At 44.7% G+C, this 60,819-nt stretch overlaps 3 protein-coding genes across 4 annotated transcripts in view; all 3 read left to right on the top strand.

Moving 5' to 3' along the window:
* The first annotated feature begins 4,554 nt into the window (after nt 1-4,554).
* Nucleotides 4,555-5,526, top strand: LOC112972581 (olfactory receptor 2AT4). Its single transcript, XM_026079262.1, has one exon. It carries the CDS (start codon nt 4,555-4,557, stop codon nt 5,524-5,526), a length of 972 nt encoding a protein of 323 aa, XP_025935047.1.
* A 1,008-nt stretch (nt 5,527-6,534) lies between these two features.
* LOC112972580 (disintegrin and metalloproteinase domain-containing protein 9-like) lies at nt 6,535-49,354 on the top strand (the record flags this gene model as incomplete). Its single annotated transcript, XM_026079261.1, has 18 exons — nt 6,535-6,787; nt 20,072-20,154; nt 21,005-21,069; nt 21,944-22,022; nt 22,742-22,818; nt 26,724-26,919; nt 31,563-31,637; nt 32,120-32,191; nt 32,761-32,930; nt 35,515-35,590; nt 36,314-36,468; nt 37,091-37,259; nt 39,791-39,883; nt 40,199-40,391; nt 43,804-43,909; nt 45,404-45,587; nt 46,758-46,835; nt 49,211-49,354. Coding segments are annotated over exons 1-18 (2,268 nt in total), but the record flags the coding sequence as incomplete, so codon positions are not given.
* An 11,226-nt stretch (nt 49,355-60,580) lies between these two features.
* WDR73 (WD repeat domain 73) overlaps nt 60,581-60,819 on the top strand; it is a 7,431-nt gene continuing 7,192 nt past the window's right edge. For both annotated transcript variants that reach the window (XM_026079265.1, XM_026079266.1), the window contains exons 1-2: nt 60,581-60,651; nt 60,749-60,816. In XM_026079265.1, coding sequence (XP_025935050.1) covers nt 60,596-60,651; nt 60,749-60,816 — 124 coding nt within the window. In that variant the 5' untranslated portion in view covers nt 60,581-60,595. The remainder of the gene's footprint in view (nt 60,652-60,748; nt 60,817-60,819) is intronic.

Below are 60,819 nucleotides of genomic sequence, written 5' to 3'. Positions count from 1 at the left end.
CAGGTAAGAACCTTGCACCAAAACTTCAGCAAGTGTCCTGAGCACCTGGAGGTTGGCAAGGACACATAGCCTCATTCAGGAGAGACTTTGCACAGCACTGTCTGCAACAGCCACATTGCTGTTTCTGGATTTAATGGTTTTTGGTCACGATATGACTGGAGAATGGCAGGGGAAGAGATAAGCATGAAAATATGCTGAAGATTCAAAGATGAACACAAACCACCCACTGCAGCAAAACTTTATTTCAAGGATTCTGTTTAAAAACAAACTGACAAAATCTGGCATTATTCTCATCTCACACTTTACAAATTAAAACAAACTGGGATACATCTTTGTTTCCTTAGGCTCCCAGGAAGATCTCAACTGCTTGACAAGCCCTCAGAGATGCTCTGCTGCCCCAATCTCCAACAATTGGAGAATTCAGCCCCAGGATCTTGGACCAAGGAATTCCTCCCAAAGCCTGACCTGTATTTCAGCTTGACATGTCCTCCCAGGAAGCATCATGGGTAAAATGACCTTGAGGATGCACTCCAGGGGCACTACTAGACCTCTCCATCTGGCAGGAGTCTCCTCAAGCTCATTTATTTATCAAAGACATGACTGTAATTTGGATAAATAACTAGGTCTAAGCAATGGAAATGGGCATCTCTTGGTCTTTTTGTTATGTCTCTTGATGCTCGTGTGATATAAGTGGGTGCATTATTCAAGAGTTGCTAATATTGTAGTCAAATCTGTAATYTTCTGTATGGTGTCCAAGGATGCATCCTGTACCATAGGAGTCTGAGGGCAACCGAGCATATTTACAYAGGACAGGAAGGATTTAGCCCTTTCTGATTGCCATCTGACAGCTTTCACTTAAGGATGGTTAAGAGACAGTAAAGGTTTTCACATAGGCAGTAAGTTCCTGYAGGCTTTCTGTACAGTCAATGGAGAGAGAGAGAGAGAGGCCTCCCAGGGAGGAGGATAGGAGAAGGAGTTTAATTTGGCAGCTCTGAATTGCCCCTCAATGCATATGTCTCCTTCCATTGACTATAGAGCCAAGTAGCAAACTTTCCATGCCACGTGCCTGTATTTCCCGCAGCTTCTCGCATCTTCAAAGGGCTGTTGTCTTTCCCCTTGGCCTCAGCCACTCTTGAGGAAGCCTGCGAAAGAAGAAACAGTGAGGTTTAGAGGTGACTGTCTCAGGGATGGAGAGGGCAAGGAGATGAGCTGCTCACAGAAGTGACCCAGGGATGTCTGAGGCAGTTGTCCCAGTCCCCTGTGTAACGGGATGGTAAGCCGGGTGAAGGCAGACATACCTAAATGTGGTGCATGGAGCAGTCCTAGGCTCCTGTCTAAGGGAGAATTAAGAACCTGAGGCCAACCTGCAGGGATTGCACCCAAAGAAACTCCCAAGACGTCAGAGAGACAGCCAGGCCCACTCTCATGCACATCGTCTTCTGTGAYTGCCTGCTCCTCACGTACCAGAAGAGCCAAGTACCATGCTCGRCCTGAGAAAATCCTGGACAMAGGAAATGTAGTTAGAAGAGAAGGTTGGGTCTGAACTGGGGCTATATCCATGTTCAGGAGAGCTGCTGCCAGCCCCTACCAGAAGGCTGCTSCTTTGCTGTAAACTCTTGGCCTTGCACTAGATCTTCAGCTCATGCCATGGGTGAGCAGGGTAGATGGKAATCTCCTATTTCCATGCCCTCCAGAGTGTGACCACAGGCATTCAAAAGGAAATGCCAATGATAAGGCCAATATTGAACCRTGGGAACCTCCTCCAGGGCTGGGAAGAAACAGTGGCTTTCCTCTGGTGTTTTTCCACCAACCATTCTCCAAGCCCCGGGTACAACAGCACAGTTTCATCACGTTACAGACATTGCGTGGCGGAAACTCTTGCTTTGCATCTCTGGATTATGCAAATCCAGTGCATGATTTACATCTGTTATGAACTGTGGAGTGCAACAGGGGGATTCAAAACTGTTGAGATTATCTATCATGAAAATAAATGTGTGTGGATCTCCCAGCTCAAGGCAAGAAAACATCRTTGAGATCATCTCTAGGGACAAGGTAGGGGAGTGGGGCAGTTTGTACAAAAGGTGTTCAATAACGTTAGTGTATTTGCCAGATGATTTATTGCAGGAGTTCTGCACTTATYGCTAAGGATAACACTAGGGAAGGAGAAGACCTTGTTATCACTTTAAAGTGCAAGTGAGTTATTGTTTGTATTACTCTGCTAATATGATAACATTTTTCAACCTAATTAAGTGTTTCATTTTGATTTACTTTTTTCTTGTGGAGTCAACAATGGAAAAAAAAATTAGTGTAATATATGTCAACAGGCTCCAAGAATGAGAATTTGATCTACTATGTCTGAAAACAACTTCAAATCAATGCTAATTTTAAGGACATTACATGCTGGAAATTTTAATTCAATACTATACATTATGTTGTTTTTATAGTACAGCAATTTTTATACAAATTACATCCTTAAAGCTTACCAGTTTTGAAAAAAAACAAGAAAGAGAAATGTAGGATTGCTTAGATGAAAAGGAGAGAGTATACAAAATGTCAGTGGTATTGAAATCTCCGTGGGGCACAAAATCTGTTTATTTTTAATATTAAATGGATTTCTTCTATAAGCAGATGACTTTCTGGGTGAAAGGTGAATTTATCTGAAAATCACCAGAGATTTAATGATGTTAGGAAATTGCATGAAACCAACAATTACTCTCAACTACTTGAGGCCAAGCACAAAACATTTCCAAGAGAGCCGTGTTTCCTCTCTCTTAAATTGGGGATAAGGAAACCAAGAAAAGGCAATAAATCTAATCAAGTTTCATCTCCCTATTTTTTTCTCAGTATAAACCTAACAAAAACAACRGGGGGGGGGGGTTGAACATAGATTTAGTTTTGATTTTTCTGATGGTGAAGAAAATGGGGAGATTCCAAAGGAATTTGTGCCAAAGGATTTTGTATGTGAAGTAGCAATCTGGAGGCTAGAATAGAAGAGGCTGGAAGTTTCCAAAATGCCACTTTATTTTGCTGCAGCAAGCATGCATATTCCACAGGGTTTGGGCARAATAGTGCTTTCTAATTTACATTAAATCATTATGTGCAACAGAGGAAATATTTCTATTGAGAGGAAAGAAAATCTTTGTAATGCAGAAATTTTAAAGAGCACATAATGGAGGTATGTAAAATAAATGGAAAACTCTGGCACACACTTTTTTTACCTTTCCTGCTATGGAAGAATGAGCGCAGAGCCGACACAATTGAGGAAAACATTTGTAATTTATAAAAGAAAACGGTTATTTCTACAAAAGAAAGAGGATAGACTGCTTATTTATAGATGACAACTGGAAAGGAACTAAAAGGATCACAAGTTTATATGAATCATGTAATTGTAGAGCTACATTATATAGAATGAAGCTACGAACAGGCTGTAAGCTGTCACATATCATGTTACTTATCAYGGCCCAGTTCATCTGAGATGAAGTCGCTGTCTGATCCTTTTTCTGGCTTTTTTATTATGGAGTCTTTGAGCTTCATGAATCTCTAAAAGGTTTCTTACTGACCAGCATAAAAGACATGATGGCTAGATTAGCCAAAACATTTATTATGGAAATTCCTTTGCTTTTATGCACCAAGAAACAAACCGGAGGCCAAAAAGAAAATTCTACATTTGCATCTGAATTTCAGCTATCCCAGCAGAAATCAGTCACACGCTGCAACAGCTATGGGAAACGCAGTGAGCTGCGAGTAGCCAACCAGAGGTAACATGAAAACCGCTGATGAGAATGACATGTGGTAGCAAAGCTTGTGAAAGCTGGCAAAAGACAGATAAATGAATACACAGACTCCAAGTTTGRGCTAATCCCCTGGATTCCCTTGGGGAGAAGAATGGGCATGTCCAGCAGGCAGCTGCTCGGGTGCAGAACAGATCCGAGGAGCTGCACCCTGAAGATGCCCCTTTTCCCCATTGCCCAGAAAGGGAACCCAGGGGATCAGTGGAGATGGAGGGCTCTGCATGGAGAGCACCCAAAGTTAGGGGAGGCGAATCCTGCCYGACCCGTCAGAGCTGAGGCATTCATCGAACATCCTAACAAAGCCAACGGCATGCACGTCTTGTTCATGGGATTGGAGAGTCTCTCCTCCAGTGGACCAGAGTCTTGTTCTCGTAACTGCTACCACTCCTGCAAAAATATCAGATGAGTTTTATGTGACTCTAGAGAGCCTCAGTTGTATCTCTCCTAACTTTGTCTCCTTTTTGGCAAGATCTAACGCTGGAAAACATGCCACCCAGAGCCTTCAGACATAAGCCGCATTATCAACAGAGAATTCAAACCACCTTAACTGCGGGTTAGAGACTTCACACGCGTGTGCCCCAGGGTGGTGGAGTTAAGTGCGTTGCCACACGCTCGGCTCTGTGCAATTTCACGTTTCCTTTGCACAACCTCCATAAGCTCCTTAGAGAAGTCCCCCGCGTTCCTGACCCCCACAACCTTTCTGCGCACAGGCCAGGGCTGTCTCCTTACTCCCTGTTTTTCCCTGCAGGTGTTTCCACCAGCCATGGACAACTGCAGCAGCAATGCTTCCACTAAACACTTTTTCCTGGTCGGCTTTCCGGCTCTGCAGGATTTCCAGATGCCCCTCTTCGTTGTGTTCTTGTTATTCTACTTGCTGATCCTGGTTGGTAATATCATTATCATCACTGTAGTTGTGGTTGACCATAAGCTCCACAAACCCATGTACTTTTTCCTGATTAACCTCTCTGTGTTAGATGTGCTGTTTACAACCACCACCATTCCCAAAATGCTGGCCATGTTTCTGGCCAACGCTAAAACCATCTCATTTCACGGCTGTTTTCTGCAGATGTACAGTTTTCATGGGCTATCAGTAACCGAGGCGCTGCTTCTCGTTGTCATGGCTTATGATCGCTACGAAGCAATTTGCAGACCCCTGCATTACTCAGCCAAAATGACGAGGAGAGTAAACATACAGTTGGCCGCGAGCGCCTGGGTGATAGCACTGCTAATACCTGCACCTGTCATGGTGCAAACCTCTCAGCTGTCTTATGGTGAAACAACCAGAGTTTATCACTGCTTTTGCGACCACCTGGCAGTGGTGCAAGCGGCGTGCTCAGATTCCGATGCCGATTTCCAAACCTTCTTGGGGTTCTCCATCGCTATGACTGTATCGATCGTTCCTCTCTCGCTCGTCACCATCTCATACGCCTGCATCATTATCTCCATACGAAGGATCAACTCCAAAGAAGGACGTGCTAAAGCTTTTTCGACTTGTACTTCCCACTTGATTGTGGTCGGCACTTACTATTCATCCATTGCCATGGCATATGCTTCTTACAGAGCAGACATTCCTGTTGATGTCCACGTAATGGGCAATGTTGTCTTCTCTATTTTAACTCCCTTGTTAAATCCGATCATTTACACTTTACGAAATAAGGAAGTGAAATCTGCAGTTAAAAGGACTATTTTGCTGAGAATTTCTTCACTTCCTAAAAAATTTAACTTATTTGGGTAAAATTTACAGCAGTATAAAAGATTGATGCAAAATCAGTCCTTTGGTTAATTAAGACACCATTGCCTTTGGAGTCTGGTTTGGGTCCTGTGAACTGTGGTATATCCTATATTGATGCATTTTTTCCTATTTCTATGAAGTTTTTAGTGTACTTGCATAAAAATATTTATAATTTTCTACTTGGTTTATATTCTGTGACTAAATCACTGATGCACTAAATAAAGCTGTGAATGCACTGAATAAAAAATAAAAAAAAAAACAATAAAAAAATCTTTAGATCTTTAGCTCTCCTTTGACTGAGCTTCATTGCTTCTTGGGCTGCATCTGAGCAGAGGATCTCCAGCTAGGTGGGCTGCAGCTTGGAGAGGAGGAGACCCTGCCAGGTTGGCGGAGGCAATGTGCCTGCCGTACTCAGTGAACACAGAGTTTAGCCCCCAGCACTGCTGTTCTGTTCTATCTGTCACCAGAAACATACACAAAAATTGGAGATTAAGTCAAAGATCTGCACCCCTTCTCAGGGAATTAAGAAAGGGTTAATCTAAAAATTAGAGTGCTTTTGGAGGAGGAAGAGAGTTTATTTTTAAAATGTTTAAAATAGAGACCCTAAGGTGCAGAGAGGTTTCTCTACTATGAGCATGTGAGTGGGAGCATGGATAAGAGTTGCCGAAGGCATTGGCGTGTCCGCTCGCAGATTCCTGACCTCCTCCTTCTGTGGGGCAGGTGGCAACCATGCTCGGGGACAGCACCTCACTCCAATCAAGAAGGCACTGTGGGATTCGAGCAGGGAACAATAGATGCCCATGTGTTCATCAGCATGTGGTGCACACACACACACACCACATCATCAATAATAAATGGGCGATCACCGTTGGGTGGGGCGTCTTGCTCTGCAAAGCCCAGTAGATGAGCACAGATCATGAGGGCTTGGACTATGTGGCTGGGAAAGAAGGGGGATGGGGGACAGGGGCTCGGACTGGGAGAGTAGGTTGATGGGAGGGTCCGGCAGTGCCAATGCGAGAAGGTGCTGGCCAAGGTGGGTACAGACGTTGTGCCCTGGGTAGTGGAGTTGGAGCCAGGTTGGGGCTGGGGGAGGCTGGATGGAGGAGGAGGATGGCAAGGCTGAAGGTGATGGATGAGAAGATGCTGCTTGTCAACGTGAAGAAGCCAAACGGGGGGCTGAAGGTGATGCTGGTGGGACGCCTGGTCTTGCAGCAGGGAGTGCAGGAAGGGCAAAGGAAGGGCAAAGAAAGGGCCAGAGATTGGAGTGGGTCCCAGGAAGGGAAAAGATCCTGGATTTCGTCCTGGGAAGGGAAAGGATCCTGGAGTGGGTCCTGGGAAGTAGTTTCTGGGATCGTCTCTTCTGACGTTCCACAACACAAACCACCAAATTCATGCAAATTTATTTCTGCCTCCTCTCCATCACTTTTACTTGAACTAGAATAGCCTTTTAGGTTGAAATCCCCTCTTAATTAAAAGTGCATAGTGGCAAAGAACCCTTCAGAACCTCCAGTAAAATGTTCTTAATTATTCTCACTGATAAAAACCTAAGCCTTATTTCCACTTTGATGTTATTCATTTCCAGTTTCCAGTCATAAGATCTTGTTCTATTTTTTGTCTACACCAGATCTCTGTTCCTCACGTAAATCCTCATACAAGATGATCAAACTCTTCCTTAATCTTTGATGAGCTAAATGAAATGGGTCCCCAGAGACTCTCACTATAAGGCATCTTTTCTAAACTTTTAACCATTCTCATGGCTGTTCTCTAACGCTCTTCTTGAAGGACGATTATAAAAACTTGATATAATAATCCTATATTGGTTGTACCTTCATCAAATATAGAGATTATCGCTGCCTAATGCTTTAAACATTCCCTTCCTGATACGTGTAGAAGGATGGTTTTAGTCCTCTCATCAAGTCATTTTTCAGAGACAGTGTTTCCTAGAAAAGAGCCCTCAATAGATGAATTTTAGTTACCGTGAAACTGATATATTTTGTTTGCACAGATTTTTCCAGGTGCCCCAGCGGATGGGAAGCAGGCAGCACCCGGAGCTGCAAGGAGCCAGGCACGATGGCAGTGCTTAGCCCAGAGGGTATCCCCCAAACCGTTAGGGCTTGGATGCCTTTTTCTCCTGAGATCCACAGCTTGGAAATCCCTCCCGAAGGCTTGTCCTTACAGCCCTCCGGTCAGGAGAGACGCAGAGTCACAGATAATAACTCAGAGCACTCGTTCACCCTCGCAGAATCTGGATGGCCCAGACCCAGCTCCCTCCTCCATCGACCAGGAGCCCGTCCCACATCTCCCGCTGCTTTGCAGCACCCCAACCACTGTGTTATGTGCTGCTTTGGGCCAGGGCACTAGAAAGTCGTTCAAAACTCATTGCAATTGAGAGGAAGAGTGAGCACGGCCTCATTAGTATGCTTATGAGAAAATGGGGAGCGCAGTGCTCTGCTCCGAGGACTGTTTTGCATTGATTAGTCATGAGAAAAAGAAATAATTCAGCCTTGGAGAAGGGACCAGCATTCAGGTTTCTGCCATCGCCAGGGTATAGGAGGTCACCAGCTGCCACAATAATGCGATGGGAGTCACGGGAAATGGCACAGAGCCACGAAACATAGTGGGAAACAAGCATCGCTCCAGCACACACGCCTTCATCTCAGGACATTATTTTAAGACAAAGCTGGTATTTGCACCTCTGTCCTCCCTCCTKGCACATTACACCGTTCCTGGGAGTCAGCCTCAAAAGGTTTGTCACTGAGCAGATGGGACTTTCTGGGAACTCCTGAGGAAGGAGCGGAGCCTGCCGCAGGAGAAAAGCCCTAGTTCTGCACCTCGTCACTTCATCATGAGCACGGCTGTGTGTAAAAGAAGCAAACCCACCCAAGGGATTTTAGGTAGTTTTTAAAGGGAATTGACRCCTTCTACAATGTGAGCAGCTCATTCGCTTTGCGTAGCTGGAAATTTTTTCTGTGTAAAACCCGATGCTGATGGCTGCTGAAGAGGGAAGCAAAGAATTTGGTTGGCTCTGGCCATTCCTTGCAGTCACCTTGACATCTGCATTCAAGAGGTGATCGGAAGGGAAAGATTATAGCAGGCCGTTGGGATAGAGAGGCTTGCAAGCAGCATTTGGAATAACATTACAGAAAATAACTGCAAGGATAGGATGCTAAAACCTTCTCCACTTCCCTCATTCATCACCTTTGACAGCACAGTTATTCTCCCTAACACCTAGAGACCATTTCCAGTTAATATTATTTATTATCTGCAGCAATAGCATTATAATAGCATCTAGAGGGAACGTGCTGCTTCCTTTTACAAGACATTGCATTCACATAATACATATTTCCGCTCCAAATCTTCATCTAAGTTCAGGATGAAATAAAAAATAAATAAGAATCATGTCTAGCATAAGAACCCTGCAGACTCTGAGCATCAGTTTTCCAGATATAGCTAAGTATTTCTGAGCCAYGAGCCTATTTATGAATATGAACCCCCAAATCCTTTCCAGCTCAAACACCCAATTTGTATTTCAGCCTGAACAACACTGCATAACGCTTTGGAGAGCCTGCCTTTACTTTTCATCCAGATGGCAAAGTTTCTAACCTAACAGCCCCCTTTGCCCTTAAATTACCCCCGTGCTCTCCACCTAGCATTGGGAGATGACAACCCCCTTCTCCAGCCCTCCACATCCCAGCGGTTCAGATCACCCTTTCTCGAGAGAAGACTTGCAGGAATACCGCGACTTTGATTTTTTTCGTGTCAGTATGGGAGAAAACCAGAAAATGGAAGGGAAGTGGGGTCAAATCAAGCAAAAGATCTCAACCTCAGTATTTTCACCCACATAAAAGTATATGCCTCCCAAGCTGCTTATKAGCATCGTTTTTATTTCCCAGTCTCCCCCTCCGTCATGAGGGCCCTCACCCCTTTGACTTGCTGCTGCTTCTTCATGCCTGAGATGCCCTTCCCAAGTCAGTTATGAGCCTGCATCTTATGAAGATTGTGTACACATGGAAGCAAAGCAAAGGCCAGATTATTTCAAGTGCCATTACAATAATAACTTAAAAAGAGGAGAATTTGTGTGAGCTGGTTTTACAATCAGAATTCTTCTGCGTAAAGTTCTTATAAAACTAGACATTCCTTTTCCACGGTACCTACCAAGACACCATTTTGTTTATACTCAGCGTTGAGCTCAAGAACTTCAAAATGAACTTGTTTTCATCGTGGGTTTTTTTTTTTAACATGGCCTAAAGTGAAAACTTGCTCACCCACCACAGCGCTCCATGGAGGAGGCACCCAAGGGTACCTGCATGCACTTTCCCTCCCCCCACGAAGGAGCAAGGCTTAGGGGGGGGGTCACTCAAAAGCCAGCAAGGAAGCCCCTGGGTGCTGCAAGCAACACCACATCTCCCCCAGCTTTTCTTTTTTCCCCTCCCTTCGCATCCATCGGGACCAAGCTCCCAGCAGAGCTTTATAGCAGATTGGGAAAGAGACACGTTCAGGGGGAGATCATCTTGCTGCTTTTATTCCTCTAAGGAGGATGGTCTGCACCTGGAAATGCTTGTGATCACCRGAGTGACTGGGCTGGACATGTCTTTTCTTCTAAATGCAGATCAGTGCTGACACAAGGGATCTTGCTGCAGCATCACAGCAGTGAAATACAAGCCTGCGAGGTTATTGGGGCAGTTTATGGATGTCAGAGCCAGTAGAAGTCTGGGTTGGAGATGCCAAACCGCATGCAGTAGGGAGCAATACGCAGTTTGATTTTATTTTTAATGGAGTAAATGTAAAACTGCAGTTTGAGAAGTCCATGCRCCCGTGTGCAGACCTGCCTGTGTGTCACCTAGAGAAGATGTGGGTTTTGCTCAYGGAAAGGCAGTATAGCCCTGATCACATGGTGGTCACCACCTGGCACCAGGTTTCCACTGGAACGYGCGATGGTAGAAGTCTCTGAATGTGTAGCTATGAACTCACTGTTTCCTTGGTGGTTTAACACCATTTTTCCTACAGCAGTGTAGCACTTGGTGACTGTGGCTTGATGAGTGGCTGATAACCCAGAGGGCTGTGCTGCCATTCAGAGAGACYTGGACAGGCTGGAGAGGTGGGCAGAGAGGAACCTCATGAAGTTCAACAAAGGGAAGTGCAGGGTCCTGCACCTGGGGAGGAATAACCCCATGCAGCAGTACAGGTTGGGGGTTGACCTGCTGKAAAGCAGCTCTGCTGAGAAGGACCTGGGAGTGCTGGTGGACACCAAGTTAAGCATGAGGCAGCAATGTGCCCTTGTGGCCAAGAAGGCCAGTGGTATCCTGGGGTGCATCAGGAAGAGTGTTGCCAGCAGGTAGAGGGGGGTGATCCTGCCCCTCTCCTCAGCCCTGCTGAGGCCACATCTGGAGTGCTGTGTGCAGTTCTGGGCTCCCCAGTACAAGAGGGATGTGGCACTACTGGAGCAAGTSCAGCGAAGGGCTACAAAGATGATKAGRGGACTGGAGCATCTCTCYTATGAGGAAAGGCTGAGAGAGCTGGGCCTGTTTAGCCTGGAGAAGAGAAGGCTGAGAGGAGATCTTATCAACGTGTACAAGTATCCGAAGGGAGGATGTCAAGAGGATGGGACCAGACTCTTTTCAGCGGTGCCCAGCGACAGGACACGAGGCAACGGGCACAAACTGAAACACAGGCAGTTCCGTCTGAACATGAGGAAAAACTTCTTCACTGTGAGGGTGACAGAGCACTGGAGCAGGTTGCCCAGAGAGGTTTTGGAGTCTCCTTCTCTGGAGATATTCAAAACCCGCCTGGACGCGATCCTGTGCAATGTGSTCTAGGTGACCCTGCTTGAGYRGKGGTGTTGGACTAGATGATCTCCAGAGGTCCCTTCCAACCTCAACCATTCTGTGATTCTGTGATTCTGTGACACTGATCTGTGGTCTTTCCCTTTGCTTTTCGTCTCGCTTTTTCTACTTTTGTTTGACTGCATTTATTCACTTCCAGAAAGCTACATGACACTGGCTGTGTATTTGTCATGCTGAGAGAGTCTGAAAATAATTGAGGGGAAAAAAGGCTTTTTTTGCACACAGAAGAAGAAAAACCTTATGGCACAAACTCCGGGGAGTCCAGGAAGCAGCTGGGAAGCCACTTTGAAGTCACGCTTTACTGCAGCTTTCCTATTTAATGGCTTTCTTCAGCATTTCTTCTGAGGAAATCTGCACGGTGCAAACCACCTCAGGGGATGGGTGTCCTTTAGATCATGCCGGACGGCTTACTTCATGATCTGCCACATCAGAGCAGTGACATTTGGCATGCCTGAATCTGCARGCTTTTGCTATTAGAAAGGACCGGGGGCTGGGAGGGTCCTAGCAAGAACTCTGCTTGGCCTCACGCATCTTYATATTAGTCTTCAAGGCAAGAAAAATTAGTAGCATCTTTCTGTGAATGTTGGCATGGTTTGGGAGCCAACTGGTGTGACTACAGTCCTGCTTCGCTTCGGTGACCATGCCAGGGAATTACCACTCTATAAAATTACCTGAATCACAATTCACTGAGGTTTTCTAGCTTTGAGAGCAAAATACAGGTTGCACTTTCTGTGACTTTGTGTGTCTTTCRGTCCTCAGATTTACTCTGCATAACAGCAATTTTATCTGTTTGCCCCCACAAAGATTTTGGCCTTCCCGACTTGTGTGTACTTAGTGGATAGATAGAAGTAGGGTGTCCTGGTCAAACTTGAATCTGGTAAGCATCTGTGGCAATTTGGAAATATTTAAAATGTCTTGGAGGTGTTCTTCCTCGACCTCATAGATGTCTTTGTGCTGATTTAACTTTATAATCTGCTTTTTGATTAAAATGCAAATTATTCTCTTTGGTTATAGGCTAGAGACTTTTTTTTTTGGTGAAACATATGTTTTTTATTCATAACATTGTTTATGGCTTTAGGATTAGCTGCGTTACTTAAATGAAAGTTATACTAGCTAACACTTAGCAAATTCATTGCTAAGGAAGGAGGATGGAGATGAACTTAAAGCAACCTCTAGGAAAGACCACTCAAGACCTTGGCGTGCAAACCATTGGCTTTGCTGACTGYGGATCATCTGAACAAGCTGGAAACTGCTGTTCTGGCTCTTCTCACAGCGCGGAGGACAAGCAAGGCAACCTCCACGTTGCCTACGATGACCCGCTTCTGTTTTGAATGGGAACCTGAGGACGTTCATGTCTGAACCCACCCTTGCCACTTCCCCCGCAGCCCCTCCTGCMTCCTTCCCTCCTCCCGGCCCCATCCAGCCCCTGGAGCACGGCACGGCCACCAGGGCACAGCCAGGCTTGTGCCCTCTGGGTTCGTGGAGAACGCTGGAGGAGCAACGTGCAAACGGGACCCTCCTGCCTCTCGCTGGCGGTGGCAGCTCCACTCCATGGCTGGAATAAGGGARGTGCGGTACACGAGCAGAAGTTTTTCTGCATTACTGGCCATTTTATAACTTTTAAGATATTAAGAAACACTCAGAGATGACCAGCCCTTACACGAGTCTTTACTCTGTGGGGAAGTTGGGGGCTTCTGCCCACACCTGGGAACTTCAGCGTGAGCTCAGTGCCCCGGGACAGAGCCTACTTTATCTAGTCATGTCTATAAAGCTGAGTRATTATGAATGTGGATGTACCCAACTCATCACCCTTTCTCTGGTAGGTGAGATCTCACTTTTGCTCTATTTTTATACCCTCTGGCTACCTACACCAGTGTGATCTAGCCCTGGAAAGAGTCACTGCTGATACAGCTTCTCACCGCAGCCRTTTCTTTTTAATTCTTCCCTTGACATCTGTTTAGCTTAATTTAAGCTTACCTAAGGTTGGCTGTTATGTTTTATAAATTAGCTAGCCCTTCTATTTTGGAGGCCTGCAGAAGCCCATTAGCATTACTATACCCCTCCAGCAGCCTCTGTGCATAGTTCCTCCTTCTTTATGCTTGAATAGTCTTTACTCTCTGTCATTTACMCTCGCAACAAAATCCAAAAAAGGAACAAGGCCACCATGGATTAAAAAAAAAMCAAGTTTCCCATAAGTTAATAATCAGTTAATAGAGACTGTTCACAAGGGTAGAAACTACAGGGAAGACAGATGGGGGTTGGACTTGGATCCCTTGTAGTTTGTCRTGCTTTTACAGGATATAGAAATGGGTAAGCAGAGAAGTGACATCTTCCTGTGACACAATTTAATAAGGATAGCAAAAATGAATTGTGAAGAGCAGCAGAAGGATCCCATGATACTGAATTACTGTGTAATACAGACACATTCGAATGTCAGCATAGATGAATGCAGAGTAACGCACATGAGGAAAGACAACCCAATCACACGTAATAACGAGTTCCAAATTAGATATTATCAGTCTGGAAAGGGCATGAAGACAACAATGGTAGTTCTCCAAAACATCAGCTCGACACTKTCAGCTGCGCCCCAAAATCTTACAGAATGCTAACGATTACCAGGAAATAGAGAACGAAAGGAAAAGCATCATTATCCTGCTCTGTCAATCCACGGCCACTAACGGGACACTGATGAACCTTTGGGCTGAGCCGATACAGGCGTTTGTTATTTCTTACTTGTCCCAGGACTTTGCGTCCTTTCCCCTCACACACAACTTGGCTGTATGCCTTTGTGTGTTGGTCTCTCTGATTTCGTTCCCACAATCTCATGCCRTGTTTGCATCCCCCTTATATTTGCCTCATTTCCCAAGTCTCCTCTGCTGGGGATCACCGAAGGCCTTACAAAGGACTGGTCTCCCCCCGTGTTTTTGTCTTCCCGCTACATTTCAGTACATTTCCTCTGCTCCCTCCACGGTCTCAACAGCATTTCTTTAAGGACCTGCCAACCCTCCTGAGCCCTTTTTCCTTTGACTGTTTCCCAGGGGCTCTCACATACTCATGCTGTGAGTTTRTTGACAAATCCATTGGTTTTCTGTGACTGTCCTCCTTCCCCACCTCTGAGCCATCAATTCCACCATTTCACGGTCACTCCTGCCACTTCCYCTTCCATCGCCGCAGACCCAAATAGTCCCTCACCGCTGGGGGGAAATCACACCTGGAAGAGACTCCCTGGAGGTTGTTTCCTCCTCCTTCCTTGTCTAAAAAATCACTGCCAGCACCGCTCAGTTTAAGAGATGGTCCTGCATAGGGAACTCTCCTTTGCTTTCGTCCTTAACGTTTGCCGATGGAGAGGTGGTCCTTGSACAGCAGGTCGTGATGCCCCCAATCATTTTAGCTGGGAAATGATGCTGTGCTCGCAGGACTGATAGCTGCTTTTGGAGGACAACATCTATTTAGCAGCAGTGTCTTGTGKGCCTCCCCAGAGTCATCCTGGTCACCGTCTCTGCTTCCCCCTCACCTTGGTGGCTTACCAAAGCCAGAATGGACATGATGGTGTAAGTGAGGTCCCTGCAGCAAGGTTCATGTGTGTTTGACCTGGTTTGGTGGTCATCTGGGGCATGTCTAGGCTCCATCCATGGTCACCAGATAGAATTGGTACCTCGGTGGGAGCGTCAGCTCTCCTGTGGCAGACATGGATGCTGGGGATCATGGATCATATCCTGGGAATGCTTGGAGGGAGGCTAGAAAGCTAGCGTAGATTGTGCTGGGGACCCCAGGTCAGGCCCATCTCGTTGGTGGGTGCTAGACATGTCGTCCTGTTGGCGAGAGGGGCAGAGCCCAGCGTGCCAGCCCACCTCCTCCAGGAGCCCTGGGCAAAGCGGCTTCTCCTGCTCCCGCTTGTCCGGCACCCACGTGGGAAAGGAGGCTGTAACCTTTGGTGGTGGCTCAGATCCAGGCGGTTTTCACTTCCCTCCATGGCATTAGTTCAGGCCACACCTGCGCCCTCACTCTTGTTGTTGAATTGTCTACCTTTATTAGGTGGGGATAAAAGGAATATTTCCTTTCCGGAAGACTCTGTCTCACCCTCCATCCCAATAAGGAGCTGGCTCCAGCAGTGCTGTGTTGTGAGAGAATTAACTGTGCTCCCTTAATCAACAGCCCCAACAATTTAGCAGACTTGAGAGAGCCTTTCCTGTTCACCAACCATCCGAAACATCCCTGCTTTCACAAATCCAGAAATCCTTTTCTGCTTTTGCTTCTCAGCCCTTTCACTCCTCTGCCCACAGCCATTTTTTTTATCTTTGCACCTCTTGTCCAAAATCCCACTTCTTTACTGGACTTCCTCTCTGCTGTTCCCACCTCTCCTTCTGCCTCTCCACCCAGACCAGACGAGAGCTCCCATCCGATCCCTCCCGCACCCGTGAAGATGTCACTGATATAGGTTTAGCAAAGGATGGCACATCATGAAAAATGGAGCAAAGACAAATATGTATAGTATGGAACCAAGATGAAATGGAGAAGGAAAACCTGAACTTTTCCTCTCAAGATCAGTTTTTCCTACCTATGATAGCTAAGGAGTCGCAGGCGACTGTTTTAACAACCCACATAGCTGGGAGAGCCTGACTGCAGATATACTTTTATTCAAGGTCTCCAAGGTGCTACTTTCTGTTTTGTGAGTCTGGAAACGTCTTGGTGATGTCTTCCGACTTCCTGAAGCTTCTGACCTGCCCATGTCCATCTGTCCTGGCAATGTGCATGACAGAGGCTGTGAGAAAGAGCTCAGAAGGGGTCTTTCCCAAGAGCAGGACTCACCTCCTCTGTTTGCAGGATCCGTAAGGCAGCCCCGTTGCCATCAGCATGTAAATTCCCTATTCCACACTGGCGGTGCCTTCACCAACCCATCTCTCCAGTGAGGTCCACAAACTTGTCTAAGAGTGCCAAAAATTTCCCTCTCTTCTGACAATGGTTTCTGCAGACCAACCTCATCCTACAAATACGGCGGTGGCTTGGGGTGATGGAGAAGCCRGCACCAAAAGATTTGCCTCATTTGCTCACGTGCCAGCGCTGCTGCAGTGCCTGCTGCTCCTTGGATGAAGGGAGACCGTTCTCAGGTGAATTCAGACCTGTTTTCCTACTACCAATAAATCTTTCTCAGACCATCATAGTGTTTGCAGACATCTCCGTGTAGTTCAGTATTTGGCATACAGGTGCAGCTGCCTCCATTCGGTTGCATGACACATACATATTTATATGCCTCTTTTTCTAGACACATCTAAACTGGACATGTTCTGGCATAGAAATTCTGAATGTGGGCTGACATTATGCAAAATGCGTATTTATAGCCCACCCAAAATGCATGTGGTGGCTGAGGAGTAAGCAGAATGTTCAAATGTAACCTGAATGTTCAAAGACCTTAGGGGTAACTCCAGGTCTGCTTCTCCAAAGTAATATTAGGCTGGGAGAAAAATATTAGCTTATAACATGACTGTCAGGGTGGAGCGAGATCAGCTTTGGCAGCTGCTGTCTGCGCAGACTCCGGTACGTGATTTTTGAAATGTGTAGTTTAGCCAGGGATATGCATTGAATGTCCTCTCATCTCTTAGGCTGGAGACGATAAAAAAGGGGAAGTTTGCTAAAAATCCATCCTTTCATCCTTTTTCCCTCTCCTGCAGCTACAAGACAGAATCCTAGTGCGCCTCAGCTGATGGAAGAAGTAATTAATCTGGTTATTCAAAGATATAAAAGTTTATAACATTGGCAGGTTTTCGGTTGGGTTTTGTCCCTTTTTTTCCCCTTTTTGGTAAGAGTAGCCACCGTTTCTTCTCTGGAGTGCCTGCCCCAGTGTGGACCTCCACCGTGCCTCGGACTGGCACATCCCACTAGGAGAGACTTTGCCATCGGCACAGGAAAGGCAGAGGGACAGGCAGCCACAAACCCCCTTGTCCAGCGCCCTGTCCCTGCAAATGGCCTGAGCACAGGCCAAAGAAAGAGTGTTGGCGTGGGGAAAGCACACATGACATGGCTTTTTCTATTTAAAYGCTTTGGTGGGAAGATTCATAATTTTGGCGTTAACAGCCCCATGGTTTCTAGAATGTGGTTATGTGCTGCACRAGAAAGTGCTTTGTTTTGTTTGAAAACTTATGCAGCCTTGGTTTTGTGCTTGTTTTGTGAAAAATAAATTCTTTTCTGCTCTCCTTATTCATGCAATATTGTGCTCATTTATAATGGCTTCAGTTCTCTCTTTTCAAAGCTGAGAGTGAGGGATGGGATTTAACACCTCCTCATGCAAAGTTCAATGCTTCTTTCTGTCTCTTCATCCTTCTCTTTCGCTTTTCTGGTTCTCCTAAATGCCTTTTGAGACGGACACCATTTTGTACTCAAGATGGTGCAGGTGTGTGAAAGATTTACAGAAAACCATTACGATATTTTCTTTTTTTTTTAATCCATTCCAAACAATTCATAAAAATCTATTTGAGTTCTAGACGCTGCTCAGCGTTGAGCGGAGGCTGTTGGGGTCCGTCCGGGAAGAGGGGTCACGTTTTGGTGGATGCGGAAGCCGGGTTGTTCCTCTGCATGTATCGGCACTGAATTTCATCTGTCGCCATATATCCCGGTGTCAGCAGATTCTCTTGCTGCTCTTGGAGCCAGTTTTTGGTTCTTTCCTGCAAAAATGTTGCATTTCTAGGAAAGAAGGACACCTTKGTAGGATTAGGTTTTTTTGCAGTCAACCTACCAGGTGGGGTGGGCAGGGCCAGGTGAGGGGTGTGGCCAAGTGGTGTGGGTGGGGCTTGTGGCAGCTAGGTGGGTGTGGTCAGGTGGGGTGGGCGGGGCCAGGTGAGTGAGGGCGGGGCCAAGAGGGTGCCGGCAGTGCGGGCTGGGTGACAGCAGGAGCTGGGCTGTGGCTGGAGACGGAGGAGCAGCCCCAGGAGGTAGGTTGGGGTGGGGTGGGGTGGGGTGGGATGGGATGGGACAGGACATGGTGGGTGGCAGATGGAGGTGGGATCGGGGTGGTGGCAGAATGGGCCCAGGCGGCAGTTGGAGGAGGGAGGGGATGGAATGGAATGGGGTGGGTGGCAGGTGGAGAAGGGATGGGACGGGACGGGACGGGATAGGATGGGACAGGACGGGATGGGGTGGGATGGGATGGATGGCAGGTGGAGGAGGGATGGGATGAGATGAGATGGGTGGCAGGCGGCAGTTGGAGGAGGGATGGCGTGGGGTAGGATGAGATGGGGTGGTGCAGGACAGGATGGGATGAACAGCACGTGGAGAAGGGATGGGACGGGACAGGACTGGACAGGTGTCGGAGGAGGTGCCAGGATGGCGGGAGGTGGCAGACCAGCCCAGGTGGCAGCTGGAGCTCAGAGAGGCAGGACACGGAGGGGCTCCCCACGGCAGTTGGGGTGGACGATGGGGCTGGACACAGGGGGGCTTGGGGGTCAGGGTGGCAGCTGGAGGGACGGAGCGAGGGGCCGTGGGAGATGGGGATTGGGGCCGGGGGGCTGCACCCCGGGATGCTGCAGGCGTGGGGCACGGGTTAGGACAGCGCTGAAGGTGATGGATGGGGCCAGAAGCGGGTGCAGGCAGGGAAGGGGCTGGGGCAGCTGGAGGTGACCCGGGGCAGTTGCCGAGGGTGGTGGGCAGGACCAGGGCGGCCGGGCTGAGCGCTGTGTCCCAGCAGGGCTGGCCGGGGCGGCGAGCAGCGCGGGCATGGGGCCGGCGCTCTGCCCGCCCCGCCGGGGCACGAGGGTCGCGGCGCTGATCCTGCTCCTCTGCCCAGGTGAGGGGCAGCGACCGGGAGCCTGGGGGCAGGGGAGGGCGGGATGGGGAACGCGGGATGTGAGACAGGGACGTGGGTGGAGGGATGCGGGTGGAAGGATGCAGGCTTGGGGATGTGGGTCAGGGACGTGGGCTGGGGGACACGGGATGGGGGATGTGAGTTGGGGGATGCAAACTGGGAGACGTGGGCTGGAGCACTCGGGCTGGGGACGTGGCCTGAGGGATATGGGCTGGAGGACATTGGCAGGGGATGCAAGCAGGAGGACGTGGGATGGGAGACGCAGGATGGGGGACATGGACTGGGGATACCAGCTGGGGACATGGGGCTGGGGACTCAGGCTGGAGATGTGGGCTTAGGGACATGGGCTGGGGACATTTGTGAGGGATGCAGGTGAGGATGCTCTGCCATCCTGGGCACGTGGCTCCTGGGACAACGTCCTTCCCAGACCAGCTCGTTGGCTCTCACAAAATGCTGTTAATTAAATCTYGATGTTCTTTTTCCTGTGATCCCACATCAGTTTTGATTCTGTGTTTTTGCTTGAGATCAAAGTCAGGCTCAGTATCATCTTGCAATTACAGAAATCGTCTCATTTTCTCCCTTTGAAAAATGTTCRCTGGAATTTCTTGTATCCTAGCCTTCGTTAGAAATTAGTATTAACAGCAACAAGAGCTCTTCAAGCAGCTCTTTTATACCTTTAATTTAAGATAGATGGACTTGAAAATTTAAATATGCCAAATTTTAAAACAACTTCCCTTTAAAATCCTCCTTCTACATTGCAGGGGTGGGAAATATTTCATTATCTGGTGTGAATAATGCTCTTTTTCCCTTAAACACAGAACAGAACCATTTCCTGAAGGCTCAGCTGACGGGAGACCACCGTAGCTCRGTCATATTCAAATATCCATTTTCAGCAGTTTATTTCTTCTAGGTTTTTTTGAAACATCAAGAATCCTCTACTCCGAAGTAACGGTGCCGAGAAAGCTGGAGCCAAGGCATGGGGCGCTCGCAAAGGTCATTTGCTTTTTAGGAAATTATTGCTGGTCCGGCCAGCGCCTGGCTTAGCTTCCCCGGCTCCCCAATCCGAGTTGGGCAGCTTGGGATTTTGGGAAATTGTGCCTTTTTCCCCGGCTCCACATGCCAGATGCCAGCTGGGTGAGGCGGAAGCATTTGTCACTTCAAACTTATTGCTTTTGACTTGCCAAATACTTAAAAAAGAGCTTTTTAATTTTTTTTTTTCTTTTTCTTTTTAAGTGCTATCTCAACAATGCTAAATGCTACAAAGGGGATTCTTAAAAATAAACAGGCTCTGGAGAAGAAGTCTTTGGCAAAGGGTAAAACGGGAACCGTGCTCCGAGCAATCAATATGGCACTGCATGAAAGGGTYTGGGGCCGAGTTTTGGAGCCTTTCTCTGCCAACGGAAGGCTTTCAATGTTTTTCTGAAAACATTTCTGCCCTGGGAGTCCAGATATTGAGCTTTTTTCAGCCTGGAGTTGGTTTTACTTAGGAACAGACTGAAATGGCAAAATTAAAGCAGCTTTTCTGAGGAAAGGGGGCTGCGCTCTCTAACACTCCCAAAGTCACTTTCCTTGAGACGGGAGGCTGCAAAATCAGGGACGYGAGGCCAGAACGTGTCCACCCGGCCCGGGAGCCCATCCCTGGCAGCGGCCGTTAGCGGGAATGAAGGAAGGGCACTAAACAGGGTGAGCGAGGGAGGGTAACCTCTCGAGAAGATGTTTCCTTGGGAAAATCACCCTTGGGAACATGCTCGAGGAGAGGTGCTAAACGGTTTTCATGAGGGAAGGCTGGAACCGTTGAGTTAAATCTTGAAAGTGTTAAAATGTTGTATCTCAAAYGATTTAGGAGGAGGTGTCATATTTAATAACAGCAGAAGGAAATCACCACGTCATCCATCTAGCRCAAGTGAAGTAAGTGTCTGCTCCTTCCCGAGTTTTTCCTCCTCTCTGACTCTTGCACCGGTCTAATATTGTGGTTAATCTGCTCTGAGCGCCAGGGTTGCTCCCCACGGTTAAGGACAACTTCCCATCCCCTGCCTGSCCCGCGGGAGGTCTCTGGTCCCACCTCCTGCTCAAAGCATGGTCCCACCAGGTTGCTCGGGGCTTTATCCAAGCAGGTGCCTTTTGCATCCTCTCCGGGGCTGCATCACGTTCCCGGCGTGCCGCGAGCACCCGTGTGCTGAGCCGCTGCAGCTGTGGCCACCCCGCACGGGCCCTCTCCAGGCACGGCAGCTCCTGGTGGGACCCAGCCAGCCTGCAGGATCCCAGGAAGCACCCGGGGCTGTCCGTCATCTTTCCTGTGGATCTTGAAGCCCAGCCTTGGACCAGCTGGAACTTTTATCAGAAGACTGATATTCCAGGGATATTGGCTATGCGGGTTGATGGGGCTTCTCTCTACATCCAGAGCTTAAAATGCTGCACGTGCACGAGGAGCAGATCGGATGCACACACTCAATGATCACGGCCATTCCTATGTCCGTACGAACAGCATTTTCAAAGTACATAAATGCATATGTCTTAAGTAATCACCTTTTTGTCCATCTGTCACCGCCTCGCATGGTTCAAAGCCGGGGAACTGGCTCCGTCTGACGTTGTGTAGCTTCAGTCGCTCCCGCTGCCGGGATTTCTCCTACGAAAACTCTGGCACCGGTCTGGGACTCGCCGTCAATTGGGGAAGCGAATTGCCAGGCGTCTCTTGCAGCCTGCAGGAGAGAAACGAAATAGCTGCGCTTAAGGGGAAGCGCTCCGTATCTCTAATTTTAAGGATTTCTGCTCTGATTTTCAGAAATTTGATAGCCAAGGATCTCCCTGTTTTTACTTACAATCAAGAGGGAGACTTGATAACCGAATATCCGTACATTCAGGTAAGTTTAGACGTATGTCAAAGACACAACGTTGAGTAGAACTAAATTACCATCCTCCTTTCAGGGTCATCCGATTATACCAATGAATCTAAGCAAGAAATGGCTTTCTGTTTTTCAGGCAATTTTCTAAAAATCCACTATTTTTACATTTTTGTTTAAAGAAAGAAGGAAATTGCATAAAGAGCTGATAAAAATGGAAAAAGAAACAATTTCAGATTGATCAGAACAACACTTGATTTCAATTTCAAACTTCTAAAGTTTCTTAAATAAATGTAATTTTATGCCATCAAAAGAAAAAAAAACACTAGAAATACCAAAAAGGACTATTTCATCATTATCAAAATGTTTTATTTTCTATTATTAAAGAAGGCAGTATTGACCCTCAAAGTGTTTTTCCTCAATGTTTTGATTCTGATGAAACATTTTTGGACTTCCAAATAGCTTTAATTAACTCTGCTTTGATTTCTCCCTTCACTCCCGGTTTTCAAGCACAAGAAAACTCTGGTGCCTTGTCTTCATGTTCAAGACTTTCCCTTTCAGGCTGTGCCACTTAATGGCCTTTTGGGACTTGCTCTCACCCATGTAGGCTTGTGTTTTTTCCCTGCTCACATTTTACATCCTCACTTTTTTTGCACATGAAATACCCTTTCCAAACAGATTGAGGATTAATTTGTGTTTTTTTACATGCCCCTTCACTGATGTAGTTTTTTTCCTTGCAGGAGGACTGCTACTACGAGGGCTTCGTGGAAGGCTCCCCAGGATCCCTCGTCTCCCTCAGCACATGCTTCGGCATCAGGTACTAAAATACAAATCTTCAAGCGTAGTTAAAAAAAAAATACATTACAGATCTTACAGTATCTAGATTAGAGATTTAAAACACGCCCATTTCATAGAAAATCAAGTTTTAATAAAATCCTTGTCCCAAGAACGTGCTTTGTATTCTTCTTCTCAGAGTGCAAGCAGGTAGAAGCTTTTGCATGCCAAAGATTTACTTTTACAAAGCAGTCAACTAAATAAGCACCGCTCTGCTGCTTTCCTTTGAGAAACTCTCCTCTTTAGGTGAGCTCTGAGTCTTTGCATATATTTATTTCTGACACTGCAAGCTCTGAACGTGAGATGCAAAGCAGTAAGGGCATCATTGTCTCTTGTAAATCAGACTTCCCGGAGCCACATCATTAAACCAGTGGTCGCCCATGAACATTGTGGCCATTTCTCTCGAGGTCTTTACCGTAGAACTCATTTACTTTGTAGTAATAGTCAAGCAAAAAGAAATACCAGTGCAGCCTTTCCTATGAAGGTTAAGAGAATTTTTAAATGAGCCATCCCCAGCTGAGCAGTCTAACTGAACAGTATTGAACTTACATTATCCCGCTACAACATTATCAATCCAAAGCTGTCAATCTTCTCCAAAAATATCCACCTTAGGGACCTCCCCAAAAGCTCATGGAAAGGATGGATTTTGCAAAGTGCAACAAAGAACAAATAATGTAAAACCCTTCTTGCAGTTGTGGGCTGTCCCTGGTGAATGCCCGGCTAGAAACTGTTCCTCCGTGAGCCACAAAACCCAAGTTTTTGCTGCTTCCCCGCGCATGTAGTGTATTTGCAGTCAGCGTCTCTAGGAGATGAACCCAAGCTACTAAGTTTCTAGACCAAAATCTAGCTCTTGTGCTTTAGGCGCGTTTCTCCGTGCACAGTCTCGCTATCCCTGAACTCTTGAGCAACAGCYGGGAAAGCCCTGGTGAGGGTGAACCTGCTCTGTGGGATCTCTGTCTGCCCCAGCAGCTGCAGAGCCATGGTCCGCAACAGTCAGGAAAAGGTGAAAAAGCGCAAGTCTGCAGAAAAAGCAAATAGCTGCTCACGAGGCCGATCCCCCGTGAGATCCCCCCTTCTCCCCTGCACAGGGTTGCACTTCTCCCACCTATGGCCCTGCTTCGCGGCCAGGACACTTCAGCAAGATCAATTGCCCTTTTGGGGCACCCACAGCTCAGTCACAGACATGCAGGACAACAGGATAATGGTTGGAAGGGACCTTGGGAGGTGTCTGGTCTGACCTCCTGCTCGAAGCAGGGCAGCTGTGGGGTTAGACCRGGTTGCTCAGGGCTTTATCCAGTKAGGYCTTGAAAAACCTCCAAGGATGGAGGTGCACAACCTCTCTGGGCCCCATTCCACTGCTTGACTGTCCTCATGGGGAAAAAGTTAYCTAACCTACCAAAAGACTGCTGGATGACCTTCCTTCTGAAGGCATGAACTTTCTTCGTGTACAGATGAAGTGACTCAGTGGTCATCCAAGCCACACGAAAACCTCTAGGGGACCTCCAGTGACTTCTAGAAATAAATCATTTTATCAGCTAGTAACATTCCAGCATTGCCACTTGGGATCTGAGTACCTTGCATCTTGGTTCTTAGGACTGAGGTAGAGCTTTTAAAGATACCTAGAGAGCTATGCTTCATATCTGTTAGTACAGTCCACCAGAAGATAGTATCTTTCTAGGCTCAGGAAGCACCGTAGAATCTTAGTCCAGCACTAAGGAGCTTTACAAAAGTATTGGCCTTGGTTGTATATGTGAGGCACCAAACTATAAAGGTTTTTCCTTGTCTCAAGGGCTGGATAATAAAGGACGACTTTTTGTGGAATCACAACCTTGATCAAAGCCACCTTAGAAATTTTAGCTTCTTAAACCTAAATTCTTACTCAACACCTAAGGAACATGAGGAGCCATTAGATTCCTTAGCTGTCATAGCATTTCCTCTGCAGGAAGAGATTTGACCATGAACATACAGTCTCACCATTCGGCATCATTCAGAACCATCCTGGGATAATGGCAGTCTGCATCCTTATTACTCCTGCACCAGGCTCCACACAAGATGCATTCAGAGCTGGCTTCAGCCTGCTCTCAGGGCATTCAGAAGATGCAGGCACCAGTGTCGATCCCAAATTGTGCCTGTGAGTGTTCCTGCTTGTGAGCAACATTTGCAGAGAGATTCATAACAATATTTTGACAGCGGTTTCCAAGACTGAGATTACACAGAGATCAGTACTGTTGCCTTGGACATCAAACAGAAATGCCCACAGTTCTGCTCCAGAACTAGACCCTCCACAGTAATTCTTGGCTGCATTCCCAATTCTCTGTGGATTTTCTCCAATTCTGCTCCTGCCCAGGTAGTACATAAGAGCAGGCAGGACAAAGCCCCAGCCTGATCCAGGAAGTTTGGGTTTCAGCACCTGAAGTGCCTCTCAGTTCAGTGATCAAAAGCCCTTCTGCCATTAAAGGATCTCCTGTCAACACAGCTGCAGATAGCTTCACACTCACATCTTAGCTCTCCTCACAGCCTGGATACTCTCCGGGTGAGAAAAAGGTCATTTTCTCCAATTTGAGATCTTCTTGATGAATGCCACCAACCGAGTACTAAGAAAACTGACTTAGCAAAGTCTTCTAGGTTTCTAGCTCAGTGTTTGGCGAAGCCATGCTTTCCTATTTTGACATATTAGCCAGTAATTCTGGACATTTTAGAACTAAATAATTTGAACTCTGGCAGAATTAAGACTTATTTAGCCTCTCTGATGAGATCAAGGCATAGGACTAAGATTTGGGTAGACCCACCTGCACCTTCACCTTGAAACAAGCCCCCCAAAAAGTCTTTGAATTGCTTAAGTGAGTTTTTTTAAGATACAGACTAAAACGAGGCAGCTTTCAAAACAGCGAAAACTCAGAACTTCATAAAATCAAATAAAAATTAAAACTATGGAAACCAGTCTTCCTCTGCCTACCTTCAAAGTGGGTCCTATCCTCCAGGCATGCTTATTAGAATAATCTTTAGGGACTCCCTGGGCTGTTGCAGACTAGGCAATGTCCTCTGCATCCTAGGGAAAATCCTGCTTTCCATCCAGACATCTGCTCCCTGCTCCCAGAACTCCACCTGTCTAGCCATAATCTTAACAGAACATAATATACATTAACTGTCCATCACAGCTACTACTTTGTCCCTCCATTCTCAGATTGAGGTATYTTCTCTTCTTTTTTAACCCTACTGCTACAGGTTTTTTTAAAGAATTAATTATTCCTCCTCTCAGTCCCTCATGGGATCTCATCTTCAGGTTGTTTTTCTGCTGTTTGTGCCAGTAGTGACATATTCCTGTAGTTATTAATGGACACAGCCTATTTAGCCATAGCGTCTTCCCACTAAATAAATAAACAGATCTTACAGACAGATTCACCTTGAAAGATAAGTAGCCCAGAGTTTTTATTGCCTTCTCAGTTTCATTCAATATATGAAATTCATCTGTAGCTCCTTTACTTTTCCCCAATGTTGCATGATTGCTCTTTCATGCTGTCTTATGCATCCTAAACGTTGGACATGATACTTTTTTCCCTAGGAGATCTTTTCAGTGAGTTCCTTGTAAGTTCCCAATGGATCCCTGACTGTAGGAACAGCATTATGAAAGAGCTAAAAGGAATATTTCCTTATCTTCTTCTCTAAAAACTATAAAATACAGGCTCATCCAAATAGCACTGAAGCCCCAGAAGTGTCTCCTGCATTCCCACCCGCTGGTAAGATCCACATGGCTGCCTCCAGCTCATTTGTTTAGATTCTGTTTTAAGGGTTCGTACACCTTGTTTCTCTTTATATTTAYAAAATATTTTGAAAAGCCATTTACTTTCATCAAATCGCTTAGCTGCTTTTCTGTTTGAAAATTCGCAGTGGATTTTTGCAAATTGGCGATTTGAGGTATGAAATCGAACCTGTTGAAAACTCCTCTACATTTCAACATCTTATTCATCGGAAGGCACTGGAGAGCGACCCGTCTCAACTGTGCCAAGTGCCTGAAGAAAATGAAGATGAACTGCCTGAAGATGGAGACCTTTCAAATGGGAGTCGTAAAATATTTGTTATTGAAGTAAGAGTTCCTCATCTGCTAGAGTAGTATTGCATGTTAGTGTGTATATATAAGGAATATGGGAATGATCCAACTGTACTGGAAATTCCTGTTGTATTCAGAGGAACATTACCGGGGTTTCAAGCTATAATGTATTGGCAGGTCTGAAAGCTAGCAGGATTTCTGTGTGGTTATCATGAGCAAAGCACTGTCTCATGCTATGGAAACCATACTTTCAGCCATGCCTAAACTTAGTAGTGAGAACAGAAGACCCGATTCTTTCTCTCGGACGTTTCCTTTCAAACATAGAGCAGTTCAGCATTTCACAAACTCATCCGCTCCCAGCTTACATCAGCCCTGGAAGAGATCTTGACCTGGGGGTGGAAAGGCAATGCACCTCTTCTGCTTATTCACTGTTCATACTGCTTTAGCGGTGTAAAGAGCTTTCTGGGCTGAGAGGTGTGATTGTAGGTGCGATGACTGCAGAATAAAGCAAAGCCATATTCAAATGGCTTATTAATGATTAAYTGGCAAGCTAGGTGTAAATCACCTGAGGAGGCTGTGGAATCTTAATCCTCTGAAGACTTGTGAAAGTGTTAAATAACACTTCATCAGGGATTGGTCGGGTGAAGTTCATCCTGCCCGGGGTTTGATCCTCTCTTGATATCCCTTCCCGCACAGTTAATCTCAGAAATCATGAAAAAAATATCCAACTTTTAAAAGTCCTGGTTGAAATGAAAGTGGAAGTAGGAAGCAAGATTTTTTTAAGTTAGCAATAAAGAGGGGAGTTGACATCTCTGCCAGTTTGTATGGAAACAGGAGATAAAGGCAGTTAAAGGTTTCCATTAAAATCATTAAAAGATTAATTATTTTTAGAGAGGAAGGACATGTTTCTAGTTATGCTGTGATCAGAAGCTACAGAAGCAGCAATTTAAATCTATTATTGACATTCTATTATAGATAGATAATCTATTGGCAATCTATTATTTTACTGCATGACTCCAGAAGGGAAAACACAGACTTTGTCCTGGGACCAGAGGTCTGAATCCATGACTCTTCTCTCCAGACCTTCTTCTTCTAGGGCTGCRTAGTCAAAGACCTGGGGATGGACAAAGCTTGATGTGTGGGCTGTGCTCCTGGGAAGTGGGTGCTACTGACCTCTCAGACTGACAACAGTCTTGATCTCCATCCTACAGGATCATAGGGTGATTCAGGTTGGAAGGGATTTYGGGAGGACTCAGGTCCAACCTCCTGCTCCAAGCAGGGTCAGCTGTGAGGTCAAACCAGGTTGCACGGGGCTTTTCCAGTCTGATCTTGAAAAGCTCCAAAGATAGAGACTGCACAGCCTCTCTGGGAAACCTTTTCCAATGCTGGAATCTTCTTTGTTAGTGCACCAGTAACTGGGAAAATGTGCAAAAGGCATCACCATCTCACCACAAGGAGGCTGCCCCAGCAGAAGAGGCCTATAGACAATATCTGCTGCTGTGATTGCATCCACAGTGTTAAATAAAAGAGGGCCAAGGGGCTGAATCCAAGGTTTAGCTCACATCCAGCCTGCTCTGGTTGATCCCCTCCGTWACAGATTTGTCCTGGAGAGATCTAGCTGAAACAGTGCAAAACAGAGATAAGGAGCAAGTGAGCAGGGAGTAGAGGAGCAGTTGAGCACCCAAAACTATTCCCTGGACATCTTATTTAGCAGTACAGCTCGTGAGCGCTCTGGTTACTGGACTAACATGCTAGGGATGGGATTATCGCCTGCTTCTCATGAACACATCACTGCCTGGCACCTCCCTGCTGAACTGTAAACTGTCCCRTAAATACCTGTATCTTTGCAAATTACCAAAATTCCCTTCATAGCCAATGGAGAGAAATAGGTGCTTTGAGGATGTGAGAAACCTTTTCTGGAGAAACCTCCAAAATGTTTGAATAGCTTTGTTTGCACTGCGAAAGTGCCTCTGCCTTTCCCTTGACTCCAGAGGGGCCCTAGGGTGCAGCTCCCTGTAGCCACACGTGGGTCCCCTGTCTCTTAGCAATGTTTTTGCCGATGTCTTGTGAGCACCGAGGAAGGGAGAAGGGTACTTCACCTGCCTTACTGATGCTTCTCTTGTTCCTGCACCCTTTTTGTTCGCCTTTCTTTTCCCTCACTGAACAGCAGAATAATTTTGAGTTTCGTCCTGACTTTCATCACACTTCTCTGATGGAGCTGTCTGCAAATCTGCCAGCRCTCTGTCTTAACCTCAGGCTCCTGGGATAGAGGCGATGTTGAACAGTTTCCAGTCCAGGCCTGACTCCCATGGGACTTCATTTAATGCATCTTTACATCCTGGAGATAAACAGCAACAACTGCTTTCTCTATCTCACTTCCTAATGATGTTAGTATACGCCTTATAGGAAGCAAACCTGAACTGTACTGCCCTGGTTTGCTTAAATGGAGTGAAAAAAACCTTTAATGATGTCAAAATGCACACATCTCTTGCTTCTCCTCTGTTCGGAAACCCTATTTCCATGTTATCAAAGGCAATTAATTTGTTCTGACATCATTTGTTTGATATTGGCTATTACTGATGTTGTTTTCAGAAGTGCCTTGGTTAAAAAAAGTTTATCTGCTTTGATTTATGAGTGCTTTCTAGAGCTTGGGAAGACTTTTGTCACTGCTSTTTCTGCTTTCAAAAGTGCTGAGATAAAGTATTATTTTTGTAACTAGAAGCATGGATTATTAATAGCAACAGTCTGTCCTATGTCAGCATGTTGTAACTGCAGTCAGTGAAAGAAATAGTGACGTTCGAAGATGCTGCCTTCTGATAATAATATTAAGCACTTAGAGGAAAGAATTACTTATCAGCTCCCATGGTGGAAACAAAGTTTTATAAATTACTATAATTTCATTGAATTTACTGAGAAGATGCCAGAGAAATGGAATAATTTATAATATTAATAAAGTAGTATTTGTTCAACTGAGAAGAGAGATGAGTCCCCTCGTTTAAAACAACTCTTAAGCAATATTCTTTTTTTAGCAATGCATACTTCTGCAACAACCAAATGATAGAAAGTCATATTTCTGAGAGGTAGAAACCTACTCCTCCTCTCTTACTATCTCACACACATGAGAGTTTCTAGGAGAAAGGCTATGGTGTCTCCGTCATTCCCACCTCAGCTGATGCCAGAGCTACCAGCCTGCCATTTGCAGGGTTACCTTCTTTTTTTCCTTGCTATTTGATTGAATTTGCAGACCTTGCACACCCTGGGATGCTCTAAGAGCAGATGAGAGTGTGTCAGGAGTCAATACCGCTGGGGACAACGGCTTGGTGTCTCTCCATATCTAGCCCCAGTTCACTCGTCCATCTCATGCCAAGGTCCTTCTGCGAGCCAACCCCTCACGCAGGAGGGGGTGATGATGGTGGTCTCCTCCCAGCTTTCGAATTTGAGCTTCCCTTCCGCAGCACGGGGCGAACAGTGATTATTGCAGCTATTTCTTTACCCCAGTCAAGAAGATGGGGCAGCCCTTGGACTCCAGGGAATTCTTAAGGCCAGTTTTCCAGAGCTCAGTGCCGCACACGTGACAGTTGGCTTTTGCTTGCCATTCATGTGGATCAGACTCCAAGGATTACACTGCAGTATTTTGCTATGTCAACAAGTAAATACCGTTTCTTAAAACCAGAATTTTAGACTCAAAGCCAGCACTCCTGTCTTAGGAAGAACCCACRAAGCAGTGCACCGGGGGTCTCACTGTGTGCCCATCCGCTGGCTGTTCTCAGAGACGGGACGTTGCAGCTACTGAGCAATCTTGTGGCTCCAAAGAGAAGCATGATCCTCCCGATTGCGCATTAACCCATTAGGTGCTACCAGCAATTAATTCGCTGGATGCACAAAATGTACCAGCCCACTATCTCCACTCATTTCTTCATGGTTCAAGACTGAGCGTGTCGCACCTACGATAGATTTTCTTTCAACCATGGAGCTGCCCATCCACAAATAAATGTGCAAAGGACACAAGCAAGAAATACTAAAAACTTATTTCCAGAGATTGCTGGAATCCGGGTTCAGTAAATGGCGCCTTTCTGATTCAGTGGTTGGGTCTATCAGTGTGCATATTCCCATTAGTTGTATTACTCAGATGTTCTGGGTAAAACTGAACAAAACTAAGAATTATTGTAGAGGCTTTCATGTGGCTTGAACAATTTCAGTTCAGGACAACTTTGACTCTCTCATTATCTGTTTATCTCTCTGGTTTCTAGTCTTGAACTTCTTGACGCAGGACTGAATATGTTGTTGACCCCACTCTAYTCTCCCTCCAGATTTAATGATAAAAAAGCAACAAAAAAAAAGTAAAAGTAGTGCAAAAATTTTGCAACTCACAGTGAGCTGGTATAACGTGAGCGATGCCAGTTACTACACCTGATACCAAGAATAGCTGACTTGTTACGGTATTCTGCCTCTGAATATTTCAGGTTTCTCCCTGATTAGGCTTGGCACCCGTTAATCCTTTTCATTCTCTAACACATAATTGCACTGTGTTCCTGTACTTCGTCATATGGGTACCAGGGAAATTCTGAATTTGCTTGAGTAATGCCACCTGTTTTTTTGCCGTTGATCTGTAATTTGGCACACACTTAAAAATTCCTGAACTTACCATAATAACTGTGGTGTGATTTGTTCACTTCCAGGAAGTTTCCAAACTTCAYGAGTTGCAGGTGTCCATCAGATATTTAGAATTAGTTCTTATAACAAACAAAGAGCTGGTAAGTGTCAGCAAGTTATAACCACAGTACTTTGTTGTGACTGTATGGCTATATTTGAATTAGTCCTTCATATTTAATCCTACTTGTGTGAACGTATTACAACGATGCCTGTTTTTAGAGAATAAGGGGATTCGTTTGTCACTGATTCTCAAAGATTAAGGAAATAAAAGCACTTCTTTTGGCAGTATGCTTCCTCACCATGAAGAGCTATTGCTTGCGCTCAGCCCATGTGTATATATGAGCAAGSTACCTCCAGAAGGTCCCATCAATGCGCAGAGCTTTGCTCCCAAAATCACKGTGGTCCACTGACCCGTAGCAGTGCTAGAAACCCCATGACATGGATATGCCTGATGTGGTTAAAAGGGATTTAGGCTGGGAAAGAGCTGATACAGACACAGAATGGGTGAGCAATCAAGGCTCACCCTAAAACTGGATTTCTGTCTCAATTCTGAGATTGTAACATATGCCTTTTCCCCTTTCAGTTTAAAGTTAATCACTACAATGAAACTCTGATGTTACATCTACTCCTTTCCATAAACAACATCCTGAACACGGTGAGTGTAATGATCTAATGGTCCCGATTGCCGTTTTGCTCCATTGGTTGTCTGCCAAATGTGGTGCTCTGCCTGGGGAAGAGGTGAATAATCTGCGTTTGACTAGAGCTATTCTGCAAGAAAATGATGTGTTCTTGAACGGTACGAAACCCACTTCACCTGCTAAAAACTGTTTCCAGTGTGAGTGAAGCTAGTTTCAAAATATTTTGAAATTATCTCTTTAAAAGGCTTGATTTGGAATATACGTTATTGTTACTAAATGCTTTCTGGTAGCTCATTGCCCTTTCTCTTCATCCTCTCCTTGCTTTGAGCCTTCAGAAACAGTGGTTTTCCTCTTCTGCTTTTCATATGTGGATAATCTGAGAAAACACTGGTGCAGCAGCCATGAACTCAGCCACGAGGCAGTTGAGTTATACAGAAAGCCCTAATAAATTAGTACAAGGCACTAAAATAAAGAAAACAACCAAATTGTGCGAATAACAAGGAAAGGGCTTGGGGCCACCAGCTTTCCGGTTGCGAGGGGTGGTTTTTGTCTCGAGTGCCCACTTGACTCGGCGACCTGCTTCCAGGTGTACCGGCCCATGAAGCTGCACATCGTGATCAGCGCGGTGGAGATGTGGAACGACATGGACCACGTGACGATCGCCCGCGACCTGGCCCAGACGCTGCARTTTTTTTCCATGTGGTGCCAGAGGGACATCGCAGGCCGCATTAATTACGACCATATAGAGCTACTTCTGTAAGACCCCTTCGTTTTAACCTCTCAGCTCACGTACTGGTTGTGGAGAGATAAGCAGGGAGACATAATACTGTATTTTTATCCCCCTATTCTTCTAATTTTTACCAAATTTTTTTTACCTATTTTTTTAACTTAATTTTTTTACCTTTTTTTCTAACCTAATTTTTTTTTTGTCTTGGTGATATCCCAATGCAATAGCTTAATTAGTCCATATACTATTCAGTATGCATTTGTCATGTAAATTGATACAAGGGGGATTTTAAGTAAGTAGTCTATTAGTCTATAGTCTATAGTCTATTACAAGAGGGATTTTAGTAGGATTTTTAGTTCATAGTCTTTTACAAGAGGGATTTTAAGTAGGTAGTCTATTAGTCTATAGTCTATTCATCTATTTTTCCAGTCTTTCTTCTCTTTAAATCAGAATAACCAAATTCTCTTAAGCTACTCATTTTTCAGACATGCTAGCTACTCATTTTTTAGATATCCTAATTCAGTGTTACGTGATTTATAACTCACTACTTAAACTAAACCTTCTTCCTAAGGTGATGGTGTTAGATCTCAAACAACAAGGCATTTAATCACCTATTTCATACGCTTGCTTTTTAAGRCCTAGCAGTTTGATGCTGTTCTGACTCTTCCTTTCTCTTTCCTTTTGGGGGAAAAGAAATCTTTTGCATACTAAAATACATACCTCAAGTTTACTGAATATTTTTGTTTCAAATTCAACATATTCTATTGTCAAATCTTTTAAAAATAATTCTGAATAATTGCATTTTATTAGAATAACCCATTTCTATGTTTGTTTGCACCTAGAATCACTGGGAAGGTATAATATGCCCTAAGTTTCCTCACCTGTTGCTTATTAACTTTTAGAAAGTTCTCTAAAATCAGCGTGTTTTAAATGTCTTTTTCATCAGGCATAGAACAACCGATGTGATTAGTTATTTAGGTTTACTTATCAAAAAAGGCTGCTTTTCCCTCTTAAGTAGTCATGTGAAAGGTTATAGCTGTTCTCTATAGTGGGAATCTTTCCAGGATGATTGCAGCAAACTGATGGACCGAAATACGAATTCCTCCTCCCCGCTGAGGGTCAGTGCGCTGGTACGTGCTGGACGGACATTGCTTTGCTGAGCCGCGATCCCTTAAGCTGTGCTCCCTCCTGGTTCGAGCAGCCGGCGAGGAGGCCATCGCCCTGGGAGGAGCCTGGCGCACGCGCTGCGTTTCGGAAGATGCTGCCCAGCACACGTGTCGGTGTCCTTTCCGGGCTCAGGAGGAGCAAAGGCTGCAGCCGCTCTCCTCCCCGTCTCCATCACCCTTCGCCGGCTGCTGCAGCCCCCCGGGGCGAATGCGAGGAGCGAAGCCGCCCGCACCCAGCAGCTCCCTGGCTGAGACACCCAGGCTGCGCTAAAAACCAACAGCGAACCTCTCGTCTTCTTAAAGGAAGACCAAAAAATGAAATAATTTCAGAGCAGACCCTCCTCCTCCACTCAGAAGAGCACACTAGTCATCTCCCATCCCTCTTGCTGCAGCCCGGCACAGCAACCCCTTCTCCATCTGCCTCCCCTTTCCCGCGGCCGGCAGCCCTCACCCGTGGGTGCTGCACGGCTCCTGCCCACCACAGGGGCAGCTATGCGGGGCCAGCTTCTCGCTGCATCGCCAACGGAAGAGGTTCAGGCCACGTCAAGCATGGCTACGTGGTCGGGTGGCAGACAGCCACTGCCCATCGAATTCATACGGCAACGAGTCTATAAACCACGGCTCCCTCCTAATATCCCCGCGAGCGTCTTGCATAGCTGGTGCTTGCACGCTTGATGCACAAGATACCAGCCCGGTTGCACCGCTGGGAGCTCGGGGGGGGCTCCCACAGGAGAAACGGATGGCGTTGGGCATGTTGGGACTAGGGTTTCCCGGTGCTGCCAGYTAGGTCTGCACCAGCTGCAGCTCCAGGCGGCAGCTCCGTTGCTCCTCTCGGGCAGCTCCTGCCCAAGCCCGCAGGGCCAAGTCACAGGGGAGCTGGGCTAACTCCTGTAGGGACAAGTCTTCATAGGTGAGGGCTGGGATTTAACGTCTCAGGGGTAGGGAGTAGTGTGAATACTGCATTATTTGTTGGGTGGGATCTGCACGTTGTGCTGTGGATGCAACTCCCAGCCACGCGGCCCAAACCTGCTGTCAGCATTCTCTGCGTGTACCTTCATATATGAAATCTGTGTAGAAAAGCACAATTTTCTCTCCCAGCTGAGCAGGCAGCCCTCCATTCTGTGTGAAAAAAACCCAAACCCTTAAAGTYATTTAGCAATATTTACAGAGCAATATTTACAGATGCGTACATAAAACATACGGATATGCTTTTAGCCTTTAATACAGTCTCTGCATGAAAGAGAAATCTTGATTAGAGGTGTCAGCGATTAGTCCCAAGAGCTCAGTTTGGAGCTGAAGGGATTCCGTATGGAAGGATTTTACTTCAAGAAAGGTGCTCCTTGTTGCCCGAAACTATCTTTCTCCAACGCTAATTTAGGCAATGCATCCTGTTATTGAGACAATGTTGTTTTGTATTTCTTTAACGCTCAAAACTTTTCCGCTACAGTGGTCAGCACTACAAAGAGCTAGGATTTGCCTGGAAAGGGACTATATGCCAGCTGAACTCAATGGGTGTCGTCTCGGTAAGGAGAGACTTTGAGGATTTCTACTGCCTGCCCCAACCTGGAGAGATTATCTCATCATTGAGTTTAAGAGAGTTTGGCCATAATGTTGCCCCAATGACTCAATACTCCCATAGCGTATTTATAATTTGGGTCAGGGCAAGCGGCTGGCCACTTTAGATGCTATCACATTACCCTGATCTTGGGAATTTATAGTTTTGAGCTCTTAGCTGACACACATTTTCAGGCTTCAATTTCCTAGGTAAGTAAACTAACCCCTTGACTACTTTGCAAAAGACAGATGGCATTAGCTATACTTTTGAAYAAAAGTGCCTCTGATCGATCGGTCTCCGTTGAAATTAGCATTATGGGAGTGCTGGGAATGATCTGACTATATCAAATCTTCATAGTAAAGCTTGGGAGTTAATTCTATACCTCCTGGGGGCAGACTTTTACTGATTAACAGTTACAACATGTAAATTGGGCATCTAAAGGAGGTAATGTTGATTTTATTTTTGTCTTTTCTTAAAGAAGATGAGACAGAAAAAGAATAATTCTCTAATGCTTCCCTACAACTATTCTCTTTAGGGGTTCCCTAATTGGTGGTTTGCAAGTGCAAGTCCCTAGCTAGCACAAATTTCACAATTACTGAGCAAAACACTAAAAGCCTGATCTGAAGTTCTCTGCACCAATATACACCTTCTCCAGAAAATGTGTACCTGTGGTTTTTCTTCCCACATGCAGTTCCCTGGCCATGACACTATCCGTAATGTGATGACGCTCGCTCATGAGATGGGCCACAGTTTAGGTTTCAACCATGACGACAGCAAACAATTTCACGACAAAGCCTGTGACTGCAACTGCACTCATCAAGGATGCATCATGCGAACATCACCAGGGTAAGTACAGCTTGGTTTTGACTACATCGCTTTGGGTGAGATTCAGCTCACTGCTGTCAGCCGTCTGTCTCTGAGCCAGGCACCCTACACTCCCATGTGTCTGTACACTGTTTTATCCTGGCTTTGAAAACTCAGGTCTTTCTTGAATAGTAAAGGTGTTTTCCTTTTTTCTCGCTGAGTTCCTTAACAAAATCAGGCTTCTTTATTTCTGACTCATCCATCCTTGTCATCTGTTACTGCTTCTGACCTATCCCATGATGTCAATTCTTGCTCCTAATCARTCTTGTCTAAGCACACATCACCCTAAAGGTATATAAGTCCTCAGCACAGCACTTTAAAGGATGTCTGCACAGTCCTGTTACTTATTTGAGCTGCTCTGATGTCCTAGCAGTGCTGCCTAACATCATGCTTACCAAACCTGAGGGCAAGCTCTTATTTAGCTTTGGGTCACATCCACATTTTCTTTGATATCTGCACCATTCTCTCTACRTTACCATCTTACTTCAGCTTTTCTTCTTTTTCATTCATATTATTGTGAACTGCTTTCAATTTCTCTTATGAAAAACTCTCTAAGGAATAAGCTTCACTTTTGGAAATCATATGTATTTTTATTTTCCTACAGATCGTGCTTTGCATTCAGTAACTGCACTATGGGAGAATATTACGATCAAGTAGTAAGAAAAAATCTACCTTGTCTACTCAACATACCATCTTTGAAACCATTTCTTTCTGATCACTGCGGCAATGGTGTCTTGGAAAAAGAGGAAGAATGCGATTGTGGCAGTGATGAGGTTAGTAATTACGTATTTCACTGCAATCTACATTGTACAGTTGTGTTATTAAAATTCTGGTGTTTCCTCAGCTTTAAAAGCTCACTGAGTCATGGGAAGGAGTGATCACTGAAGAATCACACACTCAGATGAGCTCAGTGGCTTTCACTTCTGTTGACTACTCTGAAGTGGAAGTTTACCCAAATTTGGTACTATTTGCATCCAAAACACATATTATTTGTGCAAATGTATGCAGAGCATACCTGGARGTAAATTCAGGGGTTTTTGCATAACTACAGAGAGACCTTTTATAGCAGACTCTATGCGGACCGGATGGTGAGTTCACGCTGCAGAGGTACTCTGTTTGCAAGTATCCAATAAGGAGTCAATCAGGCACAGAAGAGCAGCTCCACYGCTAGCACAGAAGCAAGATCTCTCCATATCTTGCCCAAATTGGAAGGTGATTTTCTTCTGGTTGTGCTCATGCTCATAAGAATAAAGGGCTTGAAGAAAATAAAAGTATTTGAGAAGTGCTGCGGTCAAAGCGGGAGACTCCACAGAAGGRACATGTCTTTGCTRACAAGYTGCTCTAYYTATAGACAAATTATTTCCACTTGCCGTATTTCCATCTTCTTGTCTAGTTATTCTATTTCTTTTCYTTYTTCTATTATATTTACCCTGAAGTCAGTGGAAAGGTTTTGTAAGARTGCTTTTAAGAGCATTCTTGCATGTTTTTATCTTCACAGCTATAATTCTAGGAACCATGTAGCTATGACACTCAAGAAAGTTTGAGTTTCCCAGTAGGAATTCTTGTTTGCATTTTGCGTAATKGTTATTGTGCAAAGCTGTTTGTAACTTTGTCAAAATTTAGCCTTTCCACTGATGTTTCCCACATGAGAGATCTGCACACGTATTATATCCAGGCTTGACTTGAACATCCTTCACCTTGCTGGTAAAAAGGGTYCACCTGTTTTTAAAAATTATGTTAGGAAAAAGCATACAGCCCTTAGCCCCCYTGGTGTCTCTGATAGCTGGTCCCCTGACTTCTACTCTTCGTTGGCTAGTCCAGCTTAAAGTTTGTTAGTGGCTCATGCACATACACCCACCAAATAGTGAGCACACTCACACAGAAAATAGTTAGGAACAAGAGTTTAGTAAGAAGATAGGACAGACTGCAGTGATCAGGCACACAGCTCGACCACCCAAGTGCGCTGACCAGGAGCTTGCTTACATGCGACCAGACCCTTTTATCCCCTCCTCACTATTTTCCCTTGCTTGTTCCTCCCAAATCCACCTCAGTCTCTCCCTTTTCCTGCCTTTGGTCCTTCTAACCATCCCATAAAAAGCTTTGCACATCCCCAAAATCCCCTTAAAACAACCCACAATAAGTTTTATACAGTCCTACATTCCCTCTCAAATGCCACGTAGTAAGCTTGGTCTTTCCAGGAGACCTGTGATAATCTTTTTTTCACCCCTTCTTATTAGTTACCAAGTTCTGGTTGAACCTCCTCAAGGTTACACTTGAGTAGTTCCTGCATTGGCCCATCCATCAGTGTCCTGAGAGCTCTGGTCTTTGCTAATGTCTCCATTATCTCCTGTCTGTTAGGGTTTGTGCATCTGTGCGATGATGAATTTATTACTGTTCCTGTCTCTTGTCTGACTTTTGTGCTGAAAAGCCATTAACCAGCTATTCTTATAAAGCAGATATCCTTACATTCCAAGTATCCTTAAAATTATAGTAATTAATTTTGTTCATGTGACAAAATTTAGAGTCCATCAGCTCTAATACTTGAATGATTTGGGATTAGGAATGTCAAAAAATGGTGGATTACTGCTGAAAGAATTGGAGAGTTGAAAAGAGGAAAGAAGGAAAGTAGGAAAGAAGGCAAAAATGATAGAAGGGGAGATTAATCTCTTCTATTGTGCTCAAAATGACTTCTAAGTACTTTGGAAATACTAATTAGCCTATTCTAGGAGCACCACCGTGAAGCCGGTAGGCTGACTGATTAGCAGAGAATATGAGATGGAAGCATTAGTATTGAGAGAAAAAAGATGAATTGTTTTAAAGGTGTCTACTGTATTTGAATGCCTAACCATGAACATCCAAAGCCTGATTGTTTCGCTGATGTTGYGCACTTGACGCCCAAAATATCCTGGACAATGAAGATATAGGGGTCAGAAGCTGAGCACTTGCGAAGCAAACAACTAATGAATCGGCATTTCTACAGTTCTTAAGTGAAGTGACTTGGCACTATCACACACAAAATCTGTGTTGAAGCCTTAAATTGAGTATATTCTAGAGCACAGACACCTGCCAAAAGGAGCCCTGTGTAAGGCTTGCTACACACATGCAAYCAGTATTTCCCTTTGATGCAGAACTCCCAGAAAAAAACAGATTTATGGTGGAATTTGAAGAGTGACAGAAAATGGCAGATTTTTTTGTTAATCTCCTTTAATTCCATGTTTCTTGATCTAAATAAAATGATCTTCAGGGAAGATTATCCCAATAAGAAACTCTAATACTGAGATGGTATGGCATTATTTACTTCCAGGCATGCCTCCGAGAAGGTTGCTGCCTCTCCTCCACCTGCTTACTTGCACACGGGGCTGCTTGTTATAGAGGAGGATGCTGTCACAAATGTCAGGTAAGTTATAACGCGAACAACTGCTGTTGGCTTTGGACTGTAGGGTAAACTAAGGATCTAATTGCTTTTCAAAGCTATTAGTTAGGTGCTATAATGCTTACCGTCCCCTTGTTTACCATCCCCTTAGGCCCTCCGCCTGTCATTGTACTGTTAGACTTCTTGCAAATTCAACTTGTTGTTCTCTGTCATAGACTTTTGGTGGCATTCCCTAAAATTTTGCCATGTAGGTGTCAGTAATTTGGGCTAGCCCTTCTGAAAATAATTCCATTCAAAACTTGTTGTGTTTTTTTTTCTTTCTTTTTTTTTTTTTTACAGTTTCAGCCAGCAGGAAAATTATGTAGAGACATTAGGAACGCATGTGATCTTCCAGAGTATTGTAACGGGACTTCAGCCGCCTGCCCCATAGATGTATTTAAGCAAGATGGGACCCCATGTAGTGACAACGACCGCTGCTATGAAGGGCATTGCCACAACCACGAGACACAGTGCAAAGCTTTATTTGGCAAAGGCAAGCTATGTCATCCTTAGAACTGTCATACCACCTGATTTGGAATTAGCTCTCTCCTTAAGATAACAATTAGTCATGTATCTCCCCCTCTCATCACCTCTTCCTCTGCTTTGAAAAAGTCTGTTTTTTCCATGGTCACTGAAGAYTCATTGTTTACACTTTGTAAGGCAGTCAATCTTAGCTATCCGGACCAGTAACTTAAGAAAAAAAGCACTTGCGTAATACTACAAAATACTTTTAAAATACCCAAGGATTTTATAACAATAGTTATATAACAATATATGGAGAGAGCAATGTATATGTATATAATATATATATAATATAACATATATGTATGAACAATAGGGCAATAAAAAAGGGTTTTTCTCTGGCAGCAGCAGTTGTTGCAGTGCTGTTCAGGAACATCCCGTTCCCCATGTGCCTACGCCTCACACATGGACACTCTGTTCAGCACTGCCAACTGGGGCTGCTCTGTGCCCTGCATCCCTTTCTATGCCCATCCTCAAAGGCATAAAAGGGAAYAGCAGACTTAGCCACCCTCATCTGTTTGCCAGTACAGAGTCCCAGAAATAAATGTGTGCTGGAGACAGTCTCCGAGCCATTGAGATCAGTCTCACGCCTTTGAAAGCAACAGCGTCATATAATTCGTGCATCTAAATTTCTCCCTGCTCATACTTCAAGCGTGGAGGTGATTTTCTGAATGGCTTGCCCATGTCTTCTTTGAAGTTATTTCAGTTCTGTAAAAAATACCAAACTTCCCCAGCACAGGTGTCTTTAAGCTGTGGAGTGGAAGAGTGGAATTATTCTGATTGTAGTAAAGCCCATCAGCATTTGAGTCTTAGGTCTCTTTAAGACYATGTGAAAGTCAAGTAAATGTAAAGTAAACCACTTTCCTCTGTGTCCCATCACATTTATGAAAAGTCTGGAGTCCCTGGGAACCCATAATCCTTGCACATGAAGGTGGTAGCAGAAAGTCCTTGCTGGAAAAGGCAAGAACAAGGCAAAATATTTTTATCATCATTGCGACACAGGATACTTAAGGAACTGTCACGTGAGCATTCACTTGGTGCTGATGTGGCCAAGACACTGATCTCAGCCATTCCTGCAGGATGACTATGAAATCTGGCTGTTGGTTTTACTCTGAAAACATTATTCCGGATACTTGAAAATTTGTAAGAAGGCCTGGTGGAGTCATGCATTGACCACAGGCTCTTCATCTTTTTCCTTAGTGTTCTGTTACTCTTATAGATCACTCAGTCAATAYAAAGATGTTATGAAAACTCTGGGAGTTCCCTGGGATAGAAATGGTTCTGTCTTACTGAAATCCAAACCTGTGAGCTGCTTTTGCTGTCTGACAAGAATTAGTGCTGTTAAAACTGAATATAATGGTGGTGATTCTTGTTTCGGGGTAAAAGTAAGAAATGCTGACTTGTGTTATACAGCAGGTTAGAATTACAGAAAAAGAATAGGTTTGGAAAGGTTTTGGGGAGGTCTTCAAGCTAATTTTCTGCTCCAGGTTGTTCTGGATAAATACCACGGTCCATTCTGACCTGCTAATTAGTKGATCTCTTGGTGACAAATCTGCTCATTTAGTCACTTTATTCTCACACTGATCATTCTGGTCTGAAGAAGAACAGGGAGAAAAATTGTACAAAGTACATGGCAGGTGAAATGTAAGCAGAAAATTAAGAGGGCTAAAGAATTTGAAGAGTTACTTGTCAAGGATGCTCATACTACAGGGATGCTAGAGAGGACCCTGGGAACTGCAGAGCAGGGAGTTCAATTTCCACCCACAGTAGGAAGGGAGAGTCTATAACAAAGAGCAAGGTCAGAYAGTTCAACACTATCTGGACCAAATGTTATTAAAGAAACTCAGTTGCCAAAAAATTGGAAGAAAGTTTATTTTCTGTACTGAAAGCTGCTTACAAAGTAGGAAGCAAAGCATAAGGTTTAAATGGCCACTTTTCAGGACGGATAAGAGTCAGCAATGGGGTTCTCCAAGGGCTGGTGCTGGGACCAGTTTTGTTCAACACGTTCATCAGCCACCTGGCAGATAGTGTGCACAATGACAATCTCCAGATCAGTGGATGGTATTAAGCTCTGCTGCACAGGTAAATATTGTGCTGATGGTGAGAAACTCCAGGAGGATCTCACAGAGATGAGATAGTGGGCAAAAAAGGTGTCAGATGAGCTTCAGGCAGATAAACATAAGATAATGCAAGTAAGGAAAAATAATCTCAGCCATACGTACATGATGTTGAGCTTGAAACTGTCAGGAAAGATACTCGCATCATTCTCTGAAATCACCGGCTCAATGTGAGTGGTAGCCAAAGGAAAAAAAACAACAAGAAAACCTCAAACATCACTGTAGTATTGAGAACAAGACAGAGGGCATCAGTTTGTTGCTATATAAAACCACGGTGCACACACAACTCGTGTGCTGGGTATTCTGCTGTTTACATTCCAGGAAAGATGTAGTARAGTTAGAGAAAGTCTGGAGAAAGATGATTAAAATGGGCAAGGGGGATGGAAAACTGCCTTACAAAGAGAGACACTGAGAGAGAGACTAAAAACACTGGCACTTTGGTTCAGAAAAGAAAAGACTGAGGGGGATGTGACTGTGGTTTACAAAATCATGAAGGCAGTGGACAAGGTGAATGCAAAACTGAGATCCACCAAACYCCATCATGCTAGGACCTGGGAACACTCACTGAAACTAGTAGGAGATTGGTTTAAAACAGAAGAAAAATGTAGCAAAAAAAATGTAGCAAAAAATGAATCTCTGGAACTTGCTGCCACATGAGGTTGCGGAGACAGACATGACCTGAAGGTCAAAGAAGGACTTGACAAACTCATGGACAACAGGTCCGTAAACAGATGCTGAAGGGACTGTGCAGGGACTAGCATCTCTACAGCAACCCTGTTRGGAAGGGGAGAGCAGGGAGGAGGAAAATGTACCACAGAARGCAGCCAGGCTTGCATGCTYTCCTTAAATAACATATCCTACTGTACCATGAGAGACAATTAGGCTTATCGGAGCATTGGTCTGGCCCAGGAGGACATTTCTTACAGTTGTGTCCTTACTCTTGTGCTTTTTTGTTGTTTAAAAGATGTTCAAAGCCCAGATTAGAAACTTTGCAGGTGGGAATGGAAGGGGGACTGAGGGTTTTTTATAAACAACTTGGAAAAATTTCCCTGTCTTTTTCTTCATCAGCACATGGAGATTAGAAATTTTATTTCTATTTGAAATGGAAGGAGTGACTTGAGACTCGGAAATTWTCTCTGTAATGTTTCTACGGTTCATTAGAACTTGATGTCAGAAAGATCACAGAAATCAGCAAAAGGGATTGGGTTGGGTGCTGTTAGTCCCTCTCTTCCCATGAACACCTCACTTTGCTCTCTCATTCTGTAGCTGCCCAACGTGCTCCGCTGAGCTGCTTCAGGGAAGTGAATGTTCGAGGCGAYCGATGCGGCAACTGTGGCTGGAATGGGACGTATTACACTAAATGTCTAGAAGAGTAAGTGGTGGTTGTTGCTATTAAAAGTATGAAAGTACACAGTATCCAGGAGCCARGCAGGATTGGGGCACCATTCTTGCAGGTGCTGTAAAAGGCAAAAAAACAACACTGCTTCTAAGAGCTTTTCAACCTGAAATACTTTTGTTGGGATTAATCCCAACAGAGAGRCAAAAGGAAAAAAAGGAGCAGTAAAAGAAGCACAGCTTTTTGTACAACTTGGAGGCTCTGCTAGGCTTTTCTGTTTAGTTTTCATAGATAAAGGAGTGATGTACAAGCATTACTGAGAGCCTACCTGTGTCCCAGTCAAAGTAGGGAARGAAAGCATAGGACAATAGCAAGAATTTGAGGTAGTGTTTCTTCAGGATAGTTTCTTTCTACAGTTCACTTCAACTCAGAAAGTTAAGTGAAGATAGTTTCCTTTTTACAGAAAATTATAGAAATTTCTTCTACGCCTGTCCAGAAGAGCCTTAAATCTTCCCATCTGCAAGAGAAAAGAAGAAAACCACAATGTTTATGTTCTCTTCCAACATTAATGGAAGTTCAGAGCATGATTCTTCCCAGTTCCCTCTCCCGCAGTAAGGGACTATCCCATCATTCGGCCAGGGCTGGGTTTTCCCATTCAGTTAGATAACTGTTTCTCTTTTTTTTTTTTTTCCTTCAGGATTAATTCCTTCTGTGTTGCTGCCAGGGGCCCATTTGCCAGTCAGTACATCTTGACAGACATATCCAGATAGGGCCTTTTTGTAAAGAGTACAGTCCTTCAGTCGTTGCTCTCACCATTCTCCAAGGCCTCCTGTATGGTCCCATCCWGTGACTAGGACCTGCTCAGAATCACCCACATTTGAGTGTGGGTAKGGATAATCATTCAAAGCAAAGAGGGAGATTTACCAAGACCTTGGAGATTTCCCGTCCCTATGCACATTAACAGTCACTCAAAATATGCAATTACTTGTACCTAACCTTTTTTCATGATCGCAGTTCACCAAGGCAGTGCTGTCATTAGAGCAGACACCAGGATGCAATCCAGAAGTCAAGCTTATTCCCTACATTCCTACTGAGCACTACACAGGTGGCACCTGAACTTCATTTGCACCATCTCTGGCCATAGAGATGAGTTTCTGAATGAACTATACCCAATTTTTCCTCACATAAGTATCAGTATGYCCCACACTATATAAGGAATGAGCAAAACACATGAAAAGTGAGGGTCAGAAATACAAATGGAAGTGTCTCTGCAACTTCTGTGATAGACACACTAAGGGGCTGTGTCTATACAACTCCAGACACTGAGGACAACTGGCATAAAACAGTCTGCATCAGTGCTAGTCAAGGGTCTTAACCTCTGAAAAGGGCTGGCTGCCTGCAAACTGCCTAAAAGGATTGACCCTGGACAGCCCTAACCGCAGAACATGCCCAGGATTGCTCCAAGAGTGCGGGCTGGAATGGGCCAAATTTGTACTAGGGTGTTCAAATACGCTTGTTTTGCTCTCTCAGGAACATCCTGTGTGGAAGAGTGCAGTGTGTTAACATTAAAAGAATACCAGTCAGGAAAGACGGCGAGACCGTGGTTCAGACTACTGTGAACAATCATTTATGTTGGGGACTGGAATTTCATCTGGCTTCAGACACACTCGATGATGGATCAGTGAAAGACGGCACATCGTGTGGTAGAAACAAGGTATCCTTGGAAAGCTAGAAGGATATGAGAGTAGTAAGGATGAAGATTAAATGGGAGGATATCGTTCCTAAAAATGTTCTTGATCTCAGATATAAGCTCCAAAGTGCCTCTTCTTAAAGGCCTCCGTTAGCTGCTGAAAAACAGCAGCACATTGTCTCTTTTTTTTTTCTTGAACTGAGTGGCTAAGGCAACAGCTGCTATTTTTTCCATWAGAAGGGAGGAGTGGTAGATTCTCTTCTTCTTTTGAAGCTACTAACCAAAGTCAAAGTTTATTTGTTATGCATATGAGAGAATTTTAAACATTMTTCCAAGAATAGGATTCACTTCTTCCCCTTGATCCATGCAGTAGATCAAATTCTGATCAAGGAGGTGACATATTAAAATATCTGTTTCCTGCTATTATATGGGAGCAAAAACTTYTAAGAAAAACAGAGGCGCTGAGTTCCACCAAAAGGTTTTTGAAGGAGCTCTTGAGTTTCAGTTTCATTAGAGTTCCCCTTCCAGRAGAGGTAGGTCTCACACCACCAATGTGAACATTCATTCCCAAAATAACTCACTTGGAAAGCAAGAAGTTGAAAATATATTTCCTCCTTTCTCCTCTTGTCCAGAGGAGATGCTTTTGTGTCTCCTAGAGCTATGAAGATCCTTCAAGTTATTCCAAGTTTGAGCAAACAAAACACTCTCTGTAGTCCCAAGGTCTTGTTCATGATACATGGACCGGACAGGACAAGACAGGAGTTCCTGAGCCCCAAACTGCCAGGAGTCAGGAGAACATGCCAGGGAAGTAGTGCTGGAAATACAGAAAATAAGAATGATTGTGCACAGTCAGTCCAAGAGCCTGACTAGCCCAGAACCTTCCTCCAGCTTTCAGCAGATACTTACAGAAGCGTCAGAACAGAGCAGTCACATGGGATACTGCAATCCAGTATTGGCACAACCTTAATTATTTTCAGCTCCAATTATTCAGCTCCTGAGCTAGAAGACATTTCTGTGCATTTTGTAACCCTCAGTGGGTTTGTCCAATCTCTCAGTTTTTTTCTGTGTACCATTTAAATTTATTTCTTAACTCACCAGGCAGTTTCTCACTCCTTTTATGCTATTCACCATCAGTGTTCTTTCCTAATTGCTGTCATTTTATCATTTCACTCATATAAATGTCTGTTTTTGCAGATATGTTTAAACAGGACATGTGTCAGCACAATTTATCTCAACTATGATTGTACAGAGAAAAAATGCAGTGGCAGAGGGGTAGGTAGAAAACATCTAAATATCCTTTGAAAAATAGAATACATGAAGTGCAAATTTATCTCAAAAGCAATGTTAGAAGCTCAGAATGGTTCCTGGTTCAGCAACACAGAGTTTACTTTGTTGTTCACTAGTGACTGTCCTCCCAAATTCTGCTCYGACTGTCCCCAGCACTCTTAACAGCAGTGTTTGCTGGATACTTTTTTCCATTTTTCTCCTTGTTCCCTCAAAGTAAGTGAAAATCAGCTTCCACATCATAACCCTGCATCCTTCATTGCATCTGTTTGTGCTACTGAATTTTAATTAGCTGGAGCTGGAGAAAAGATCTAAAAAATGCAAACTTCACTTCCTTTGCAAATACTAAAGAAATGGCAGATTTCGTACCACAGTGGCTGCGTTTATTCTTACATAAGGCAAACATTTCAGATATTCATATTGGCATAATTATTTCACACATGGATTTATTTATAATTTCACTTTCAGGTCATCTATCCTTCATTCCACATAGATATTAATGTAGATGAGCAGAAGGACTGTCTGGGTGCTAGCAGGGATGCTAAGGAAGAACAGTAGGGAAGATTTGCTATCACCTGTCCTGTATCTGTAATATACCTAAGAACCAGTATAAAAAATTGCTGTTTCCACTTGTGCTTCTGTTCTTTTGGCTTTATTTATGAAACTAGATTGCTGGCAGTCTGTCAGCTTGTAACTGGAAAGGTCAGAGGACTGCTTTTCTCCTTCTCTGTCACCAGCTGTAGGTGGTTGAGTCTATCAGAAGTTGATGTGCCTGGTAACATAGTCCTCAACGTAGCTGGAATAAACATGTCTCTTTGCTGTCTCCAGACAGAGAAAGGTTATGGCCTTTCAAAAAATTCAAAAAATACATGCATTTTGGGGGGAAGCATTTCTCCAAATTAAACACACATTCTTGAAATTAATAATTACTGTCCTGCAGGGTTTGAGAAGTAGAGCAAATAAGTGAAGAAAACTAGCCTCAACCCTGTCCCACGCCATAAAATAACACAGACCTGGACTAATAACAAACAGTCAACCAGCCGAGTAGCATGTACAGAGGGTTAGAGAGGCTCACTTCTGCACTCCTCCTCAGTGCATGCCACTGAAGTAGGTTGGCCTCAGACCCCACAGACCCAGAATCAGGACTGTAATCCCAGGGGACTTCTTCCATCTGCTCCTGGGCTTCCCCTCTCCCGTGCCCACACTGCCTCTCAGCTCCCCAGCCTCTCAGACACAGAGGCTGCTCCAGCTGCCTCTAGGTGCTGCTCGGGAAGCTCGATTCCTCTTCCAGTAGTACTAGGTGGTGGACCTGAGACCAGGCCCCTCTGCACAAGGGTATCTGGCCTCAGATGGGGTGGCAGGTGGTCCCAGTAGCATGTCAGCTGGGGTACTTCTTCTCTTGAGCACTGCAGATTGCTGCTGCTTTCAGGGAGAGTCCTCTCCAGCAGAGATGTGGAGTTTCTCTTGGAGGTCCAGCCCCAAGGTTGGGAGTCTACACATGGTCAGCCAAGTGACATCAGATTAAACTGGTCCACAGTGAGGACTGCTGGCAATGCCTCATGAGCATAACAGGGATCCCTTCTCCTCTGCTGTCCCTTCCAGATGGTTAACGTGTGAGGCCACAGCACTTTGGTCTGTTAGGGACAGTGAGCGAGAACTGAGGAACGCAGAAACTGAGTAATCCGGCCTGGACATGACAAATAAATGCATATCCAAGGTAGTTGGGGTCTCTATCTTGTAGGAAAAGCCATAATTTTTGAATCACATGAAAGTTACAAAATAATTTTGGACATACTTGTGAAATTATATGTTGTTGTGATAGACATAGTCATATTATTCACAAGAGCAGGGTAGACTTGCAATTAATAGACTGCTAAAGTGCTTTCCAATTTTGAGATGAAAATGGCTTGAGAGATGCAAAAAGTATTCCTATCTAAGTTGGAAAAAGGCACATATAACCATCTTTCATCTTCTGTATGCTGTCGTCTCTTCCCTGCTCTGTTCATAACGTGTCTTTTAAYTGGGCCATCACCTCAACGACAGGATGAGGTAATGGATCAAGAACTCCCACTGCCCTCCGTTCACTGATGTAGCAGACATCTAATGATAGGTACAAGCCATAAAGCCCWTGACAGCCTGTGACCCTGGGCAGCAGTCTACCACCTTTACACGAAAGTTAAATATTGCCACAGCGGCAGCTAAAACACGTGAAAAAAAAAAAATCTTAGGCTACGGATTTCCTACAGCCTGTCTCTGCTGCCCCTGCCAATGACTTGTGCTGGCAGCCTTTTAGCTGGAGAAACACAGAGCCAGWGCATGACTTCTTTTTTTTCATGCCATAATATATTTCTGTTTTCTTTTAGGTGTGTAACAATAAGAGAAATTGTCACTGTGATTTTGGGTGGGCTCCTCCGGACTGCAAACTGGAAGGATTTGGAGGCAGTACGGACAGTGGGCCACCTCCTTCTCTTGACTGTAAGTGCTGTAGAGTGGGACTGTTCTGCACATCTCACTGCCCTTCTTAGCTTTATTTTTTCTTGGTCAAGTTTAGTGATCTTCCATCTATCCTTTCATATCATAAGACTTTGCTCACTCATATGACATCATTCAAGCTTCTCCTTCTCCCTTGCCATTTAGTCATGTCAGATTTTTTTTCTCTGACCTTGTCTTCTTTTTATCATTCAAGTTGTGCTTGTCTTGCCTGAATCTCATGCGACTGTTCTTAGGACACGCRTATGAACTGCAGACGCACTCCATAAAGCACAGGGCCCCAACTGCAAACACAGTTCATTAAGACAGTTTATGAGGAGTGTCTTTTGAGCTCATCAAAATCCTCTTAAGRGAATCTTCCTTTCCTTTCAACAGAGATCTCCAGCACAGCTCCAATCCTAAACAGGACAGGACATAAATAAATATAACCCTGGTATGCCTTTATGAGAGGTACACTTCTTCTGCCTTCTTGAATAGTAGGCATTCTAGCTTACTGAATAACAAATTACCATTCAGTCACTCACCAGCAGTACTTCACAAACCCATAAGCACCCAACAGCTTTCAAGCTTTTCCATATCCCTCTTTCCTTATTCGTTTTGTTACTGAGGAAGAACTATTAGATATCTCTGCTGTTTATTTGACCAGTAAAGTAAAGTGGGAAGTTGCTCAGGCAGTCACAGGCCCATGGGCACTCCAGAAATCTGACTCTTTCGAGCAGGTAACAGTTTATACGCCAAATTAACTTTTCTTTAAATCTCAGTCCATTGTGATATTTCACCTGTTTGCGGGCAGGTGAAGTTACCCAAAAGGCAATAAATACTCTGCTCCTGCCAATTCAAGGGGAAAGGCCAATGCTAAGTTTTAAGYTTTTACTAGGTTCTCCTTAATGGTAGCTTAGGCAAGCTGGGAGGAGTGACCTCTTTCACACTGTCCGTATGAACAACCTCCCAYACAGCCAGGCTTGTCTTCCAGCTACCAGGGACGTCCTCGGGATCCTCGGGATTCCCATGCCATGGAACGGGAACCCCAGTAGGGTTTTGAATATCTCCARGGATGAAGWCTCCACAGCCTCTCTCCTGTAATGGGTTAATTATTTTATCCATACAATAACTACRCACTCAAGGCTCAATCATTAGCAGAAGAAGAGGTTCAGTTCATGTTACTTATATTTCAGCACTATAATTGGATATTTCTTCATCTGTGCATCTTCATCAGGCAACACTGTGGGCAGCCTTCCTTCTCTTCCGTTATGTCCTCAAACTCCTTATCATGCAGTCCCAAAGACTCCCTATTTTCAGGCCTGTATAGTGTTACTATAGCCTCTACCTTGTACGTAGGGACCTGCCTCGAGGCTTTTACTGCTTCTCAGAAAGACGAACACTCTGGCAACTCCCGACCGGGCGGTGGTGGAGGCACCCTCGAGACCTAGCTGACAGGGAGGGAGTTTGCAAGTGCACAACAGCTCATCCGGGGTTGCGAGCGCGTATATTCACGAATACGTGTGCACAGATGACAAACTGCCATTTCTACTAGCAACGCTTTTGCGTCAGAAATGTCAGGCGCGCACAGAGTGTAATGTTCTCTCTCTCTTTCATTCAAGTGGAGGGAGTTGCAAGGAATATGGGAAAAACTGTTGGAGCGCTTCTTTTATTCTTTTTGATTTCGGGCATTTTGCTGTACAAGAGGGCTGAGATTGCTCAGCTGTTTCAAAGGTAGGTAAAATTCCATTTATTTTTACATTATTTGGCAAACCTGAGGCACTTCTAACAATTTCTAATCAAGGTTCCCAGCATTACCTTGAAATGCAACCAAATATGCTCTGATCTATGAACAGAGCTTTGTCACAACTGTCTGTAATGCAGAAATGGCAGCTAGGGCCCCTAATATTTTTAATGCAGCGTGACATCTTTAAAAGTTTCCCATAGAAATTTTGAAATGAAATTTGTTGTCTAATTTCAGAATAATTTTTCAGAAAGTTCTGCTTTTCCTAAACGGCTCCTCTTTTTTCTTTTCCAGAGGGTTTATTTTCGTTTACTTTTTACTTTTGTTTTCACCTCTTTTTATTTACTGAAAAATGCAAACAAATTTGAAAAAAAAGAAAGATTGCAAAATAGTGTGTGGAGGATAAATATTCTCTTATCCCCTTGTTGTTCTGCACATTTGTCCCAGGTCCAATGGGTTTATAAGCTTAGCTGAAATAATATGTGGATATGACTCCAGCCAGGGGGATTGTTCAAATTCCAAAACCAGAAATGAAAGATGACATTCCTCTAGATGATCTCTGCGCATCCACATACTTGAGATTTGCTGGGTTAATTTATTCTGCCAAGAAACAGGATAAATCACACAGAGGTTTGTTCTGTTCTGTGCAGCAAGACTGTCTATCACCCAGTTACCTCATTTATAGCCAGTTTAGTTATCTCTCCCCTATGCTATAGTCCCCAGAGCAGATATAATAAAATGTTTTCCCCTTAACACAGTGATCTTTCATCTCTCTGGTATGTGTTAACCTTACGTATAGAGACAGGATTAAATTTATAGTTCTATTTTCTTATTATTTAAAATATCCATGTCGGAGAAGACGATTTCAAACAAACACCAATATTTCTCATGAGGTATCTATCCATAAACTAGAGCACCTTATTCTGCATGAAATCACTATCCAAAGTTCATGTTCACCGAACATTTGTACTTTACACTATAGATGCCGATTTAGAAGACACGGAAGACAAAGTAAAACTTCTCCTCCTCTGAAGGAAGTAAGTGGTGTTCTCCCATTGCCAATTTAGAAAAAGGCATTCTTGAGGGATTTGGGAAAAATATAACTTCTCAGTACATTCCTAACATCTTTTTCCTTTCTCAGTAAATCTTGCTCTCCCAGTTCTTTCAGTGCAAGCTGAAAATGGCTAGTGAAAACACATCCAAAGAGTACACATACTTAGCAGTATATCTGCAGAATATTGTTCTGTTTCAGCTCAAAAGACTGTTCAGTGTAAAAATACCAGGTTCATATAAAGAGGAATGTATTTAGACTTCTTGCTTCAAGCTCTATTCAGACTGGCTTGATGATGACACAGCTGAAGAAAGCACAAACAAAATACTATTATTTCTCAGAAAACAAGAATTTTGTCTACATAGGGATAAATATCAGATCTCGCCAAAATGAGGAAGACAGGGAGGCAGACAACACAGTGTTAGAGCTGTGAACTGACAGGCAGAGAGCCAGGTTCAAGTCTCTGCTCTGGTTCTGCCACGCAGCTTTTCTGTGGTGCCTGCTACTGATTTTGTTCAGCAAGACTGTCCTGTGCTCAAGGAATTTTACTAATACAAATTTTGTCAAAGCTGATGCAGTTTCATCAGATCAACTTTTTCAAAGAAAAGCTTCCTTGGAAAAAAAAATCCTATTATAGTTAGAAGTGCAGAAGAAAACAGTAAGGATGTGGACAACAGAAAATACAGTAGAAAAGAAGAGCGGCTAAGGTCTCAGCTGGAGCCGTATGTGCAGGGATCAACAGTCCAGAAGGTGAGGAACCATAGGGCCCAGAAAACAGCACTGCAGACAGAAATTCATGGATTTCAGGGAAAAACTGGATGGCTTGGATTGTTTGATTTGAAGAGATGACTGAGGGGATATTTGATAACAACCCTCAAATGCACCCAAGGTAACAATTCAGACATTGCTTTTCACATTTATGGTGGACAGAACAAAAAGTGATGACTAAACTGCAAGAGATTTGGGCTAGGAAAAAGTGAAAAAAAAATGCTGAGTTTCTTTTTAAGTAGCRCTGAAGAGGTCTATGCCATATGTCTGTTTTCACATCTCAGAAAAGTAAACTTAACCAGACAGACAGGAAAACCTACCTGTCTAATCAAAGTACGGCAGTCATTGTCACAAGATGCTGAGGAAATCAAGCGTTCAACATAAAGCAAAGACGACTGGTCACTTGAAGAGATAACAAGATTAAGTGAAGTTTTATCTGAGTATTAGCATAACTCACAAAATAAATGAGAGGAGAGCAGAAAAGGTAGCCTAGGAAAGGTATGCTAAGTTGGCCATCTTTGCTGTTAATACATCATGTTGGACTCAAAACAGGTCAACAAGAGTCTAGAAGTGACGGATTTGATGAAATGCATGTAAATGAATGCTGCTGAGGACAGGCAATACAAGAATTTTACTACAATTCTGCAAATGTTATGAATGGGAAAAGCTGTTAAAGACAGAAAACGTATTAATTAAGTATACCAGGGAAACAGAGACACCAAGGAAGGTTAGAAACCACAGCCCAGGAACAGGAGCAAAGAGAAGAGGTACCCTGGTTAAATTTACAGGTTATGCCTCAAGCTCAGCTACAGAAGGCAGCAAAGTGTTGGACAGAGGCTTCTTGAGCAGTTTAGGAAAAACACAATAACCAGGACATGATGAATTGATCCTTTCCCCTAACGGCCAGCAGTTAAGGGATGCGCCAGCCACAGCTTGCATCCAGAGCGTTGTGTTTAAAGGTCCTGTTGGACTTAATGCTCCACAAACGCCTCTAATCCCTCTGAACCTACTTATCCTACTGCCTCCCACGATCCTGCGGCTGTGAATTTCACAGTCTCATCATGCCTTGCACAAAAAAGGACCTCCGCTCTGGAAGTGCATTCTCCCAAACAATTCAACCGTTCTAGTGTATATTCCTTAAAACTGCAAATACTGGACCCTGTACCATTAACACATCCTATACGTTAACAAAATAACCTCTAATTAAATAGAATATGTTGCGATGACCTTAATACTTTATCTTTTCAGATGAGCCAAGCAGAGGTAGAGGAAAGTCCTTTTGAGGAGTAAGCCAGAGCAGTGCCTCTTTCCAGGACGCAAGACCCCAGAGGGTTGAAAACAGCCTATAGAGTGCTTTGAGAGCAGCCTCGTGCACCACTGGCTCTGCGGGAACCACGGGAAGCCACGCTTTCCAAATCTCTCATATTAGTTTTGTTTCTGTTCAGCTTTAGATGACAATGTTACCTTCACTGAAATAAACAGCTTTTCCTCCTTTTTTTTTTTGTTTACCGCAAATATCTATCTTCCTGTTTTCCAGAAGGAGGCTGGATTTCTCCAAGGGTTCCCATCTCTGCTTCCTAAGAGTTTTATGTCTGATCTGGTAGCAGTCTGGATTGGCACTTTATGGGCCTTGCAAACTCAGTACAGCAGGCACAAGGAAGGACGTGTCTTGACATTTTGCATTTTTTAGGCTGCGCGTTGCAATTTGTGAGCCTAGAGCAACTGACTGCATACACACCACCCTGAAAATCCTCTGCTCTGTGGTCAAGGCATGCTCACCGCTAGGTACTGATGCGTACCTAAAAGGAAGCATGCACTGCCAGGATGAGTGGCTAACAGACTGCTTGGGACTCCTTATTTTCCTCCTTTAGACTGGGTGATGGAACGTGCACCTCCCTGTTCCCTCCTGCCTGCTTCTTGCAGAGGTACCCAGCACCAACACCAGAGAATATGTGAAAGAGAGAGCAGCTGCATCATTTCTTTGATTTCTTAGATATAAAAGGACCAAACAACCCCCCCCCCCAAAAAAAAATTGTGTTTCCATTTGAAACACTCATCCATGAACACACTGAGTCATACAGTTGCTTTGTATGGGTCTGGATTTCAGAGTCATGGCAGAGGATGAGGTTTGATGGGCTCTTTGGCCATAGAAATGTCCATAAGGTCTTCTGTGTTCAAAAGCTGAATGACAACAAAGAATGGGGAAAAAATGTTGTATCTGCACTTTAGCCACAAAGACTGTGTTTTCCGTAATAGATCAGACAGAGATTCCAGAGATTCTTGGCAGCGATTCCCTTTCCAACTTACTTTCAGCTCATATTCTCCAAAAGAGCATGGAAAATGCCTTTAGCTCAAAACAGCTAACTCCAAGACAGTCTTGAAGAAGTGGTTACATGCATAACGTAGAAACTGCTTTTGATTTTTAGAGATTATCCTCCTCTAAAATGGAGATAATCAATGACTGCAATGGAAATGCAAGAGTCCCAACATGGTATTTTGCTTGCAGGTAGGTCCTGAAAACACCACTGTACACCACCCTCTCCCTGATCCAAGTGAAATACTCTTTCACAGTCTCAAACTTGGTCCTAAAAGTAGGCTGTTTGGGGGCAATCAGCCTGCAAGAGAGGCAGATTTACCAAACTTTCCAATAATTCACCTACCCAACTTTGTGCCCATGACAGTAAGGTACTCAGGAACTTCTTCATCAGATACTGCACAGAAAAAAGTTCTTCAAGTGCTGGGTAAACTGTACAAATCAGCATCCAAGAAATTAGTTTTCTCCTCTTATTTGAAGGCATTGGAGCAAGTGAAACAATGGAAAACAAATACTAGCTACTCTCATCTACATTCAAAGATGTCATAGACCTCTAGTCCCAGATGCCTTAGCTACAGCTCCTCAGACCATTTTGACTTAGACATCACCTCTGTGAGGCACACTAGACTGTCTCAAAATTTCCTCATTTACCATTCTCCTTCTCCATGCGTCTACAGGGATCTCTGTGGTGACAAATTACAACAGAATACCATGGACTGGCTTCTGTGTCTTGGAGAAATACAGATGCCTCCCTCATTTAGGGTGAATGGATTTTTTTCTACATTGGGTGGCATCTAATACAAAATTGAGTAGGTCTGTGCCTTCATCCATAAATTCAGGAATGATAACCTTAGCCTTCACTAACTTCATTCTTAGGTCTCCAGGGCTGAGCAATACACTTTCAAAAGTTCACCCATCATACAAAAGGTCTCTGAAAATACATCTAGTAAAATGTATTTGATGAACACTGTGTCTTTCCTCTAGTCTTTCATTGGCTCCAAGAGTTTTCAGCAAGCTTTCAGCAGTAGTAGTCACTCATCCCAGCAGACTGTAATATGGCCATACCTCAGTAACTGGTTAACTGAAGAAAAGCTGCAAAGCAGTATCATTTTCTGCATCTCTACGTAGGAAAATGCTGGCGTCAGACAATCCCATGCTCGCATGGACTGCCTTTATACTCAGACTCTCTTCAGCTCTTGAGTTACCCCATAAACAGATAGACCTCAAGAGCTGCTCGTTACGCTTTCGTAGTGTTTATTCCTAGCTGTGAGTGCTGACAACCCAGTCCCTTGCTATTCCACTTCTGAGCTTCAAGAGCTGACACACGGTTTTGCAGCCTTTATTACCACAGGGTCAGAGGTACCAAAACTGCAACATGTGTGGACCACACTTCTATAACTGAAGAAAGGGTAACTTACCCTGAAACAAGTATGCTTTTTGAGGACTCTTATCCTTTCATACCCCATTACTGAACAGCAGCAGACTGGAAGGACAACTTATTTCACCTGTGAGTTTTTGGGGAAGGATGATGGCACACAGCACTTGACCTCTTGAGAGGTATCTATCCCAGAGGTGGACTATGTGAGGAAACCATACCTCGAAGCATGGTAAGCTATTGCTCTTTCTTCTTCTGAATCTCTCCAAATGAATGAAGGCTGCTGCTCTGGGCAGTGTTGGCATCCAAGAGGAACACCTTGTTTTTCCCCAATGCACACTTTGAACAAGTGAGATGGGAACATGTCTTCCTCTAGACAGCTTTGTTGGGTTGCAATACTGCAAAACCCGTGTCTGCTGTGGTAATCTGCCCTACACAGCAGATTATACTGGAGTGGCTTTTCTTTTAATCTGAGTAACATCTGGGGTACAGCAACAGCATTGTGGGTCTGCACATGCACGTATGTGCACTCCATATGGGGATGGATTTCAGTTTGTGCAGAAAAACTACAGTGAAGTAAGTCCAAATAATGTTCTGTGCCTGCTTCTTTTCAAACTTCTGAGGGTTGCTCAGCTACAGAAATAGTAAATGGAAATATTATTTTTATCTTTGTGATTAACTGCTGTGTAACATTCAGAGTGAAGACTACTTGGATATCCAGGAGGCAAGTAAGATTTCATTCCATTTAAAGAGCGTGTCAGAGTTCTCATACTCATTATTTCCATTCCTAGCTCCTTCTGTTTCCTTTCCCAATCTACACATCTACAAGGTTGCCCAAAAACAGATAAAACACTAAGCATGTGAGCAGAGAGAAGCAACTAAGGCTGTGCTCTAGAGTCTCCTCCTCCTTACCAGGCTCTCCACATGCACAGATCCTGCTGTAAAAAAACAACATCAAACGAATGTTTTTTGGGTGTTCTGAATAYATACTGCAAAAACACAGCTTGGACTGCTCCTATTATTCCAGCTCTGTGGCAACTGYTTCCAAATTTACCCTTTCCTCTTCAAAATGTTGAGACTAAAATATTCATTTTCAGGAAGAGATTGTGAAAAAGCCCTAAAGCGTTGYTCTTGTCATGCAGATCTCAGTACTTGAAAAACACCCTGCATTGTCCGTAATATTGGAGGGCTTTTATTCTTTTCTCACACTTCTCAACTTTGCTCCCTTAGTCCACTGGAAAGTTAAAGAGAAGATAAAATAAAAGGCGAGGATGTGGAGACAAAAGCATTTTCTTGTGCTCTGCTCCACCTGGTATCCACAGTGTCCAGTCATTGTCCTCACTGCTCTGCTACGCGCTCCCTTTCCTGTAATGGTGGTCATCACCAGGAGATAATTTCCAGACATTTGTCATCACATCCTAAATGAGTCCATGGAGTTTACTGGAGTTCAGGGAGGCAAACCACAGCTGGCTGCCAAATGGAGGCAGTCTGGCTCCCACCCCTTCCCCTGCCCTTTCTCCTTCTCTCTGCCCTCATGTCCTGCTGTAGGCTCACCTTGTGCTGATTTGGGCACTTGTCCATCTCGGACTAAGCTTATGTCCTGCTATTAATGCACATAGATGAGAAGAGAGTTAAAGGGAGAAGGTGATGAAGGGCTGACTCTGAGTCGGATGGAGGCCCTGAACTCACTGAATGCCACATCTTTCCGCAGTCTGAAAAGCAGCTGGTACTGCCACAAGTTTGCTTCCCGGCTCATCACCGCATGCCTCACAGGTCTCACTGCTCCTGGTGAGAGTCTACCATCCTGCCCACGGCTCTGAGAGCAAACCTTTGAGTAGCTGTAGGAATTACTTAACTTTCCTAGCCTTGGTTTCCCTTCCCTCTGCAGACCTTTCTCTGGTATCTGAGGAGACTCTGTGAGGACTTTTCTCTTAACTGAACCTCAGCTGAGAATGCATCCTGCTAGGGATTAAAAGTCACACAACAGGAAGTGGGAATTGCAGAGATGGAGGTGGCAACAGCAACACTTCCATACCGCCRTTGCCTTCTGCTGCCAGTTACTCAAGGTTAAAAAGCAATAAATGCATGCAGTTTGGTTTAACCCGATGTGCAGGCAGACTATTGTGTGGTTACATGCTTCATTAACGAGTAATCACATAACACTTCTGATTTCAGAGACATTGTAACAARCACATTCTTTATATCAGAAAACATGGAAAACATCCCAGTCTGTTTGATTCAGCTTCTTCACAAGATGCTTACTCAACATTGTTCACTTTTCAATCACAGTACATAAAAAGAATGGGTAAAACAAGGTTCTTCAGATGCTGCAGAAGCAGTGAGTGTATTTCAGACTGCTGAGCTATTGTACAAAAAGGGATAATGAGAATGAAATACTTTTTCCTCTGCACATGAGAATTCTTGCCACCCTTTTTCTGAACAGTTGTAATACTGAACTATCTTGAGGTGACAAAGCAAAAGGTGTCAGGAACGTAGCTAMCGGTGAGGAGAAATGCTTTCCATGTCTACCAGCTCCAGTTACTGCCTCCAGAGCAGAGCGCAGCCACCCGGCTGTTGGCTCTGCTACATGAAGGAGGGAGTTTGGCTTTCTGCCCTTGTTTTCTCAGCATTTCCTCCTCCATCCCTGGTTTTGCTTTTGCTTCTCGCTCACTTCCTCTACACTGACAGCCCTTAAATGGCCCTGAGCGCAGAGATTAGATAGCACAGCCTAAGGCTGAAGAACTACTGTCCCCCACAATGTCCTACCATCCCTCCAAGCAGTTCAAAGTCCCCAGAAAAGGCCCTGCTAARCTGCCCAAAGCGTCTTCGTTCCTCTCTGACAACTTTTCCAGTTGTCAGTTTTCCCCTGACAGGGACGGCATGCTGAAAGATGAGGGAAAAATAAACAGAACTGAATGTCAGATAACGCAGGGGACACGGTACACATTAAAAGATTCACATTCAGACGTAATTCTGCAAAAAGAGTCATTTTTCCTTGGAAGTTGTAGGCTGCCACCTTGCAGCATTAGAGAAAATAGACACAGCTTGCCTCATGGCACCATGCATGCCAGCTAAACCCTGGCCAGAAGAAAGGCATAATATTCTGTATACTCAACACATTTCAAATTATCACTGTTGACCCTGGAGCGTCACTGTTAGACAGCTGGAAGCAGTTTAGCAGCACCAATCCTTCATCACCTGATCAAACCTAGGTGTGGGAAAAATGGGAAAGAGCATACGCGGGTGCAGGCAAAGGTGCCAAACTGACTGATAAGAGTGGTTATCTCCTCCTGCAAACGTCAGGCCCAGCCCTGTAATCTTGCTTAATTTCAACAGCATCCCCTTGGCGGGAGGGGACTGACGTCTACATGAGGATAGAGACTTCTAAGCGAAACAGCGAAGCACTCAAGAGTGATGGGCTGTCAAAAATAAACAAAAAAGGGAACCAGTACGTAAGCATCGTTAGGTTAAGAGTGGCTGGCGCCGCAATTTTTTTTAAGACTTGGGAGGCTTCTGAAATTTATTTTAACACTGCACTTGCAGGTGGATGTCCGGGGTGGGGGGGGGCACACATAAATCTGCGCTACATTATTAATTGCCTTGTACGCACGAATCTGTACGAAGGCTGTGCTGTTACTTGCGCGTTAATGCGCCGAATGTTAAACTGAAAGGAGTAAGCACGCCTAAGGAAAGCATCGCAATACGACAGCCTGACAGGGCCGCGCTTTGGGTGTTTCTCAGCGCTCTTTTTTCCGTGCTCACACCCAACCCAGTAGCGCATTTCACACAGCCTAATCACCACCACGCTGAGGAGCGAGATGCAGCAGGGGGGAGCTATTCCTAAGGGAAAAACGTGTCTTCCCCCCCGCCCCCCGCCGGCTCTTCCCTCAGGAAGGCGATTCCCGCCCGCGGCCGCCCCCGCCCGGCCTCAACCGGCCGCAACCGGTTGGAGCCGGCCCCGCCCCGGCGGCGGTGCGTCACGGCGGCGCGCTGCGTGACGTCAGGCGCGCGCCGCGCGGGCGTTGCCATGGAGGCGGGCGACGGCGCGGCGGAGGACGAGTGGCTGCTCGAGTCGCTGCGCCTGTGAGTGCCGCGGCGGCGCCGGGGGGGGGTGGCCGGGACCCCCGAGACCCCCGGGACTCCCGGTCCCGGCCCACCTCCGCCTCCCTCTGCCTTGCAGGTACGAGGCGCTCCACACCTTCGAGCTCCAGGCGCCCACCCGCGTTATCGAATGGGCCCGAGGGAGCCGTG

The sequence above is a fragment of the Apteryx rowi genome, unplaced genomic scaffold (assembly GCF_003343035.1).
Source record: "Apteryx rowi isolate R43461 unplaced genomic scaffold, aptRow1 scaffold_498, whole genome shotgun sequence".
Classification (NCBI taxonomy): Eukaryota; Metazoa; Chordata; class Aves; order Apterygiformes; family Apterygidae; genus Apteryx; species Apteryx rowi.
This window is presented reverse-complemented; position numbering and strand designations above follow the sequence as displayed.

Bases quoted from the DNA above. Each gene is read 5' to 3' on its own strand.
- LOC112972581 (XM_026079262.1), top strand. From the start codon at position 4,555: ATGGACAACTGCAGCAGCAATGCTTCCACTAAACACTTTTTCCTGGTC.